The sequence below is a fragment of the Xenopus laevis genome, chromosome 2L (assembly GCF_017654675.1).
Source record: "Xenopus laevis strain J_2021 chromosome 2L, Xenopus_laevis_v10.1, whole genome shotgun sequence".
NCBI classification, from domain to species: domain Eukaryota; kingdom Metazoa; phylum Chordata; class Amphibia; order Anura; family Pipidae; genus Xenopus; species Xenopus laevis.
In genome coordinates this window covers 85,825,492-85,891,774 of record NC_054373.1, presented here as the reverse complement: position 1 = coordinate 85,891,774, position 66,283 = coordinate 85,825,492, and the positions used below count along the sequence as shown (strand labels likewise).

General features: G+C 39.2%; 2 protein-coding genes and 1 long non-coding RNA gene across 5 annotated transcripts; all 3 read left to right on the top strand.

The window, feature by feature from the left end:
- The first annotated feature begins 5,810 nt into the window (after positions 1 to 5,810).
- On the top strand, positions 5,811 to 14,191 carry atp5if1.L (ATP synthase inhibitory factor subunit 1 L homeolog). The gene is given in 3 exon segments (NM_001092893.1): positions 5,811 to 5,952; positions 11,887 to 11,999; positions 13,910 to 14,191. Coding segments are annotated over 3 exon segments (333 nt in total). The 5' UTR covers positions 5,811 to 5,874; the 3' UTR covers positions 14,052 to 14,191.
- An 11,579-nt stretch (positions 14,192 to 25,770) lies between these two features.
- hnrnpr.L (heterogeneous nuclear ribonucleoprotein R L homeolog) lies at positions 25,771 to 50,788 on the top strand. 3 transcript variants are annotated; one of them, XM_018246691.2, is made up of 9 exons: positions 25,771 to 25,930; positions 39,781 to 39,869; positions 40,688 to 40,801; positions 40,936 to 41,112; positions 41,885 to 42,020; positions 42,795 to 43,000; positions 44,550 to 44,699; positions 46,519 to 46,640; positions 47,229 to 50,788. In XM_018246691.2, the coding sequence occupies exons 2-9, from the start codon at positions 39,789 to 39,791 to the stop codon at positions 47,839 to 47,841; spliced, it is 1,599 nt and encodes a 532-aa protein (XP_018102180.1). In that variant the 5' UTR covers positions 25,771 to 25,930; positions 39,781 to 39,788; the 3' UTR covers positions 47,842 to 50,788. The 3 variants fall into 3 exon arrangements, with proteins under 3 accessions (XP_018102180.1, XP_041438062.1, XP_041438061.1); XM_041582128.1 differs by lacking the exon at positions 25,771 to 25,930 and adding an exon at positions 28,562 to 28,583; XM_041582127.1 differs by lacking the exon at positions 25,771 to 25,930 and adding an exon at positions 28,996 to 29,064.
- A 7,095-nt stretch (positions 50,789 to 57,883) lies between these two features.
- Positions 57,884 to 61,257, top strand: LOC121399993. The gene is made up of 2 exons (XR_005965410.1): positions 57,884 to 59,656; positions 60,666 to 61,257. It is a non-coding gene; the product is annotated as an uncharacterized LOC121399993 (long non-coding RNA).
- Positions 61,258 to 66,283: the final 5,026 nt, after the last annotated feature.

Genomic DNA, 66,283 nt, shown 5'->3' with positions numbered 1-66,283 from the left:
AATGGTCAGGACCAAACAAGTAACCGGTCAGGACCTGACGAACCTGCACTGTACAGTGACTCAATGTCTGTGATTCTCCTACAGTCTGCGTGGGTGTGAACAGGTGAACAATGCAGGGGTTTACAGTCTAAATCTGAGGTGTGAACAATGAATAGTGAAGAAAACGGCAAGCACTCCTGGAGCCACTCGTAAGTAAAAACAGCTTTTTATTTCAGTCGGTTAAAACATACAGTCCTGACGCGTTTCGTATCTCACCGATATGTAGTCATAGGCATAATGAACAAAGTAACAATTTAATAATTTTGTTGCAGAATTAAACATTAATGATTGTAAATTAAAATTCACTAGTGAGTTTGGAGGAATGAAAATCATCTTTTTGGATTTAGAATTATCAAATAAAGGAAATAAGATAATGAGTACCATTTTTAGGAAAGCCTCAGCAGGTAATACTATATTGAGAGCAGATTCCTGTCATCCACCCCATGTCTTTAAGGCTATACCATTTGGCTTCGCCGAAACTGTAGCATGGATGATGAATATATAAATAAGGCTTTTAATCTTAGGGATAGGTTGCTAGCTTGAAACTATCCATTGGACTCACTTGAGTCAGCCTTCAAAAAAGTTTTGGAACTAGATAGAACTACTCTTTTAAGTAATAAAATTCGGAATGGTCAAGATAGGGTTAATGAAATGCCGATGTTTATCACCACCTACAGTAAACAATATCCTATAATAAAGAAAATAGTAAAGAAACATTTACCAATCTTATATGGTGATGTGAGCTTACAAGAGATCCTGGGAAATGGCTGTAAGTTTGTCACTCGTCGTGCTCCCACATTAGGAAACTTGTTGGCACCGAGTGTTGTGCAAAGAAAGAAGGACAAATGTGGAGCCAGTAGATGTGTCACTTGTGAAAGGATTATGGTTTCTATGGATTTTGTGAGCAATAGTTTAGGGAAGTCATTTAAAATAAAGAATTTCATTAATTGTAACAGTAAGGGGGTAGATTATTTGTTGAACTGTACAAGATGTAGAATTCAATATGTTGGCTGCACATCAAGGAAACTAAAGGATAGGATGAGAGAGCATATCAACCAGATTGTGTAAACAGTAAATCGACGGTAGTATCTAGACATTTTTCAGAGTGCAATGGCAGTGATGTTACAAAACTTACTATACAGGGCATAGAAAAAGTCGAGCCTGCATATAGAGGAGGAAGTTTGATGGACAAGCTCCTCCATAGAGAAGCCTTTTGGATATTTTCTTTGGGGACGCGACAACCAGCGGGTTTAAACTCTAGATTTGACATTTCCTGCTGTGTCTGAATTTACATTGATTATACTTGGGATATTAGCTGAACAGAGTGTTTCAATGGGGGGTTATCTCCTTCTTTTCCTTTTTTCCTTTGTTTCTGCAGCCGTGTGCGGTGTTTAGTTTAGTAACGGCATTTACCATACTTACATGTATATATATATATATATATTTATAACCCAGCATGTAACATGTGTGAAACGTTTGCCTCTATTAAATTATACTTTATTCAATTTACTATTTATCTAGTGAATATTGTTTTTACTTCAATCCAGAATGTAGCTCTTTTCAGCACATAGCAACGTTAATTAGTTGCAATAGAAATTTCAGTGGCAACATACCTTTGAGAGAAAGATACAATTTGGAAACATTGATTGATATTTAATGTAGGTTTAGGTTATGTGGCTTCATATAGTTAGATATGCCACATTTTCTTTCCAGTTTCGTTTTCAGTCAGTTTGGAACATTTTGTGAAAATTGTATTTTATAATTTATGTTTTAAGAAGGTGCACGCTAAAGAGTTAAAGTAATTTAGGGAGAATTAGATATAGTGTCATCTAACATGTCATTTCCGGTTTAGTAACTTAAAAAGCCGTTATGTTACTTTGTTCATTATGCCTATGACTACGTATCGGTGAGATACGAAACGCGTCAGGACTGTATGTTTTAACCGACTGAAATAAAAAGCTGTTTTTACCTACGAGTGGCTCCAGGAGTGCTTGCCGTTTTCTTCACATTTTTTCACTCACCCCAGCTACGGGTTCGGGGCGACGCACCCGGGCCACCCTTCGAGTTTGGTGAGTGCCTTTTCCTAATAAATTGCGATTGAGTTAACCTGCGGGATTGAACATTTGTGCAGGACCCGGGGTTCTCATACACCCGGGTCATGAGAATTTAGGGGTGAGCTCAATGAGTCAAGTTTTTCTCACCCTTTGCAACGTTAAAATGTTCTTTTAAAAAATAGTTTTTCCTGTGGTCATTGACTTTAAAAAAGATTATTTGAGCCGTAAATTCCTTTTTCTGAACAATGAATAGGAAAGAATATAAAGATAAATAATTAAAAGTAGCAATACTAATTAAATTGTAGCCTCAAAGAGCAATAGTTCTATAGTTGCTGGGGACAGTGACCCTCATTTGAAAGCTGGAAAGAGGAAGAAGAGTAACACAATTAATTAAATAACAATAAAAAATAAATAATGGAGACCAGTTGAAAAGTTAGTGTATCTAACATACCTAAAGTTAAGTTAAAGTAGCCCTTTCCTGTAGGTTAGCAGCTAGCTAGGTGGACCTGGTAACTAAAGCCTGTCTTGCTTGTGTGACTGCTGGGCTGTGCTTGGCCATCACCCTCCTACTGTGCTTCTGGCATGGAATATAAGACACGCCCGCCCCTCATTTGAAACACGGAACAGGGAATAAAGGGAATCTATAGGGAGCCTACAATAAAGGGGCAATTTAGTTTGGTTAATTTACACCTGGCAAATTTTTTACTGGGCAGTAACCCATAGCCAATGGGTCATAGACAAATAGCAGGGGACCTTTTTACCCATAAAGTGGATCATCGTACCAGAGGCCACCCCTTCAGACTAGAAGAAAAGAACTTTCATTTGAAGCAACGTAGGTGGTTCTCTTCACAGTCAGGACAAGGAGGTTGTGGAATGTACTGCCGGGTGATGTTCTGATGGCTGATTCAGTTAATGCCTTTAAGAATGGCTTGGATGATTTTTTGGACAGACATAATATCAAAGGCTATTGTGATACTAAACTCTATAGTTAGTATAGGTATGGGTATATAGAATTTATGTGAAAGTATGGAGGGGTGTTTGTACAGATGCTGGGTTTTCATTCGGAGGGGTTGAACTTGGTGGACTCTTGTCTTTTTTCAACCCGATTTAACTATATAACTATATAACTATGTAACTATGTGACTGCTTACCTTGTGTAATTTGAAAAGGTATCAGTACTGAGGTTAACTGGCCCCTGCATTGTTTACATTTTAAATTCAGACAGTAATCTCCTGCATTGCTCACACCTGTAATCCCCCTGCATTGTTCACACCTATATCATACCTCCTGCATTTGTTGCTCACACCCCTAAAGCCCTGTACTGTTCACATCTCAGACTCAGACTGAAAGTGCCCACGTTGTTTCCCTGTTCACACCTCATACAAACTGCTGGAGGGGCACCAGCATTGTGTCACTGTATTTAACACAGTATGAACTATTCATCTTAGAGTCCTGATAGGTTTCCCTGTCTTCTGCTGTATTCTGCTTGTCCTATGCTCCCTGTGTGCCCCATACTCTACCTGCTCTATGCTCCCTGTGCGTGTGCCATACTTTGCCTGCCATATGCTCCTTGTGTGTGTGTGTCATACTCTGCCTGCCCTATGCTCCCTGTGTGTGCCATACTCTGCCTGGCCTACTCTGCCTGATTTATGCTCTCTGTGTGTGCCATACTCTGCCTGCCCTATGCTTCCTGTGTGCCATACTCTGTCTGCCCTATGCCCCTTGTGAGTGCTATACTCTGCCTTCCATATGCTCCCTGTGTGTGCCATGCTCTGCGTGCATTTGGAAATATTTGTAACTTATAATATCCGTATATTTTCCAAGAGGGGGTACTTTATTCACCTTATAATAAAAATTTGCCAAATAAAAGAAAACATAATTCTAAGCAACTTTCCAGTATACATTCATTCAAGTTTCAGTGCTTTTAAAGGTATATGTAAAAACAATTGTTGTTGAAAGCAGCATTTGCTTAACTCCTGGTTGTTACTTATTAAACAAAGTTGCAAAGACAGGTCTGTTAATCGGCTGTCTTGTCTTACATTTTATCAACAGTCTAAGCCAGTGGTCTTAGTTCCCCGGCAAAGACAGGTCTGTTAATCGGCTGTCTTGTCTTACATTGTATCAACAGTCTCAGCCAGTGGCGTAACTAGAGTTTTGGGGGCCCCCCTGCAGGCAAACATGGGGGGCCTCTCTGTATACCTTGCAAAACCAGAATGTGAGAAAGCCAGTGTCGGACTGGGACACCAGAGGCCCACCTAAAAACCTTAGATCAGGGGCCTACCAAAAACCTTAGACCAGGGGCCTACTCTCAGTACTATTATTCTTCCTCTCCTCACTCAACCTCTATTCTCCTAGTCTCTTTTCTTTACATACTATAATCTATTATTCCATCTATTTAGCCTCTTTGTTCTCAAATAAATAAGGAATGACCATGAAATAGGCCAAATGTTTAGCAGCATGAGGGCCCACCAAGAATTTTAAAAGTAGAAATCCTCTGGCATGTTCTTCTCGGAGTGTCCATCATGCACTTTCCATGATCTAGTGTCATGTGGTGTAGATGTCATTGCTGCCGCTGCCACTTTAATGTTTCCTGTTAGCGTTTCCTTTTGGCTCCTCTCCCTCTCCTCCACTATCCCACCCCTAAGAGCTATGGCGCTGCTACTGCTATGGACTGGGCTTTGGAATACCTGTGCAAGTGAGAGCGCCAGCCTCCTATGGACGGAGTTGTGAGCGGGTACACCAGGGAACCTGGGTGCACAACGTCAGCGTTTCCCTTTCGAGCATTATACTGCAGGTGCACAGGAGCGGGACAGGCACATCTTCACATGGTGACACCCAGCAGCGGCAGCAGCGGCGGGGGCCCCTCAGGACCCAGGGCCCCCCGTGGTGTGGTCCTGCGGGGGGCACTATTTACACAACTGGTCTCAGCCATCGGGGCAGACAATAGAAAGGGACAGAAACATTGCTTTCAATAGCATTATATGTCCAAATAACTTAAAACCCATAGACAATTTGTAATGATTGTATAATACAAAGTTGGTTAGAAATATGTTTGCTTTTATTAGGCAAAATATTTTTTTTTTCATCCCTTTAAAGGATATTCATAGCTCTTGACTATTATAAGTTTATGAAAGGAGTTTTTTTGGCATGAGGTTATTTATAGTCATAGAACTCTTCATTGACTCGACATTGTTTGCTAATCATACTGTCTTTTTGTTGAAGCATTTTAAAAATGGCATCATGTGCTGATGAAGATGAATGGCTTGAGATTATTTAGGATAGTTCATCATCAAACAGAATCATTATAATGATCGCATTATTGCAGCCCTTGGAGAGAATGCTTTATACATACGGTTTAAGCAGTCCTTGATAAAGGAAATTGTTATTGTTTAGCAGGCTACCTAATTTATCAGTGTTGCTTGGCAGGAGTTATAACTAAGATTTAAGGGGCATGCATACGGGGGCTTATATCTCGCCTAGGAGTATAATAACAATACTCGGCTGCACAACACTCCATTGCAATTAAAGTAGGTAAACAGTTACATTAGTGTTTGCTCTAGTAGATTCGCAATTTCGCAGGCATTTGTACAGGCTAAAATAAATGGGAAAATAATTGATGAGTTGAAAGCGAGGGCTGACACGCATTAACGCCATTCCAGACTAGACGCGTGCGTACGTTTCACCCCGGTTATTGGCTATAAGAAAGGAACGTTGACAGTGTCTCAGCTGTCTGTTTCGCAGAATCCTTAGCGGTACTGACAAGGTCAGGTGTGACAGAAACATGGCTGGGTCTTCTTCCCTTCTTCGGGCGGGAATAAGGAACGTTTTGCTTATGCAGATGCGTCGCTCATCGGACCAGGTATACGAACAGAATATACCGACCTCTGACCTACTGTTAATGGCGCCACAGTGGGTAACCGTCAGATTTCGCGACAGGGTCCATCAGAAGACACTGAGCTACAAGAAAACAACACTAAAGTTGTCAAACTTCTCTGTCCTTTAAAACAAAAGAAGGGCAAACGTTATATTCACCTCAAAGTGTGCACTACAAGATTTTATAAGTGTCTTTGACCTTAAGTGGTGGTTCACCTTTAAGTTAACTTTTAGTATGTTATGGAATGATCAATGCTAAGCAACTTTTCAATTGGCCTTTATTTATTTTTTAAATGATTTTCAATTATTTGCCGTTTTCTTCTGATTCTTCCCAGCTTTTAAACGAGCTCTGTAAGGCTATACATTTATTGTTATTGCTTCAGGATCTGAATTTGTATTCAGATCCTCTCCTATTCATATTCCAGTATTTTATTCAAATCAATTCATGGTTGCTAGGGTAATTTCCACCCTAGCAACCAGATTGCTGAAATTGCAAACTGGAGAGCTGCTTGAGAATTCGCCGGTAGAATCGCTAGGTGATTTACACAAGGATGTGTAATTAAAATCAACAACATGTAGCTCTTCAAAAATAGTTCATTGAATAACTGAGCAGGTGAGTGCATGGCTCAACGCGTTTCGTGACTGTAATGGTCACTTCATCAGAAGCCAAAGTGCCCCCTGCTGGCAACATTCTTTAAAAGCAACAAATGATATCAATTAATCAATTAAAAGAATGACAGTCACTATAACGTATATTCATAAATATGAATACATTCTATTTATGTAGATATGTATTAATATAAATTGATAATGGATTAAATGTGAATAATTAATCAATTCCTAAGATATGTATATATAGATATCAACTAAAAAAAAAAACACAATTAAAAAAAAAAAAAAAATGAAAACCAATTTCAAATTGTCTCAGAATATGGATCTCTACATCATACTAAAAGTTAATTCAAAGGTGAACAACCCATTTAATGCAGACAACAGATCGGGGGAGCACTGTACTTTTTTTTTTTTTTTTTTTTTAATAGTCTTTTACACTGCTTTTTCAAGGGCACTTCTGCTCTATATTGGACAGGGCTTCTTTAAAGGTACCCTGGTGCTACCCACACAACTTTACCCTACTTTATTTGTCCGTAGTGCAGGCCTCAAAAACCAGCCCTAGGGTGCATTGTACTTCATGAAGTCCGTGTTTTAGCATGAGCTTTAAAAGGTTAAACAATCATTGGTGGTAAAGGGCTGTGTCTTGTGTGTGCTTTGGTTATAACACTTATAAAGTATCTATTCAGCAATTTCTGTAGATTTCATCATCAAGCTGTGCTAGTGCTTTATATCCATTTGCCTATTTTGCTAATAGCCTTTTACTTTATAGTAATCACAGTTTCCTGTATCTGGTTAGGAAAGTTCCACGAAAAGTTTCCCACAATATTGATTTATTCTACGTTTGTGAAACCATTTCTCCTGTGCCCTTCCCTCACACCCACCTCACAAAACCTAATGTGGCAGTCAGACTGTGTAAACACAAGTGCGGGAGACAGATGAGATGTTTGGTTTTTTTTTTGTTTTTTAAATGCCCCAAGCAATTGTTAAGTGTTTCTAGAAAGCATGTTGAATGTATCTGAAAATACCTGACCGGGCATGAATATCTATTATTTAAGGCTCCACTGAAAAGAGTGACAACAGATGTCTTAACCTATTGTTTTAATCAGCCCAAAGAGTTTTTCATCTGCAAATAGACTTGTGCGGTGCATGAAATGTCATTGTATTAGAACAGTTGGCAGGCAGAGGTACAGTGAAGGAGAGGTCAGAACACTGCATAAAGGGAACGCTAAATATTAAGCAAATATCAATAAGTGTTGCTTAGCTTACATTAAAGGAGAAGGAAAGTTTAAAACTAAGTAAGCCTTATTAGAAAGGTCCATCTAAATATACCAGTAAACGCCCAAAGTAGTGCTGTTCTGAGTCCCCAGTCAAAAGAAACACTGCATTTCTTTCCTTCTATTGTGTACACCTGGGCTTCTGTATCAGACTTCCTGGCTTCAGCTTAAAGGAAACCTGTCAGTTTTTCAGTTGTAGTGGTTTTGTAAGGAAAGAGTTAATGGTATTACATACATTGATTCTTTTTTGTAATAATGAAATGAATGCAGGGTTTTTAACAATGCGCACGCGACTTCACAAGATCCGACTTTGTGAAAGTCGGTGCGCATAGCCTCACGGGAAAATATGTAGATCTCGTGAGATTTGGTGAAGGTTGGACTGTGCACGCCGGAGCAGGGGGGTGTGTGTTCCGGAAGTGAAACACAGAGGAAGATGCCGGTGCGTCCGTCCTTATGTCTGTCTCTCTCTCTCCCTCTCTCCGTGTGTCTGTGAGCCCCCCCCCCACTCCGTTCAGAAGCAGCACTGACTTCCGTCTCACAGCTGCACCGCACACATTAAAACGCCAGCACAGCTTCAAATGATTTACCTCGGACAGCTGCTTCCCAAAAGGCAATCGGTTGTGGCGCCCTGACACTGCTGCCTGCTGTTATTGAGGGGACGCAGGAATATTTAACACAAACGTCTCAGTGGTGTGGGGGTGTGGCATCATGACCCTTCACTCTTTCTGCTTGTGCACTGTGTCCGATCGGGAGCCCATTCACACACATAAGAGGTTAGGGGCACTGACCGGGAGGGACGGAGATCAGGAGGAGGCAGGGGGTTGTGAGTGGAAGTTCACCTATTGCCTCACATTATCTGCCTCTCACAATAACAGCCAAGCTCTCCGCACTCCGTCAGATTTCCATCCTCATTTTTTTGTGCTGCTTGTCACAGCATTTTGTGCTGCTTGTTGTAAGGATCAAGTGCAAATAAAGTTAAGTGACTGGGTGTGTGGGGAGAGACAGAGTGTGGATGTCATGTACGCCTCCTCCCCCGTGGCTTTGCTGGCTGGAGTCGGACTGTGTGGGGGCTGGGGAGACACAGAGAGGGAGAGAATGCCTGCTGCAGCCTGCAGTGTGCCGCCGCCCACTACGACCACATGGTAAACCTAATAACTAGGTAAACCTAGTCAGTCTGTGCTCCAATTCTCCAAAACTTGTCTTTTCTCTCTGTCTGTCAGAGTGCGCTCCAGAGGGGTGTAGGAGAGAGAGGGGATTGAAGCTGTTCTGCTGCAGAGTAGTGCTGTTAATAGAATGAAGGAGCTGTGGCTGAGCTCAGAACTGAGATGACACTGTGGCTGCTTTTTTTGCACAAAAATTTGAGCAAAAGAGGGGTCTGGATTTCATGTATAAATCACATAACTATCAATTTAATCAATATACATTCATATACAATAAATTATTTCAACCAATTAATTGCATTTCATTCTGAATTGATTCTATAAATAGGCAAATGCATGTAAGAGCTCTAGTAAAATTCATTGTGTCATTCATGATTTTCATATACCAAAGACCTGTTAAAAACAATTCTCCTGTTTATCAGTATAACCTGGTGGCACATAGCAGACATCAGAGCAGGACACTGGGCCATTCCCTGTACTAAGCACAATTCAGCAGGAACAGTCCCCTAAGTTTGCTCATAGCCTGTACAGAGAGATCCCATAAAACTATGGCAGCATAGGTATTCCCTGTACTAAGCACAATTCAGCAGGAACAGTCCCTAAGTTTGCTCATAGTCTGTACAGAGAGATCCCATAAAACTATGGTATATAGGTATTCCCTGTACTAAGCACAATTCAGCAGGAACAGTCCCCAGTTCCAGCTTTTAAATGTGGGGTCACTGCACCCATATAAAGAGCATTGCCTTGTAAGGATAAACATGTTATTGGTACTTTTTTTTTTAATCAGACTCTTTGCGATTCAGATTATAATCTTTCATTCAAATCAATTCATAGTTGCTAGGGTAATTTGGACACTAGCAACCAGACTGCTAAAATTGCAAACTGGAGAGCTGCTGAATAAAAAGCTAAACTCAAACTGCAAATAAAAAAATGAAAAAAACAATTGCAAAGTTTCTCAGAAAATCCCTCTCTGCACCATATTAAAGGTCATATAATGCTGTTAATGCTGCACTGATTAACCCCTTGATATTAACGCAGTAATGTGTAATGTGTAGTTTCCAAAAAAATATATGCTTTTCTGGGGTGAACTTACTTTTTTCTATTTTTGCTCCCCACAAAACTAGATAAACATGATTATTTCCATCTTATTAGACACTTAGAAGCCTATATTTTTTTACAGAAGTAGAATTACACCAAAATTCTTGCATATTTTGAAAGTTCAGGTTGTCCTGAAAAAAACCAATATATTGCTTTCCTTGGTAAACTAAAAGACCCCCCCCCAGGAAAGGCCCTTGGTAAAAACTGCTTGGCAGTAGATATTCGCATCTAGGGCAAAACAGCTGGCAGGGAAAGGGTTAAGCATGCATGAGATTTGGCAGTTTGGCACAGCCCACACACACTAAACAGAGGGGTCCTGTTTCAAGATGGCAGCACCTATGAAACACTTTTTACATGTAGGATATTTTCTAATCCATTTTAGATATAAACAAAAACAGTTGACTATAGGGTTTAACTAAGGAGGGAAAGATATATATTACTCATATCTCAAGGTGACAGGTCCTCTTTAAACCTCATTGCCCTGGGCAAGAGCATGCTCAGTTTGCTTCTCCTCCCCCTCCTCCCTTCTCTACTGTAATCTGAGCCCAGAGCAGGGAGAGACTCAGGCAGGAAGTGATGTCACACCACATTAATACTGCAGCTCCTATCCTAAACAAACAGAGAGTTTCTAGAGCTTTTTACTCAGGTATGGTAAAACATTCTACAGAATAAATATAGCATTCTAGCTTGCGCTATTGCAGCTAATCTATTGGCAATATAATGCCTCCGTAGCTTTCCTTCTCCTTTAACTAAGTTGACAATAAGGCATTTATGCATAATAATCGGTTTATAAATCAGGGTGCAGCATTGCTATACTCTTAAGGGGGAAGGGAAGTTAGTATCACTGGGGGTGCCAAAGGCTAGGCACCAGCACCTTCCCCCCCCAGTGATTGTAATCACTTACCTGATACTACAGGCTTGTGCAGTGGCAGAAAGCAGCACCAGCCCTGGGGATTTCTGACCGAATACCATGTTGCGATCTTGTTCATTTCATCCTTCTACTCAGCAAGTGCACATGCTCAGTAAAGTGAAAATCCAAACTTTAAAGGAACAGTAACGTCAAAAAATAAGTGTATTAAAGTAATGAAAATATAATGCAGTGTTGCCCTGAACTGGTAAAACTGCTGCGTTTGCTTCAGAAACACTACTAATGTTTATATAAATAAGCTGCTGTGTAGCAATGGGGGCAGCCATTCAAAGGAGAAAAGGCTCAGGTTACACAGCAGATAGCAAATAAGCTCTGTCTGTTTAATGGTGTTATCTTTTACCCATTAGTTAACCAGTGCCATATAGCCATTTTTCAATTTCCGCCATTGCTCCACAGCAGCTTGTTTATATGAACTATAGTAGTGTTTCTGAAGCAAACAGATCAGTTTTACCAGTGCAGGGCAACAGTACATGATATTTTCATTACTTTAAAACACTTACATTTTTTGGTGTGACTGTTCCTTTAAGAACTTTTGAACATGGTTTAGCCTGGAAAAACAGAAGAATGAAGAATCAGAAAAGATCACAACATGGTGCTCCTACAAAAGTTCCCAGTGCAGTTTTCTGCTAACAGGAGAACCGGCCTAAGGTATCTGGTGGTTAGAATCACTGAGGTGCCTAACATTTGGTACCCACCAGTAATTGTAACTTTCCTTCTCTAACTGTGAATTTGTTTTTGTATTAATTTTCATAATTGGGGTTGTCTGCTATGAGCTTTGTGCTAAAGCTCGTAATTTTTCATATTCTAATTATTTTAATTAACCTCTCTTTTAATATTTTTATTGGCAGTTGGGAGAATTTGGAAAAGGTGCTGGAAAGGGCGGTGGTGGAGGTGGATCCATAAGGGAGGCAGGCGGAGCCTTCGGCAAACGTCAGGCTGCTGAGGAGGAAAGATATTTCAGGTAACTACACTAAATGATAAATTTACACACAACCCACCAACCCCCCAATTCTAAGCACATTTGTGGACATCCAAAAAGCAAGGTAACGGATATTTATTTGGGATTGGAATGAATTACTTTGTTAAGCGATTAAATGGGCGGTTCACCTTTTGAGTCAAATTTTAGGATGTTATGGATGGCCAATTCTAAGCAACTTTTCAATTGGTCTAAATACATTTTTATAGTTTTTTACTTCAGACTCTTTCCAGCTTTCACATGGGGGTCCCTGACCGCATCTAAAATCAAAGTGATTGTATATACTTACATGATACCCCGAGCTTGTGCTCCTATCCGCAGAAAACTGCACCGGCCCGGGGTTATACCAGTGAGCACCACAGAACGATCCTCTTCCGGCTTCTTCTTGCTTCAAATTTTCCGGGGCAGACGCATGCGCTGTTTAACAAATTAGTTTTGGCTATTTGCTCTACTGCGCAGGCGCGCGACGAAAGCAGAAGACAGAAGATTGCTCCATGGTGCTCACTGGTATAACCCCGGTTCGGTGCAGTTTTCTGCTGTTAGGCGCACCGACCTGGGGTTTCAGGTAAGTCAATACAATCACTTGGGGGCGCCCATGTGCAGGATGTCTTTCCTTCTCCTCTAAGGCTACAAACTTTATTATTATTGCTAATTTTATTACTCTTTCTATTCAGGCCCTCTCCTATCCATATTCCATTTTTTTTTTTTTTTTTTTTTTTTTTTTAAATGAATGCATGGTTACTAGGGTTTTTTTTCCTTTTGCCTTCTTCTGACTCTTTACAGCTTTCAAATGGGGTTCACTGACCCTATATAAAAAATAATGCTCTGTAAGGCAACAAATTTACTTATTGTGACATTTTAAGATTCAGACACTCCCCTAATTATATTCCAGTCTCCTATTCAAATCCATGTATGGTTGCTAGGGTAATTTGAAACCTAGCAACCGGATGGATGAAATTGCAAACTGGAAAGCTGTTTAATAAAAATAGAAAAAACTCAAAGCACAAATAATAAAAAATGAAAACCAATTGCAAATTGTCTCATAAAGGGGTTGTTCACCTTCCAAAAATTTTTTCAATTCATTTGTTTTTAGATTGTTCCCCAGAAATAAAGACTTTTTCCAATTACTTTCCATTATTTATTTTTTACTGTTTTTCCAAAATCTAAGTTTAAAGTTGAATGTCCGTGTCTCTGGTGTTTGAGTCTGGCAGCTCAGTAATTCAGGTGCAGACTCTAAACTGTTTCTATTTTGCAACATTTAGTTGATACATTTCTCAGCAGCATCTCTGGAGTATTAGTAACTATTATATCAATTCTAACAGCTGCCTCTAATGAAACCCAGAGATTCTGCTCAGCAGGGACAAAGATAAGAAATGTATCAATTAAATATATCCATTTAGAACAGTTTACAGGATCAGCGCCCCCCCCCCCCCCGAGCTGCTTTCGGAGGTGAAAAATGACATTTTACACTTCAATATTAGAAAAACGGTCACATTTAGAAAATAGAAAGTCATTGGAAAAAGTCATTATTTCTAGTGATCTATCTGAAAACAACTAGTTGTTTGAAGGTGAACCACCCCTTAAACTCAGATGTGCACAACCCTTTTGAAGATCATATGTGTAGAAATAAAATTGGTAGGTGACTTAAATAGAGGAATCACTTGTAATTAGTTCTTTAATACTATGGTTGTTAGCTATGCAAAGAAAGTGGACTTAAAAAAAAATAAAGTATTGAACTTATTTATACTTGTATATACAGTATAGTGAATAAAGTACCCCCTATTGTAAAATATAAGGATATTCTAAATTACAGAGGTGTACGCATAACCATATATTTTCACAATATTCATGACTTGTGTATTATACAGTATAATTATATACTATAATTTTTACAGGCAAAAAGAGCAGGAACAAATCGCTTCACTGAAGAAGCACCACGAGGATGAGATCCATCATCACAAAGCAGAGATTGAGCGTCTGCAGAAGGAAATTGAGCGGCACAAGAGCAAGATCAAGAGGCTGAAAGATGACGATTAAATGTAATCACTTTAACACTACTTTGTAAGCCTTCTCCGTGATTCAGCACCATTGATAACAACACAAGATTGATCCTGTGTGAGATACTGTTCCGATATCTGCAGATAGCTCTCAATAAAATATAATTATCAGTTACTGCTGAGTGTTGTATGTTTATTTTTTTAAGAAGATAATAATATAGCAAACCGAGTTAAAGGGATTTATAGAAAACAGCAGTGTTGGGTAGGGGGAGAAAAGCTATACCCAAGGTTTTACTGCTTGCCCACAGAAAATAATAGAAGCTAATTCTAGCAATCGCCAATCTTGCTAGAGAAATTAGGTGTGCTGGTCACTGCATATTCACACACCCAAACCCACAATGTGGATGAAAATGACATCTTGGGGCAGATTTACATAGGGTCGAATATCGAGGGTTAATTAACCCTCGATATTCGACTGCCGAAGGTAAATCCTTTGACTTTGAATGTCGAAGGATTTACCGCAATTAGTTTGATCGAACTAAGAATCGTACAATTCGAAGAATTTTAAGCCATCGGTGGAACGATTTTTCTATGACCAAAAAAAGCTTAGAAAGCCTATGGGGACCTTCCCCATAGGCTAACATTGCACCTCGGTAGGTTTTAGTTGCCGAAGTAGTGGGTCGAAGTTTTTTTTAAAGAGACAGTACTTCGACTATCGAATGGTCAAATAGTCGCACGATTTTTAGTTCGAATCGTTCGATTCTTAGTCGAAGGTCGTAATAGCCAATTCGATGGTCGAAGTAGCCAAAAAAAAAATCATAAGTTTGTTTTTTTGTTTTTTTTTCTTCCTATTCCTTCACTCAAACTGAGTAAATGTGCCCCCTTGTGTTATCCCATATAGCACTGTCGTCAGATGCCACTACCATAAGGGCCATTCACAATGTACAGCTGCTAACTAAAAACACAGCCACTTATGATGCTCATTTTAAATAACTCAGAAATCAAATCCATAACAATTAAAGGGTTTTCCAAAACACATTATTTAAAGGGGTGGTTCACGTTTTAACGATGATGATGTAGAAAATTATATTGTGAGATTGTGTGGTTTTTTGCTTTTTATTTTATGGCATTCTAATTGTTCAGCAGCTCTCCAGTTTGGAATTTCAGCAACTATTTGGTTGCTAGGGTCCATTTTACCCTAGTAACCAGGCAGTGGTTTAAATGAGACTATTCACCTGAATAGAAAAATAAGTAAAGGTATGGGACATGTTATCCAGAATGCTTGGCAGCTGGGGTTTTCTGGGTAACTATCTTTCTGTAATTTGGATCTTCATACCTGAAGTCTACTAGAAAATCTTTTAAACATTAAAGGGCACATTTACTTGGCTCGAGTGAAGGATTAGAATAAAAAATACTTCAAATTTCTAAGTATTTTTTTGCTACTTCGACCTTCAACTACGACTTCGAATCGAACGATTCAAACTAAAAATCTTTCGCCTATTCGACCATTCGATAGTCGAAGTACTGTCTCTTTCAAAAAAAAAACTTCGACCACCTACTTCGCCACCTAAAACCTACCGAGGACCAATGTTAGCCTATGGGGAAGGTCCCCATAGGCTTTCCAGGCAATTTGGGATCGAAGAAAAATCGTTCGATCGATGGATTAAAATCCTTCGAATCGTTCGATTAGAAGGATTTAATCAATCGTTCGATCGAATGATTATTCCTTCGATCAAAGGAATTGCGCTAAATCCTTCGACTTCGATATTCGAAGTCGAAGGATTTAACTTCGAGGGTTAATTAACTCTCGATATTCGACCAATAGTAAATGTGCCCCTAAATAAACCCAATAGGCTGGTTTGGATTAAGCATAATAATGTAAAATAGGGGTTCTACTGTATACAAAATAACAGAAAATCCAGTTTGATCAATTCGCTCTCTGACATTGCCAGCCAGGTGGTTAGAAAGAGAGACCGCATAGAAAGGAAAATAATTCATTTATAAAAATATTTAAAAGTCTGGTTGTTCATTGTTTAATCATAATGAAAGCTAATTTTAAGATGCACTTCCCATTTTATGGTCATCTTTGCTGTTTTTCAGCAGCATGCGACCCTCCTGTGCTTTTACGACAGTGTCCTGCAGCATTACATATTTTTTGGTGTTGCACAAGACATTCATGCTCACAAGCTAGTCATCTGTAGTGACTTCCCATTTTAATAAAAAAATCGGTAGCCTCCTGCTTTTGTTTCCTGATGTCATTTAAAAGTAATGGAAGATTGCAAGTATAGCATCATCAATATTGTGGCATATTATCTTTGACAGAAATTTACATGCAACAAAAAAAAATATTAAATGTGTGTATCCATGATTTTTTACATTGCATCTTTTTAAATAATGAAGACTTTCATTGCAGCTGCATGCAAGGTAATGATTCAACCAGAACACACCCACATCTTCCCAAATTACCTTCCTACAATGTCCCTATTCTAAGCCACACCACCTGGCTCGACCTCCCTGCACTGAATGCATAACATGATATTGACTTTTTTATTTAATTTAATTCAATTTAGGTGCACAGTGGTGTGCATGTCCTCAATATTATCCCTGCTTCCTTCTATTGTGTCTTAATCAAAGCACAAATTGGTATATTTCTCTCTTTATAACAAAATCTACAATTAAATTAATTATATGCAAATGAGCTGTCAATGCCTCAAGGGTTACTGAGTATCTTTCTTCCCAGTAAGACCAACAGCTTTACTGCCTATGTATGGGGGGGGGCAAGCATCAATGCTGGCCTGAACTGTCAGGGTCTGACTGGAGCCTTGGGGGCCCATCAGGCTGCAAATAAAGGGCCCTCCTGGCAGTCCCCGGGGGCCCCCTCCCGACCTCATGCCAAATATTCATGCTGCTTGCAAGCGACAAAACGGCGCGCATGTTCGGTGGAGCACGGAGTCGCAGTTCATTACTGATAGCCCTATATAAAGCAGTATAATTAATAGTTAAAATAATCCCAAATATGGCACTCATTCTTTTTATTATAGCCTCTGTAAAAGCTTCTAAAATTAAATGAAACCTCCTGGAATTGCTGAGTTCTGAAGACCCCTGGATTTCTGTCTAATACTAAGGGGGATCTGTTGGGTGCCTGCTATTATGAACTGAGTACAGACCTGACAAGTAACATATAAAATGTGATGTGCTGCAAATCTTTTTGAACTACAATCATAAACAACTTTCTTTATTAAATGCTATTTTTATTGTTAGCATGTTAATGAAGCATCATTTTTTATTTTGTATCATTACAAAATGATTACAAAACTGCAAAATATGTGCAGAATCTGTTAATAAATGTTCACATTTCTACGGAGCTTTAAGTGACATGACTTGGATTCAGTTTGGCCAGTCCAAATCCAAATTCTAAATCCTCAAATGAGCCCTATGATCTGAGGATTGCAGGAAACTTCATATGAGGTTGATGTCAGTAAGGCTGCTCTAGAGACTGGGATGTTTTGATTTACAAATAACTGTTTAAAATATTTGTCTCGAATAAATGTGTTCTGCTTTGTAACAGTCTGCCAGTAAAGAGTTGAACTAAGGCTCTAATGATTTAAATGAAAGTTTGCGTGTTTATTACATTGCACATGGTATCATATGTTCAGTCTAAATAAGTCTCCCCTGTCAGATGGTGCTGGGGCTAAATGCAGAGCTAAGCTGTCATAACTAGCATTCAGCAGCTGTTTTGTTATGGCCTTTGTGAGGAACAAAGACACCAAGGCCAACCTTTTATTCTACCAGAGGAGTAACCAGGTTTTTTGTTTGCAAGCAGAACGTTCCTAGAATGGTTGCATTCATTTCATATAGATGTTTACATCACCTTTTAATGGAGGGCTGACACTTGGGGGGTGACTTATTAAGCTTGGAATTTTTTAGGATCGTGCTTTTTGACTCCAAAAATACGAAAAAGTTGCGGCAAAAAAGTTTGACTTTTTCGGGATTTATTAAATGACAAAACTGCTACAATTCCGAATACGAAAATACTCGAGTTTAAACCGTAGAATTCAATGACAGATGTCCCTTTTACAACTGGAAGATCTTTCTTTAATTCGCATGTTTAGAGGATTTCAGTAGTGATGGGCGAATCTGTGCCGTTTCGCTGAAAAATTTGCGAAATTTATCAAAAAATTTGCGAAACTGCAAAATATTTGCATTGAAGTCATAGTTAAGTGACTGACAATTTTTATATGCGCGATTATTTTATTTAAATGCATTAAAGTCAATGGGCATTCGAATAATTTTAACATGCAACAAATTTTATGCGTGTGACTATTCTGATGCGCAACTATTTAAAAAAGTATTGTTTTAATACTTTGCAGAGAGGTAGAAGACCATTTATACTATGACCAGAGTTAAACAAGTTAGGGACCACCTTGTGGGGTTTACCTTGACGTGGTATGGTGGCTTATCAACTTTATGATCATAACTTTGTAATTACAAACCCCTGTCTTTGTGAACACATGCACTTGTATTTATACTGAATTACTTAGACAGGAGACCAGGTAATGTGCATTGATTAATTAGCCAAGTTAGTAGCACTTCCATTATACTTCAATACATTTTTACTTAGCCTTAGGAGTGCTCCCACAACCCCCCTTTTGTATTGTACCCAGGGCCGGAACTAGGGTGTAAAGCTGGGGGTGGCATCTACCCCTAGTCCAGTCCCCTATCTCCACTCTCCTCACTCGTTCTGCACTGTTCCCCTGTAGTGGGAGACTGTGCGTGTCTGTTCACGCATGCTTGTCCGCGCATGTGGAAGGCGCCGTGACCGGCCAGTTTGACTAGGGTGTCCAGCCGGCCTGGCTCAGCAATAACTACGCAAATATAAATGTAAAATGACATTAAAATTTAAACACAAAAGTTATCTAGCAACTCGAGGAATTTATGGGGCCCGTTTACTAATATTTTTCGTTTTAACAAATCATATTTCTTCTAAAAATTATGTTTTTTCTGTTTACCAGGGGTGCCCAAACTTTTTGCAACGAGGGCCAGATTTGGTGAGGTGAAAATGTGTGGGAGCCGACCATTCAGCCCGACATTCTATATACCATTAACATTAAATTACAGGAATCAAGTAATCGCATAGCCGTAATATTTGGGCACATTAGTGAAATGATCTGCCACTTGGTCTATATTGCTGCCTGTGTGCTGAAGGTGTTAGTAATAGACACGTACTGGAACGTAGTGACGCCATACTTCTTTAGTTAACTGTACTGGCACGTCAGTACGTCTATTGACACCTTCAGCCCTAAAGAAGTATGCAAAAACAGCGCGTCACTATGTGCCAGTACGTGTCTATTGCTAACACCTTCAGCACATAGGCAGCAGCGTAGACCAAGTGGCAGATCATGTGCCCTAATATTACTGCTATGGGATTCCTGATCCCCCTGTGCTGGGAGGTCACATTATTATTAATTTCATGATGGAGGCTGAGGGCCAGTGTAAATTTGAAAACGGGCCACAATTGGCCCCGGGCAGCACTTTGGACATGCCTGGTTTACCCTAACCATGAAAAATGTATTTAATTAATTTATTAAGCTTTAAAACCACTAAAAACTCAATACAAAAGTATGCCATCTAAAAGTTGTTGAGACCATATACAAGTCAATGAAAGCCGTCCTTATGCAATTGTACCATTTTTCTTTAATTCAGGCTTTTAGAGGTTTTTTGCTAGTAATTACAGGAAACATTTGAGGAATTAGGGGTTTTAATTGACTTATTCAGAACGTGACTGTAAAGATTTTCATTTAGCCAGGTCATGGTATATCTATTTCAATGATAACTCAGCAAGTCCAGTTGTTTTAGAATAACTTAGATATTTTATTCAGAAGTTCTGCGTTTTTTGATTTGTGTGTGTGTGTGTATATCTATTTCAATGATAACTCAGCAAGTCCAGTTGTTTTAGAATAACTTAGATATTTTATTCAGAAGTTCTGCGTTTTTTGATTTGTGTGTGTTTACCCTAACCATGAAAAATGTATTTAATTAATTTATTAAGCTTTAAAACCACTAAAAACTCAATACAAAAGTATGCCATCTAAAAGTTGTTGAGACCATATACAAGTCAATGAAAGCCGTCCTTATGCAATTGTACCATTTTTCTTTAATTCAGGCTTTTAGAGGTTTTTTGCTAGTAATTACAGGAAACATTTGAGGAATTAGGGGTTTTAATTGACTTATTCAGAACGTGACTGTAAAGATTTTCATTTAGCCAGGTCATGGTATATCTATTTCAATGATAACTCAGCAAGTCCAGTTGTTTTAGAATAACTTAGATATTTTATTCAGAAGTTCTGCGTTTTTTGATTTGTGTGTGCCATTTATATTGATATCTTTTAATAAATTACATGGCATTCGTGGTTCTTGAGAAAACTATTAAATAAGAATGTTGATAAATGGGCCTCTATTTTTGCATAAAAGGAGGATCACTGTAGCAGAAGACTGAATTGGTCAGTAATTAGCCCTTCAGTGGCAATAATTATGTGTCATTGAGGTGTGGAAAACAGTGGATCTGCTTTTCTCTGCTGACGTATATGCATTGTGTGCCATTAGCCTTAATGCTGTTGTGCCAAAGTCAAACAATGACAGGCATTTATAATTATTGTAACAGTAGCCATGGCCTTGAAAGATGTGTGGTACTCCTTTTGAACCAAATATCAAAGTCCTTCCTAGATCATAACTAAAATAACTTATCCAAGAAATATAGTGAATTGGACTGCCGACTATATATACACAAATACACACAAAATTATTGTTTTGCTTTTAATTGGAAAAGAGCCCAAGTTTTATTAATGGAACCTTCCCTTCCAGCTATGTACCTTACAATAAAATGCATGCAATTGTCACTGGCCATCTGTTCAGGACCTCCTGTTACAAAACTCATTTAAATTGCATTCACATGCCTGTTGCTCTCCTTTCAAGGATTAACTCGGCACAATAAAACTATTTCTTAGGAAATGTTATCCAAATGGATTTGATTCAGCTGTTTGGTATATATATATATATATATATATATATATATATATATATATATATATATATATATATATATATATATATATATATATATATATCAGAATTTCATAAGCTTTCAACAGTGTTGGATTATACTTTTATTTTTCTTAAAAAAGATTTATTATTGGGCTATCATTTGCAGATGGCAGCTGGAGATTGTCAGATTACTTGACAATTCCTTACATTCATGTTTAAACCGATTTCTGTGGATTGTTTAACATGTACCTTATTAAACAATATATATAACCCCACTTACCTGTAAGATTTAAAGTGATACTGACATGTTTCTATCAATAAAGCAAACCATATAACTATCGCTACACCATAGGCTGAACTGGGCATCCCTTTACTGTAACTTTTATTTATAATTTCTTAAGCATGTGCGAATAGCAATGAACTGTTTTTGTGTTTGTAAAAAAAAAACTAATTTGTAACAATGGTAAGAATCTGGCCTGGTCTAGCAACTCTTTCCAAATAGATATTTAGGGTTTATTAACTAAACTTCAAATTTTTCTGGTTGGGCTTTTTGGGGCAAAAACTCGAAAGCCCAAATCCGAAAAATCTGCCATCTCAGGCCTGCCAAGGTTCAGTGGGAGAGGCATGTATCTCAATTTGAATCTTTAATGGTCTGCGCTGGGTTTAGCCCAAAAATCCGACATCTTCAGGGTTTTCTGGCAAAACCTCTAAAAACTCAAGCAATTCGGGTTTTCTGGAAATTTTGATCTGATTAAAGAGATACTGACACCAGAAATTACGTTTTTTTTTTACATCTATCATAATATTGCCTTAGAAAGCTACTTATAACTTTGCCATAAAGTATTTGCATTTTGCCTTTCCATTACCTGTCTGATGCCCCATGTTCCTGTATGAGGGGGCTGCCATATTTGTGCAGCCCCACACGAGCGCACGCACCAGCAGCAGCGGTCCTGCATTGAATTTAAAGTTCTAGGGGGGGCCTGCTTTCCCACGTGGGGGATTACAGGCCAGCCCAGGCGCTGCTCTCCACTCCATTCAATGCACCGGTCCAGCATGTTAGCCCGCTGCTGTATGTGTGTGTGCGGGGCGGCTGCTTGTTGGTGCTGCTGCCGGAGCTGCCTCTTGGATTCCCCCGGGCTGCTGCTGGTCTCTGCCCGGCCTCGGATGGATCCAGGATTTTGAGCACTCTGTGCTCCTCAGCAACCGGCTGGGCGGCATGCCGCCCCTAATATATTGCCGCCCTAGGCTCGGGCCTTTGCCACAAATCCTGGCCTGGCAGCAGGAGTCCGTTAGCATTAGAAACTTTAACTGACAGACTGAGATGGGACAGTCAGGTTGGCAAAAAAGTCAGGTTTAGAAACTTCAACTAACAATTGCATACAAAAACAAATCTCTCAGCAAAAGACAATCAACATGACCTGTAGGTAACTTTTAATATACTTTCATATTTTAAAAAGTAGCTTTTTAGTGTCAGTATCACTTTAAATCGAGTTTTTAAATTAATAAATAAGCTAAAATCGGCATGGGAGTTTGGTCGTTGGTTTTTTAAAAATAAAATATGAGATAAATTCGGATTTTAGTAAATAACCCCCTAACTGTCAAGATTTTAACTGCGCTAAACAGAACAAAGCTAATTGCTTTTTGCTGTGTGTTACTGAAACATTTTCCCCATGCTAATCTATAATGCTTGCTTCATTTTGTGACCTAAATAAAACAATTTGCACTTTACAACTGTAAATGTACAGGGCACATCAGAACAATGTACAACAAATGTAAATTGGAGTTAGAGGTACCAATGAATTGCAGCATCTGCCGTATTCTAGTAACTCAGAGGATCCTTGCCTTAGGCACTTTTGTCTACAATAGCTTGCTTCAGTTTAATGGCAAACCTCCAGCATAATTTGTTCATTTTGTGCTGAAATTTCTTTGGTCCAGGAAGTCAAGCCCCTGAAACTTGACTGGCTGGAATACTGAATTCTAGTTAATAAAGGGTTCCATTGTTCTATGTGGGGTATAAATTGTAACAGCTGGCTTATACAGACAAAGCAAGTCAGAGTTGCTTATAGTCAGTCAGGACTGCAATCAGGGATATATATTGTAAGCTATATGGGGCAGGGACCTGCTTCTTTTTGTCTTGTTAACTCTTGGAGGCACATTTATCAAGGGTCGAATTTCAAATTCATGTGAGTTTTTTTTAAACTCCCATAAATTCGAAAATTGGACTAGAAATTTATTAATAAAAATGAATTAATAAAACTCGGACGAGTTTAAAAGACCCAAACTCTAATTTGATTAAACTCAATTCGAGTTTTTTCTCCGAAATAAACTTAAATGTCAGGAAGGCAGCAAACATCTCCTAATTGATCCATGGACCTCTCCCATTGACTTAACCAGTAATTCGGCAGGTTTTAGGTTGAGAATAGTCGAATTAGAATTCTTAAAGGGCCAGAGTATGATAAATCTCGAAAATAGAATTCGATTTTTTTTAAAAACTCTAATTTGAATAACTCCCTAGTTGAATTTGACAGTTTTGACCATAAATAATTTTGAAAATTTGAATTTTCAGTTCGACCATTGATAAATCTGTCCCCTAGTCTCTGTATTCTGCCTTCTGTAATGAGTAAATAAAGATACTTCATCTGTCTGTCTTACATTGCATAATTCACTTTGGAGTACATTCAGTTGGATATCCTCTCTGTGTGAACATCTCTTCCAATCTCTGTTCCGGGACCAGCAGGTTTCGGGGCGAGCGATCCTTTACGTTTTTCCCGTCCACAACCTTCAGTTCCCTGAATTTATGCACTCACGCCTGCCCTGCCCCTTTCCCGACATCACCGCAGGGCAGGACGAGCATGGGTCTCTAAATAGTTGGGACAGAGCGGGCCAGGCCGGGTTTGGGTTGGGAGGGGCTCCAGTTGAGGGAAACTCGACCCACACATCACTACAACACACATCTCAGGATGTGAGGAATTATATTTTAACAAGTTATTCCTATCTGTTCCTTTCACAAAGAGGTCTTTCTATATTTTACCATCTCTCACATATACCTTAGTATCTAGAAATGTGACCGATTTACTATCATAAGATAATATGATACAAAACAGTGAAATTGCACCAAATTAAGTGGACTGATTCACTGAGGGTTAGCTTGATGGTACTAGCAGAATTTGGCATATTTGGCACGGTGTTACAGTGAATTTTGACAGTGAAATTGCACTAAACTAAGTGGGCTGTCTCATGTGGGGGTCAACTTGATGGCACTAGTAGTAGAATAATGCACAGAAAAGGATAGTCTGATAGTTTGACTGTGTTTATTAAAATACAAGGTCTGATAGCTTGACTGCTTTTCTGAAACACTCTTATAGCTTTCTGCCATATTTTTTTGCTATGTGTTTTTAATAATAAAATATACATGGAGTGCAGGACTTTTTTGGATATATATATATACATATAAATATATATATATATATATATATATATATATATATATATATATATAAAATACACAAAAGCCATGAATATCTTGTAAATTATATCCTTATAATACACAAAAGCCATGAATATCTTGTAAATTATATCCTTATAAACAGTGAGTTCTGATGTCATCAGTTATAAACGGTGAGTTCTGATGTCATTTCTGTCACGTGACTTACTGAAATTTGTGTATTATAATAAATAAAGTACCCCCAGTTGTAAAATATGAGGATATTAGACGTTACCTCGGAGTTCCATGACCTGTATATATGGTCATGAAACTCCTCAGTAACTTATAATATCCTTATATTTTACAAGGGGGGTCCTTTATTCACTTTATAAATGGTGAGTACTGTCATCAACAGTGAGTAGTGATGTAATTTATGTGACTCACTGAAACTTGTGTATTATAATACATATATATATATATATATATATATATACAGTATAGTATATATATATATATATATATATATATATATATATATATATATATATATATATAGTGAATAAAGTACCCCCTGTTGCAAAATATGAGGATATTATGTTACCTCGGAGTTTCATGACCTGTATAAAAACACGAGGACGAAGGCTTAGTGTTTTTATACAGGTCATGGAACTCCGAGGTAACTTCTAATATCCTCATATTTTGCAACTGGGGGTACTTTATTTGTCATAATACACAAGTTTCAGTGAGTCATGTGACAGAAATGACATCAGAACTCACCGTTTATAAGGATATAATTTACAAGATATTCATGACTTTTGTGTATTATATCCTTATAATTTACAAGAGGGTGTACTTTATTCACTATATATATATTTACACACACACACAAATGCTGCACATATATAGTAATTATATATATATATATCCTATATAATAAAGGTCGTGTCTTAATGTCTAGTATATATATATATATATATATATATATATATATATATATATATATATATATATATATATATATATATATATATATATATAGGTACATGAAATATATATTGGGCGAGCCAAACAATAGCCAGCAGCAGCATTGTCTTCCAACCTGCGGTACTGAACATTCCATTCTTTTCCATTTTAAGCCATCCCAAAGGCAGCAATTTCATACAATCTCTGTCACAATCACCAATCAGAACCGCTCCTTTCACAAGACTGTCGTAAGCTCTTACGTACTCCGTTTTCTTATTGGCTGAGATTTAACACCTTCCCTCTCGTTCATTCGGCCCCTCCTACCCGCAATAGGCTAGTCCTTGGTAGGTGGTGGTGTGGACCCCACGGCCACTATTGTTGATTGGTTTAGCAGGGATAGAGAAGGCGGTGGTTCGTAGTCCGTGAGGCGCGCCATTTTACTAGCTCAGTGAAAGAGCGGGCGTGGGGCACGAGGGCCGGGAGCTCTGCAGGTGAGTAAGGCTTTTCCTTGTTCTCGTTGTGTAAGCGTCTGAGCATCCGGTCAGGGTTTCTGCAAAGCTCTAATGTTCGAACCTGTGTAGCAGACATGTATGACTACCTTCCCCGCCATTGTTCTTGTCCTCTTTACGGTATAAATTGCAGTACGTGAAGCTGTGTAAACTCAATTCGGCAGGAATGAATTGTTTCTGTCTGTTAGGACTAGATAAAAATCACAGCATAATGCAAATGGAAGGCTACTGCATCAAGTTCTCATTGGCTTCTATAAATGATCATTTAGAGGAAAATAATTCTGTTATTGGTCCCTGCATATTGCATATTCGGAAAGCAAGCATAAGGAATGGCTAAATGTTTGTGTCTCTGGGTTGAGGGAATATGTCATTCATTTGAGCTATAGTGATCCTTGTGTGGAGAGGTCCATGGCTTGGGTGCTGATTTATAGCCATAGCCATAGTCCTTATTTATTCTCACCTATATTTAATATTGTGACCTCTTATTTAATTCTACCACAGAATCATTGAAAATATATATCTTTTTCTTGTTGGAAGGTGCTTTGATGTGTGGTTTTGCAGCAGCTGGACAGTTTAGTGTCTCCTCGCTTGGCACTCACAATCGGTGTCAATTTCAAATTGGACAGTAATTGAGTCATTAGCAGCAATTGAAATGATGTGACCGAATGAAAGTTTTTTGTTTTTTTTTTGTTCACGCTATAAAGGGAGTGCTGCTCCAGAAACCTATTGTATTGTGGTTTACCTTGTATTCTAGTGGTAAGGAATTTTCTAAATTAGATCTTTAACTGGAATGTATTACTTAATTACTAATCAGTTATGTATTGACCCTTTCATATACACAATATATTGTAAGTCTGTATCTAAGCTCAGGTTACTTACCGCAGCTCAGAGATTGTAGTGTGAATCAGGATAAAGGAACATGGGGGAGGGGATACTAGTAAGATAATCAGAGGCTTGGATCTTCACTACTAAAAGGCTGTGGTTGGCTTGGGCTAGTACAAAACCCCAGGACATTGTGTATCATTTTTACTTTTCTACTTAAAGGGGTTGTTCACCTTTGAGATCACTTTTAGTATGACGTACAGGGCCGCTCCGGCCATGAGGCAAGGTGAGAATCTTGCCTCAGGCGGCACGGAGCGGCCAGTTACCAGGGGCGGCAAAAAGCCGCCTCTGGTAACTTTAAGAGCTGAATTTCCGTTTTTTAAAACGGAAATTCGGCTCTTCTAGCGCAGCGAGCGCAATAGCGCTCACTGCACTAGCGATGCGGCCCCTCCTCCACCCGCTCCGACGCTGGTAGTTAGAAGAGCGGAGCAGGAGGAGGGGCGGCATTGGGGCTGCTGCCTCAGGCGGCAGCAGCCCCTGAAACGTGCCTGATGACGTAGAGAGTAATATTCTGATACAATTTGCAATTTGTTTTAATTTTTTATTATTGAAGGTTTTTGAGTTATTTGGCTTTTTATTCAGCCGCTCTTCAATTTGCATGGTAACTAGGGTCCAAATTACCCTAGCAACCATGTATTGATTTAAAAAAGAGACTGGAATATGAATAGGACAGGGCCTGAATAAAAGGATCAGTAATAAAAAGTAACAATAGAAGACCTTTGTAGCCTTACAGAGCATTTGATTTTCAGACGGGAGTCAGCGACGCCCATTTAAAAGCTGCAAAGAGCCAGAAAATAACTATAAAAATTAAAACCAATTAAAAAGTTGCTTAGAATTGGCCGTTCTAGAACATATTAAGTTACCTTAAACGTGAACCACCCCTTTAAGTTTTAGTTCACTTTTTTTAAGCACAAAAAAAGGTGCTTTTGTTATTAAACATTGAATTAGTCTAGGTTAGTTCAGTGTGTGCTCTTATAGCATAGAAAAAGCAAATCGTCAAAAATAATGTAATGCTTTTATCACTTACCTACTCGACCTTGGTTGGTTATAGATAAGTTGGATACCATTGGTTAAATGCAAATATATATAGATCTTAAAGGGGAACTCCACAAAAACTTTTAAGTTTTAAATAACTTAAGCTTAAATAACTTAAGCTTTTTGAAAATTAAGCAATTTCAAGCAACTTTGCAATATACATCAATTAAAAACTATGCAGACTTTTCATAATTTTTTTTACTGTTTGGAACAGTTCCATAAGCCTAACCCCCTACCCTCCTGCTGATCTGTCTGACTACTTTGCTGAGTTTACTGCTACTTTGTATCAGCAACCATCTGTCCTTAGCCTGCATCCTCCAAACCCCACACGTGATTTCAATAAGGAAAGGAACATCACAGTGCAATGCATTGTGGGTTATTTAGTTCCTGTATGTTGTCTGTAAGCTGTGGAGAATTGTTACAATTTGTAACATCAGTGTTTTAGTCCCTCCTTCCCTGTTGTGTTTTCCAGATAATGGATCTTTCCTTGGATTTTCATACCTTGTATACTACAAAATCATGTAAACATTAAATACACCCAGTAGGCTGGTTTTGCTTCCAATAAGGATTAATTCAATCTTAGTTTAGATCAAGTACAAGGTATTGTTTTATTATTACAGAGGAAAAGGAAATCGTTTTTTAAAATTGGGATAAAAGGAGTCTATGAAAGATGGGCATTCCGTAATTCAGAGCTCTCTGGATAACTGATCTCATACCTGTAATGCTTATCCCATTTTATTCAGATTTTAAAGATGTAGACAGTTTCACTTTATGATAACTCGATGTTGATCTTTATTTTGTTTTTCCCCAGTTTTTCTGTTGCTCTTCAGTTTAAATTTTAAGTTGTTTTCTTGATGCTAGGATCGTCTGTAAAAAAAAAAATCATTAACACCTGTATCTAAGTTAAAGCGATTGGTGTTAAAGCAATTTACATTTGAATAAGATATATAGTTATGTTTCCTGTTTGCTTAAAGGAATGTACATTATTAAAAATATGTTAACCTGAATCTATTATGGTTTCTGTGCGATACTACAGTAGTGACTCACTACATGGAATAGTTGAATTCCACATATGCCTAGGTCTCCGTCTGGCCTATTTATACTTATCTTTGCCCATTGACACTTGGCAGTGAAAAGAAAGTGAACACAGCTTATGGCAGATGTTGATGACCATTGGTGGGAACCACTCGAATTTCAATGTGAGTGTTTTTGAGTGATCCGTGCTTGTTACCATTATTCTAGGCAAAATATTTACCTTATCAATGGGAAGCATTGCATGCAGCTTTGACAACCGCCTTACTCTTAGGAAGAACCAGGGCAGTTAAAACCTTAGCCATAGCCATTACATTACACCTTTAGAACATTTTTGAATATAGCATTTATTTAAAGTAGCAGGACTAGGCAAAAAAAAAAAAGATACTTTTCCTTGCACTATAAAATACTATGTAGTGCTTTCCCAATCCCCCTTCGCCAAGGAGGTAAGACAAATCCACAGGATCAGTAGGAACAAACTTAAGTTAATTATTACTTAAGAATTAATATTTTATTTTAAAAGGGTACATTAAGAAAAGTGTTTTCTTGTACAAAATGGCAGACATCCCTTTCAATAGCTTATGGGTGACATCTGCCTGTGGTTCTCCCAAAGTATAAATTCCATTTTAATATTGCCCCTTCTGAAGCAATGAGAGTTTTATAGGTACAAATAAAAATAAAAACTTGGTAAATAGCTTGTGCAAAATAGAAAATGTTTTCTATAAAGGCTGATGTGAGCAGATGTCTAACATAATGGCCAGAACACAACTTCCTGCTTTGCAGCTTTCTTATTGGTTACCCATCCGTAACCAATCAATGACTTTAGGGGAAGCCATATGGGTCTGAATCAGAGCTGCATGCTACAGATCAAAAGTAAACTCACCAAGCAGTTATGTTCCATGTGGCCCCCTTCAAGTCGCTGACTAACCGCAAAGCAGGAAAGTGTTCTAGCTATTAGGCAATAGTTAGCTCTACCATTTACAGCTGACTAACTATATTAGAAACATTTTTTTTATCTTGCACATCCTATTTACCCAGTTTTTAATTTTTCCCCTAAAAGGGGAATTTATAGAACTATTGCATTACAATTATTATGCTAGCATTAAATCCAGACCATGACCTGATGTTACAAAAAAAAAAAATACAAAAAAACCAAACGTATTTCATTTTGCTAAAAAAATGCTCCAATACATTTTTTATTTGAGTGCTGGCTACAATCCGTGAAAGATCAGTAAAACCTCAGACAAAAGTGCTTGGTTGGCTAAATGCATTTTTGTGCAGAATGATGTTGGCATGGTGACCAGACTCTCAAGCAAGGGGATACTCTTGTCTCTAGGCAACTTGCTCTTTAACAATCAGGGCTCTGTTAAGGTTTGGAGATTATATTTCAGTGCTGTACTCGTCTGGACTCTAGGAGAATCCTTCATATAATTCTGTTTTCTCCTTTATTTATGCACCAAAGGATTGTTTTACATAGTTACATAGTTAAATTGGGTTGAAAAAAAAAACAGTCCAAGTTCAACCCCTCCAAATGAAAACCCAGCATCCATACACACACCCCTCCCTACTTTTAATTAAAATTCTATATACCCATACCTATACTAACTATAGAGTTTAGTATCGCAATAGCCTTTGATATGTCTGTCCAAAAAATCATCCAAGCCATTCTTAAAGGCATTAACTGAATCAGCCATCACAACATCACCCGGCAGTGCATTCCACACTGTCCTGACTGTGAAGAACCCCCTATGTTGCTTCAAATGAAAGTTCTTTTCTTCTAGTCTAAAGGGGTGGCCACTGGTACGGTGATCCTCTTTATGGGTAAAAAGGTCCCCTGCCATTTGTCTATAATGTCCTCTAATGTACTTGTAAAGTGTAATCATGTCCCCTCGCAAGCGCCTTTTTTCCTGAGAAAACAACCCCAACCTTGACAGTCTACCCTCATAATTTAAGTCTTCCGTCCCTCTAACCAATTTAGTTGCACGTCTCTGCACTCTCTCCAGCTCATTTATATCCCTCTTAAGGACTGGAGTCCAAAACTGAACTGCATACTCCAGATGAGGCCTTACCAGGGACCTATAAAGAGGCATAATTATGTTTTCATCCCTTGAGTTAATGCCCTTTTTTATGCAAGACAGAACTTTATTTGCTTTAGTAGCCACAGAATGACACTGCCCAGAAGTAGACAATGTGTTATCTACAAAGACCCCTAGATCCTTTTCATTTAAGGAAACTCCCAACACATTGCAATTTAGTGTATAACTTGCATTTATATTATTTTTGCCAAAGTGCATAACCTTGCATTTATCAACATTGAACCTCATTTTCCAGTTTGCTGCCCAGTTTTCCAGTTTAGACAAATCACTTTGCAAAGTGGCAGCATCCTGCATGGAACCTATAGTTCTGCACAATTTAGTATCATCTGCAAAAATAGAAACAGTACTTTCAATGCCCACCTCCAGGTCATTAATAAACAAGTTGAAAAGCAAGGGACCTAGTACAGAGCCCTGTGGTACTCCACTAACAACACTGGTCCAATTAGAAAATGTTCCATTTACCACCACTCTTTGTAGTCAATCTTTTAGCCAGTTCTCTATCCAGGTACAAATACTATGTTCCAGGCCAACATTCCTTAATTTAACCAGTAACCTTTTGTGTGGCACTGTATCAAATGCTTTAGCAAAGTCTAAGTAAATCACATCCACTGCCATCCCAGAATCGAGGTCTCTACTTACATTCTCGTAAAAAGAAATTAAGTTAGTCTGGCAAGATCTATTACGCATAAATCCATGCTGGCACAAACTCATAGTATTATGATTTGCTATGAAGTCCAGTATTTTATCCTTTATTAACCCTTCGAAAAGCTTTCCTACCACTGATGTCAGACTAACTGGCCTATAGTTTTGAGGCTGAGAACGGGATACTTTTTTGAATAGAGGCACCACATTAGCAATTCGCCAGTCTCTCGGCACTATGCCAGATCTCAATGAATCCTGAAAAATTAAGTAAAGAGGTTTGGCAATCGCAGAGCTAAGATCGCTAATTACCCTGGGATGAATACCATCTGGCCCTGGACCTTTGTTAATCTTAACATGTTAAAGTCTCTTTTGAATTTCTTCATGTGTGAACCATGCATCATTAGTTGTATTACTAGAATTGGGACTGTTAAGAAGGAAACCTTCACTTACTGGTTCCTCATTTGTGTAGACAGATGAAAAATATGAGTTCAGAATCTGCGCTTTTATTTTGTTTTCATCAACCAGCTGACCCCCCTAGTTTTAGTTGGTCATGCCATTGCAATCTAGCAACAATCACATTTTTCTTATTGGCATTTGCACTATTAAATATGAGCCCACATCCGTTGCATAAAGGATAAGTAAATGTAAAATTGCTGAGGGTTCTATTCTAAGCACTTATGCTTATATCAAAGTATACATGTACTTTTAATAAGAATGACTTGTTACAATAGCAATACCTGCTGGTCATTTTCCTACCATTCTGACCACAAGTAGTCAAGGAATTGTCAGAAGAAAAAAAGGGCTGGTCTGATGTTATTCTGATTAGGAAAAACTTTAGAAACCTTTCTCAAATCTTAAAGAACAGTAACACCATAAAGGTAATGAAAATATCACGATTTATATAAACAGAAGTTGTTTCTGAAGCAAATACAGCAGTTTTACTAGTGCAGGGCAACACTACGTTATATTTTTATTACTTTAAAACAATTTAATTTTTTGATGTACTTGTCCTTAAAGCAGAAGAAAATTAGAGCAGCCCTCTTTCTTTCTCCTGACAATTCCTTGACTACTTGGTGGTCCGAATGGTAGGAAACTGAACAGCAGGTGTCACTGTTGTAACAAAATTCATTCTTTGTAACAGTGCATGCATCCCTTACTATCTTGGAATTAAAAAAATAAATTAATGAATGTAAGTGGCATAAGTGCTTAGAATAGCACCTCATCAATTTTACATTAACTTCTTTTAAAGGTTTCCTTATTCTATAAGTTCACGACATTGGGTTCAGTACTTCACATTTACAATGGCTTACAGCTTGGTTATTGTCAGATTGATTATATTGACCACCGCTGTAATCAGACCAAACACAGCGGGGGCAAAAATGTCCCTCTGAGTCTTTTGTCACGTCCCATATTAATCTATTAAAAATGCTGTGCCTGAAACATATTTTGATGAGACAGATCTCCAGAGCATTTTTGAACAGAGGTCTAGCTGTCACCTCTATATGATGTTTTAGTCTTACGAATATTAATACATTAGATACTGTAACAGTGGCTGATGAAGAAGAGTGCTTAGACTGCTTCTGTTTTTAATTTTTTGTGATAACAGTAGTCAAAACACCCAGTCTGACATTACTAAGATACAAACACACCTCTAAACTTACATGCTATTGTTAAAATAGAACTTGTAAAGAATAACAAGGAATGTCCATTTACTGGTAATGAATGCCAGATCCAAATTGAAAGACACAGTACAGAATAAACAACAAGGGCAGAGAAAAATAGCTGCTTTCTTACTCGGTTATTTTGTTCAGAGAGAAAGTAGAGGAAACCTAAGTTTAGAACCGATAAGTGACCTATTAAATCTTTCTAAATTGACATACCTATCCAAAATATTTTGCCTTTCTAAATGTTTTTATGATTTGTAATTTCTCTGTTGTCTCAAGGGGGACACAGGGACTATGGGGTTAAGCTCCACCCTCCAGGAGGCAGGACACTTATTCAAATGAAAAAAGGGGGCGTGCCAGTACTGTGGCTTAACCCCAGGCTAGAGCCAATGTATTCAGTTTTTAAGTGTCCTGCTTACTAGGAGGATGGACAACCTGCAAGCTCCAAGTTTTCAAGCTTCAAGTAGACAGGGGTGCTACCACAATCAGGGTTACCTGTATCTGTTGTGTACACCCCCTCCGTGGGAGGCCCACTGGAGTCATTCCCTGGCCCATAGGCTATAACAGACTCGGTTAGGCATGCCTGCACTCCTTGAGGGGGAGCAGAGGGCCTTACAGTGTGGCTGCATGTGAGTATAAAGGCTACTTTTACCTCATGCTGTGGTTGCTCTCCCCCCTACCCAATCTGTTACTGCTCTGGCTGTTGTACTGCATGTGGGGAAGGTTTATCTTCCAGGAACACACTGCTCCAGGGGTACTGTTTAGGCGTCTCCTTACTGTTGGCGCCATTAGCGCTTCAGCGCGCTTCCCCTGGAACGCATGGGTGAGGAGGGGGCGGAACCGCGTTCCAAGCCTCTCTCTCATGCCGCATCTCGCGCCCTTTCCAATGCGGTGGCCATTTTGCGCTCCTCAACACGCTTCTCTCCTTCCCTTTAGTTAACTATAGAGCGCATCATTCTATCTAGCGCCTCTACAGAGTCCGTTTTTGCAGCGCATTGCCCTTGCAGCAGCCTATATCTTTTGGGGACAAAGCTGCTTTACTCCAGTGCACACAGCCAGTTATTCAGCAGGTACCACAGACACTGCTCATGGCAGAAGGTAAGTCTGGGGGACTATTCCCCAGGGCGGGGGGGGGGGCAGAGCACCAGCAACAGCAGGACAAATCACCTATTTTGCCTGCAAGAATTGCCAATCCAAAATCCCAGGGGGACAGGGGGAACCCCTTTGCAGATCTTGCTCCAAGGGAGCTTCTGTTGTACCTGGTTCAGGGGGCTCTCACCTCCCTCACACAGAACTATCGGGCCCCCCATCAGGAGACGACACTCCTCAAGACAACGCAGCCGGGCCATCTTCAGAACCCCCTGCTCCTCTGTGGGCTCTGCAACTCTCACAGTCTCTGGCCTCCCTGCAAAATCTACCTGCCCTCGCAGATAATTTGGGTAAAGCCTTGACCAGACTAGGGCATAAGTCCAGCGGAAAACGCAAGAGACCAGAGCCTTCCAGACCACGCACAGGGACCCACACTCCCTCTGATGGTTCAACTGTGGGAGGGGATTCCTCCCATTCAGAGGGCGAACTTCTCCCCTCAGAGGTGTCGTCGGAGGATGAAGAGGAACTTGAGGATGAGGCTAAAGGCCACGATGTCCAACACGATATCGAACATATCATCAAAGGTGTTACTGAGGTATTAAAAGTTTCTCAGTCAAAGGAACAGGCGCGAACTTCCAGCTTGTTCAAAAGACAACACAAATCCTCGGTTTGTTTCCCATCTCACGATCAGCTCTTAGCTATCATACAAGAAGAGTGGAATTTTCCGGAACGAAAATTTCAAGCCACTCGTAAATTCTCCAAATCCTACCCCTTCTCAAAGGAATTGGTGGACAAATGGTCTATGCCCCCTACAGTCGATGCTCCTGTCTCTCGTTTGTCAAAATCAACTACACTTCCAGTGACAGACGCGGCTGCATTCAAAGACTCATCTGACAGACGTCTCGAAGGATTTCTCAAAGCCGTTTACTCGTCAGCCGGTTCTACCCTGCGTCCGGTTCTAGCGTCGGCCTGGGTAGCCAGAGCGATTCAAGCATGGGCTGACTCCCTCCTTACGGATATTCAGGAGGGTGTTCCTAGAGTAGACCTCGTCTCATCTGTTCAATCCATAGCTGAGGCATCGGCCTATCTGTCCGAAACCACACTGGACACCGCGCAGATCACAGCACGGACTTCAGCTCTATCAGTAGCCGCTAGGCGAACCCTCTGGCTGAAGAATTGGTCTGCTGACCTCAGTTCTAAGAAGTCCCTAACTTCTATACCCTTTAAGGGACAGAGACTATTCGGTGAGGAACTCGAGAAAATTATTTCCCAAGCCACTGGGGGAAAGAGCACATTCCTCCCACAAGCTAAAGCTAGATCTACTCAGTCCTTTCGTCAAAGAAAATTTTTTCGAGGCCAATCTGCTCGATCTTCACGAAGATTCAGTCCGCCTCGACGCTCCAATTTTCGAGCCAAACCTTCTGACAAGGGACGCCCAACTTGGAAGAATTCCAAATTCCAGAACAAATCTTCCTCCGACAAGCCCGTATCAGGCTGACGGGCCACCCCCTCCGGAATCGCAGCAATCCATAGGGGGAAGACTTCTGCAATTCCGGGAGGTGTGGAGTCGACACTCCTCAGACGCCTGGGTCAACGAGATCATCACAGAGGGTTATCATCTCGATTTTTCGTCCCTTCCCCCAAGAAAATTCCTCATGTCCAGAATTCCAACCAGTCCCACCAAGGCCCAGGCCTTTCTGGATTGCATCAACAAGATGGAGCAAAGTGGGGTGATCGTCCCGGTACCCCCATCAGAGACCTTCTCCGGTTTCTACTCCAACCTCTTCCTTGTTCCCAAGAAGGACGGATCATTCAGGCCAGTTCCGGACCTGAAATTCCTCAACAAGTACATCCGCTCAGTTCGCTTCAAAATGGAAACCCTGCGATCGGTCATTCGGGGCATGGAGTCGAGGGAATTTCTGATGTCTCTAGACATCAAGGATGCTTACCTTCACGTCCCAATTTGGCCTCCTCATCATCGGTTCCTGAGGTTCGCCTTCAAGAATCGTCACTTCCAGTTTGTGGCTCTCCCCTTCGGTCTCACATCAGCCCCCAGGGTGTTCACCAAACTCATGGCGGTGACGGCTGCGGCATTGCGGCTTCAGGGGATTTCTGTGACCCCTTATCTGGACGATCTGCTCCTCAAGGCCAGCACAGCAGAGAGGAGCGAAGAGGATCTCCGTCGAGCGATTGTCCTTCTACAAGACTTCGGTTGGACGATCAACTGGAAGAAATCCAACCTTGTTCCCAGTCATCAGATGACCTTCCTGGGTCTCGAGTTCAATACTTTGACACAACGTGTCTTCCTCCCACTCGACAAACAGGAGAAGCTACGATCTCTTTCCAAACTTCTTCTGCACTCTGTCTCCTACTGTTCATCTGGCCATGAAAGTCCTGGGATCCATGGTGTCCACCATAGAGGCGGTACCCTTTGCTCAACTTCACCTACGCCCCCTTCAAGCCAACATTCTAGCTGCCTGGAAGGCGGATCTCTCCTTCAGAAGATGACTCTTCTACCCTCCACCAAGCTGTCTCTTCAGTGGTGGCTCAAGCCGAGCAATCTTTCCAGGGGTCAATCCTGGGCCACACCGGATTGGACAGTTCTCACGACCGACGCCAGTCTCCTGGGGTGGGGAGCAACATTCAACTCCCTATCCGCACAAGGTCTGTGGTCTCCCGCGGAGTCCAAACTCTCTATCAACATCCTGGAACTCCGCGCCGTAAAGTTGGCGCTCCTTCACTGGTCCTCTCTTCTCCAGGCCAAAGCGATAAGAGTCCAAAGCGACAACTCCACCACAGTCGCATACATAAACCGTCAGGGAGGAACCCGCAGCAGAGCAGCGCTAGCGGAAGTTCAGCAAATTCTAAGTTGGGCAGAATCCAATGCGGCAAGGCTGTCCGCCATTCACATCCCGGGAGTCGACAACACCAGGGCAGACTTCCTCAGCCGCAATCTCCTGGACCCAGGGGAATGGGAGCTTCACCCGGAAGCCTTTGCGGATCTCGTTCGTCGTTGGGGGCATCCGCAAATCGACCTGATGGCCTCCAGGACCAACCGCAAAGTGAACACTTTCTTCGCCCGCTCCCGGGATCCTCTCGCTGCAGGAGTCGACGCCATGACACAACGTTGGCTGTTCGACCTGGCCTACATCTTCCCGCCTCTTCCCATGTTACCGCGGGTGCTAAAGAAGATCAAGCGGTCCCCTGTCACAGTCATTGTCATAGCTCCATTCTGGCCCAGAAGAACGTGGTTCTCGGATCTCCGGGACATGTCCATAGCACCGCCCGTTCGCTTAGCCCTCAGGCACGATCTACTCCGCCAGGGTCCCATCTCCCACCACAACCCGGGCCTCTTCGTTTTGACGGGTTGGCTATTGAGGCGGCCATCTGGCAACGACAGGGAATAGCGGAGGACGTCATTGCTACTATGCTGCAATCACGCAAGCCCACTTCGTCTAAAGCTTATCACAGAGTTTGGCGCAACTATTGGAATTGGTGCAACGACACCGCCATTCCCATCTCCAGCCCCTTTTCCTTCACGGACTGCAACATCCCTAGAGTGCTGTCTTTTCTCCAACGGGGTCTGCAGTTGGGCCTGAAGCTCAGTTCCTTGAAAGTTCAAGTTTCTGCTCTATCTGTATTGTTCCAACACCGTTTGGCTCTGGATGATTCCGTCCGCACTTTTCTGCAGGGTGTAGCACACATCAGTCCTCCATTCCGTCCACCAGTCCCCGGCTGGGACCTGAATACTGTTTTGGATGCTCTCTTGGATCCCCCCTTCGAACCTCTCGGGACTGTCTCTGAACAATGGCTTACCTGGAAAGTTGTCTTCCTCGTGGCAATATCATCAACTCGGAGAGTGTCTGAACTCGGTGCCTTATCCTGCGATCCTGCCTTCCTCGTCTTCCACAAAGACAAAGCGGTGCTCCGCACCTTACCGTCCTTTCTGCCTAAGGTGGTTTCATCCTTTCACATAAATCAGGAGATCGTTCTACCCTCACTCTGCCCGGATCCCAAGAACGACAAGGAACGCAGACTTCATGGTCTGGACGTTGTCCGGGCTCTCCGCTGGTATATTCAGAGATCCAAGGATTTTCGACTGTCTCAAAATCTTTTCGTACTGCCCTCTGGGGCCCGCCGAGGTCTGGCAGCATCCAAGACCGCCATTGCTCGATGGTTACGGGAGACCATTCGTCAGGCTTACCTAGCCAAAGGTAAATCTCCGCCGGAGGGCGTCCGAGCCCATTCCACGAGGTCGGTGGGAGCCTCCTGGGCATGGCGCAACTCGGCTTCTTTGGACCAGATCTGCAGAGCGGCTACCTGGTCCTCCGTTCACACCTTCACAAAATTTTACAAAATTGACACGTTTTCCTCTGCGGAAGCCGCTTTTGGCCGCAAGGTGTTGCACTCTGTGGTGCAATAATGTGTCTTTTCTCTCGCTCCCACCCTGCTGTTCTGGGACTGCTTTGTTAAGTCCCCATAGTCCCTGTGTCCCCCTTGAGACAACAGAGAAAACAGGATTTTTGATACACACCGTTAAATCTGTTTCTCTGTGGTCGATAGGGGGACACAGGGCTTCCCGCCCTATGCGAGTTTGACCATGTTGGTCTGTGTGGAATTTCTTCCTGAGTTATCTGTTCTGCCGTTAATATATGTTTATGAGCATTACTTATGTTCTTTGGTTAGCAGGTCTTTGGTACCAACTGAATACATTGGCTCTAGCCTGGGGTTAAGCCACAGTACTGGCACGCCCCCTTTTTTCATTTGAATAAGTGTCCTGCCTCCTGGAGGGTGGAGCCCATAGTCCCTGTGTCCCCCTATCGACCACAGAGAAACAGATTTAACGGTGAGTATCAAAAATCCTGTTTTTGTGATCTGTGTGTTAATCACTAATCATCTGATAGTGTGAATGTGTCTGAGAACAGTGCCATGCTTTCCCACATTTGGCATGGCAATTTGATAGATCATCAGCAGATATCCTTCATCCATGATCAATGATTGCACGATACCCACATACCCAAGAAATGTTTATATTGGTTGTATTCATTGTATTGAAGTATATTTGCCAAGTGTCTCTTCGGGAGTCATTGAATTGGTAGTCATTATGAGATTGAAGACCCCTATCACATAAATGATTTGCCACTGTTTTCCACTTGCTTTTGTAAGATCGACAGAGAAGAGGATCCTTCTATATCTCCTTACAGTTGCACTGACAGGCACAGTTTCTGCCTGTCTGTGCAGGTACGTGGAGCAGAGATTGGCCCAAATATGCCTGCCTTTGCATTTTTCAGACTGATCTCCACTGATAACTGGTTTCGGATAAGCAATCCCATACCTGTATTAACAAAAATCTAGTTTTCTTAATTTTTGTAATTCTATATCTTCTTTTCAGAATTAGCCATGAAAAACTACAGACAAAAGGAGAAGCAGGGGAATAAAACACAGGAGAGTGCCAAGGCACCAGATGAAGCAAAGATCAAGGTAATATATTATAATTTCAAACCACCAATTTAAAATGCATTTGTGCACCTGTACATTATTTATTATTATTATTATTATTATTATTATTATTATTATTATGGGTTTTTTTTTCTAATGGTTGCCATCCTCTTAAGATGCATGATGGTTATATCTGTGGTTTTCCCATTGCCCAGTGTTATTTTATATCATGCCACTCTCCACCTCCCCTGCTGCATAAGTTCCTGAACATTTGTCCTGCATTTGTTCCTGAACAGTAACACCAAGTGATGAAAGTGCGTTAATATTAATTTAAATATTACATGTACAAAGGATTGAGAAGCTCCAATACCTTTTAAATAAATCTTCTTTGGGGCAGTGCAAAAAAGCACATTGGAAACTGTTCGCATATTTAAAAAAAACGTTTGTGACGGTGTACTTTTAGAAAGCTTACCTGCTAATATCAGGGGGGGGAGAGAGACAACTGTGCAACCTTTAGGTTGCTGTGATGCAAGTGGGTTTTTGTAATGGAGAACTTTCCATTTAATAACACAAGGAGCTATTGCAGGTGGACAGGGTGCTTTGACCAATACTGATGGCAGCATTGTTCAAAATGCCTAGTGTGCAATTAACCTGTGTTTTTTGTCAAAGATTGAAATTACACTAGTTTGAAAAATACTATGAAATATATTGCAGTGGTATACACAGATTAATTGGTGTAGGGTAGGTTTCAAAATATATTTTTTTCATTTTTGGATAAATATGCCTTACTGACCCCTGCAGTCAAAAAGCTGTTGCTCTTCAAGGTGCTAACTTTTGTATGCATTCTTTCTGTACTGCAGGCATTATTGGAAAGAACTGGATACACTCTAGATGTTACAACAGGACAGAGAAAGTATGGGGGTCCTCCTCCAGAATCTATATCTTCAGGCGCTCAGCCTGGGATTGGGACAGAGGTCAGTGTCTAGGTCATTATCCGAAACTGTGCATTTACATTATTTTCTAGCAAGTTCACAGACAGCATGTATTTCATGTGTGTACTATTTATTTTAATAATTTTGGCTTTTTTTTTTTTTTTTCATTTGCAAAGGTTTTTGTTGGCAAAATACCAAGAGACTTGTTTGAAGATGAGCTTGTGCCCCATTTTGAAAAAGCAGGTCCCATCTGGGATCTTCGACTTATGATGGATCCTCTTTCTGGGCAGAATCGAGGCTATGCTTTCATAACTTTCTGTAATAAAGAAGATGCACTGGAAGCTGTTAAATTGGTTAGTATTTTCTGTATTGGGTTGTTTCCAGTGTTGTATTTTAAGTAGGGATGGGCGAATTTTTTTGCCCTGTTTTGCCGCAGAAATGACGGCTATAGATTTGTATGTCGTTGCGTGTCAAAAAAATTTAATGGGCGTCAGCGACATTTCGCTGGCAGTGAATTTTTGTCGAAACGGGACAAATTTGTCCATCCCTGATTTTTAAGCTCCAAATACAATTTCCTAAAAATGCTTCTGCACATAATGTACTGTTTTTACGCTCCTTTCGCTCTTTTTTTTTTTTTTCTTGTGCTCAAATGTAGCTATTAATGACATAAGCAATGTTATTCACTAATTTAGGGTTATCCTTGGTTATACTAAGTATCATAATGCTGTTGTTCAATCACATGCTGACTATTTCTGCTTTAAATGGAAAATTGTATTCTGTTATATTTTCAAACCATAGTTATTTTCCCTCCATATTCTGGAAAAGATTATTTTTCAGCAAATAACATTGTTCCTTTTATACTATTAATGCTAGGCATGAACAGCAAATTTATTTTAATCACTGCAGGAAAGTCTTCCTAAATCAGGGTTAAAGATTCTGAGAAATCCTTAAATGCAGATGTCTAGTCTGCAAATCATGTCCATTTTCCTAAATGCCACCTGACACTCCAGACTGTCACATTGGTCAATGTATTTTTTTTTATCCTTGATCTTCCTTTCTTCTCCTTTTTGTATCTGTTTTTCAAAATATGCTTTATGTTCACATCTTCTCTTGGTTTGCATTAAGTGTGACAACTATGAAATCCGGCCAGGCAAACACATCGGCGTTTGCATTTCTGTGGCTAACAACAGACTGTTTGTTGGGTCCATCCCAAAAAACAAAACTAAAGAGAATATTTTGGAAGAATTTGGCAAAGTTACAGGTAATGTTAAATTTTTTTTATTTATTTTTTTTTTTTGCACTACTGGGAAATTTTCTGTTAACAAAACTTGCTCTAAAAATGTATTTTATAATAAATTTCTCAGAATGGGGTATCCTTTTGTTCTTGCTAAACTTATCTTACTTATTTCAGTTACTGCTACTTGATCTTGTAGGGCTTAAAATATGTATGATTTCCATTGTTTTAATCTCAAATATTCTCTCAATTTGGCAAATGTAGCATTATTATGACTATAAAGTTTAAGAATTACGTATACTAGATTCAGCATTATTTTTTCTCTGCCCTGGCTATGCACAAATTTAAAAACACATTTTGTCCTCCATAACAACAAAGTTTATTTTATAGAAATTGGGTGGGTTATCGCTTATAAAGAGAAAATATACTTGACGACCAGGAAAGCTACTATGTTTATGAAACGATATGTCTTGTTTCATTACACAAACACAAATTGGAAAATTAAAATGTATTTTATTTATTGAAATGTATGTTTTATTTTTCAGGGGGGGGAGGAATTTTTAAACTCTGATATACGGAGCAGAATACTGTTCATTGATGATAACAACATAGAAGCTAAACATATCTATATGTTATCAGCAGCATTCTTCTACCCAGATTTTTTTTTTTTTTTGTCCACAGTCTTGTTCAAACAGATCTTGCAAGTACATTCATTAAAGTTTTCAAAAGTTTGTTTTAGAAGCTGACAACAGTAGCACTAGAATGTGAAACTACCATCCTAAAATATAATTTTCCTTCCAGAGGGCTTGATGGAAGTGATTCTCTACCATCAACCAGACGATAAAAAGAAAAATCGTGGCTTCTGCTTTCTGGAATATGAAGATCACAAAACTGCAGCTCAGGCTCGACGCAGATTGATGAGTGGCAAGGTGAAAGTGTGGGGCAATGTTGTGACCGTGGAGTGGGCAGATCCTGTTGAGGAACCTGATCCAGAAATAATGGCAAAGGTGAGATTTATGCTTTGCAACAGTTTTATATATATTTATATATGTGAGCCGAAACGTGTTGATGCACCATGCACGAATAAATATATTTTGATATACAGCTGATGGTCATGGCTGTGAGTGCTTTTTCTGGACTATTATTTATATATGGAGAGATAGATAGATAGATATACAATGTTGACATGATTATTGTGCTTTGGACATGGGTCATATTGAATTAGATTGAAATACTTAACAATTTTTTCCATATATAAAAAATTGCCCATATGCAATAATACAAGTAAATATTTGGATATTAACACCCTATGCATATATATGTGTAAATTTTTATTAATTTTACAAAACCAAAACAACAATGTCATTATAGTATTTAGTGATACTACATGTAAGTAATGTTGGGTCAAGCGTTTTATATAATTTTTTTTATTTTTTAAGGTCAAATGTGTTAGTGGATTTTGTTTTGCTATAGCTATACATAACCTCAGTTTTAGAGAGAATCTGTAGCAGTTTTTTCACACCCCCACTTTAATAATGTCCATAGAAAAAAGTAAAATACATGTTTAAACAGTGAATATACAGGTAAACTGTGATGCACTTTTTGCCAAACTCTGGGGCTGGTACCTTGGGTGAAAATACTTGGAGAATTGAAGTGTGGGGGCATGATGGCCATTTAAGGTAAGATTTGGGAAGGAAACCTATTTGTTCTCCAAGGCACTTCTGAGTGCACAACCTGAATTACTGATGCCCCAGATTTTTTTAATTTAAGTCTGTAACGTTCTGTAATGTTTGGACCTCCAAGGATGACTTGAAGTATAAAAGACACAAACTGCTTTAGCCTTAGGGAGAAATAGCAGGTTTGCTTTCTGTGCTGACTATACCTTTTCTGGGCCCACTAGCAGTCTGTTACATGGAAAACCTTAATCTACTTTCTTAACTAGCTTGGGCACTGCTGTATCTATGTGACAAATAAAAGATTCCCTTTTATAGCATTATAGCAGTATTAACAAAACTGTTATGACTTATATACTTAAATCTTTCAAATTCAGTACACTGTACTCTGAAGAAAAACGAATTGTTACTGAGCTGTTGCTTTTAAAGAAAAACTTAAATAAAGCAAATTGTCTGCTACTGCATGTTAGGTGTTATAACAGTTTTGAAATTACCGCTGCAGATTTTACATCAATATGTAGTGGTTAACTAGTCGGTCAACAGATTTTCAACCTATCTTAACAAGAGTGGTGTTCATAAAACTGCTTGTCAAACAAATTCAGGAGACCATTTCAGTAAATCAGCTGCGAGTTGCCTATGGTGTCATACATATGGAGTTGAAATGAGCCAGTGTGTGGAAATTCAGCAACCTGAGAAACTGTGCCTGAAGTTTTCGACATTCTTATGCTATTTTAAAGGAGAATTCAACATTTTCCAAAAAAAAACCCCTACTTGGGATCTACTGATCACCAACTAAAGGTCTACTGGCAAATCCCGATCTACCTTTTGGACACCCCTGAACTAAAGCCTTTACCAAACATTTTTTTTTTTTTTTTTTTGCCAGGTTAAAGTTCTGTTTGTAAGAAATCTTTCCTCCACTGTGACTGAAGAGATTCTGGAAAAAGCATTCTCTGTCTTTGGAAAGCTGGAGCGTGTGAAAAAACTGAAAGATTATGCCTTTGTGCATTTTGATGAAAGAGATGCTGCAGTGAGGGTAAGCCTAAATATCTATTTGAAGCAGGTGATTGCTATATATAAGGAGAGAGTATAAAAATGTTTTTATTTTACTATCTTTAATTGCAGTTGCTTAATAAGTTCTATATTTTGTTGCCATGGCACAGCAAGCAACCTTGTCTGTCTTTGGCTTCTACTCTCCACAAAACAACCCACCCCCACAGGGATCAATGTTTTTTGTTGGAGCAATGATAAAGGGAACTTGACTTGAGATGTTATGAGCCGTCACACTGCTGTAAAATTGAGGGGGGTGCTTTTAATGGAACCAAGGATTGTAGCTGTCTACAATGTTCTTGGTCCTTTATCCATGTAATAACATAGTAAGTAACTTGGGTTGAAAAAAGACAAATGTCCAACCTTTTATCTTTGAGTGAAACCAGCATAACTGCTAGTTGGGTTTTACTAGAATCCACCGAACCAAGACTAATCCATGAGACGTTTCACTTATGCTCGATTTGCTTGTCCTGTATGTGCAGCTACATACCCATGGAATCCCATTTTATTAATTTTGTGATGAATAGTTTTTGTTCCAGATACAGCTTGTAACTCAGCAGTGAGTGAGGACAAGCACTACATGCTTCAATATGCTGAAGGCCAATTCTGTGAATTTCTGTGGCCTACAACTTCACAACTGAATTGTAGTTGCTTTTAGATGTTTACAGGTCAAAGTCCTTTCTCATACATTTGACTGGTGCAACAAATTTGACCAACTGACATGTTAGAAAGGTGGAATTCTGTGATGGTGCCATATTCATTTGAGTTTCCATATAATGCAACCCAGAGAAATATATCTTTTTTTCCTCAGAAAGATTGTGGTCAGAAGAGGGGGAAAAAATCACCTATTTGGGGGGCACATTGAACCAAGGGATTATTCCAGCAAATACTCCCTTATTAAAGGAATAGTAACACCTAAAAAATGAGTGTTTTAAAGTAAGTAAAATATAATGTAATGTTCCCCTGCATTAGTACAATTGGTGTGTTTGCTTTAAAAACACTACTATAGTTTATATAAACAAGCTGCTGTAAAGCCATGGGGCAGCCATTCAAAGCACATGTTATACATAGCAGATAACAGATGCACTCTGTAGGATACCATTGTTCTACATTACAGATTCTGTCTGTTATCTGTTAAGTTATCTGTGCCTTTTCTCCTTTTTCAGTTTTAATGGCTGCCCCCATGGCTACACAGCAGCCTATTATATAAACTGTAGTAGTCTTTCGAAATCAAACACACAACTTTTATCAGTGCAAGGCAACAGTACATGATATTTTAATTACTTTAAAACGCGTTCTCATTCCTTTAAAAGCATTTCACTGTTTTACCACTACAGATTAAAGAAACGAATACTTATGCACCCTGCCCGTGAGAGGTCTGACAACCTTAAGTACCTTATACTGTCATTACACAAAAGGGAACAAGGATTTGTGACTGTAATATATTGAGCTAATTGAGAGTATTTCACATTAAATTTCCTGTCTTATTAGTGCTGTCTATCACTGCCTTTTGTCTGCCATAGGTAGAGCATTTCCAATTCATGGAAAGGGAAAGCACTAACCGGTGGCAGAGACATTTCATATGCCTTAGAAGGGCTTTGCATATTAATGCTTTAGACTTAAATTGTTTTCATTGCTTATTCATCAGGTTTTGTGTGTCGATCTATCAGTACTTATTCATGTTCTGAATTCTACTTATTTTAATGGTTAAAGATATGATGGGTAGAACTGTGGATTTTGAATGCATAGGGTTTGCATTTAACAAACCTGCCTTTGTCTTGATTATTTTTCCTTTAAATTTTAAGGCCATGGATGAGATGAATGGAACAGAACTGGAAGGGGAAGATATTGAAATAGTTCTTGCTAAGCCACCTGATAAAAAAAGGAAGGAACGTCAAGCAGCACGTCAGGCTTCCCGGGGAAGTCCGTGAGTATATTGAGATTTTAGGCTAAACATTTTATTCTGAAGAAAAGTGAAATATTATGTGACTGGCTACACCTGACCAACTAATCTATAGAGAGGTTACAATTATTTTGTTGTTTTTTTGTTTAAATTTTTGTTAGTAAGGGACACTTATTAATCAAGTCCAGTCTCTGGTTTAAGGCAAATTAAAGCCTTGTTCATTATTTTTGTTTGGACTTTTTAAATAGCAATATTTAAAAAATCATGTGTGGCTTTACCTTGCTTTTGTAGAATTGTTTGTTTTAAATTTGTCTGCAGATTAGACGGTATATTAAAGCTTCGTTCTTCTATGTTTCTCCTTTAACTTATATTGTTTATTTTTAATGTGACTACACCTGTACATGGACAGATATTGGGTTTCAATCAGCATTTTTGGCTTTATTTGAAAGCAGTGCCTTTGGCGCTGGCTTTCATTTTTAGAAATTATGTGAAAGCAGCCTCCTTATAAGAAGCACATTAAGTTTAAATGTGTTGATATATTTAGAATGTATTTGTAAAATGGTTTAATTCTTAGAGTATTTATGCATGCTAACTATTGTTTTAATTCATTAGGTATGACGATTATTACTATTACCCCCCACCTCGTATGCCACCTTCTGGTAGAGGCAGGGGCCGTGGAGGCAGAGGGGGCTATTCCTTTCCCCAAGATTACTATGGATATGAAGATTACTACGATGATTATTATTCGTACGACTATCATGACTACCGTGGGGGTTATGATGATCCATACTATGGCTATGACGATGGCTACCCTGTGCGAGGAAGAGGAGGTAGAGGCGGAAGGGGTGGACCACCGCCCCCCAGAGGTAGATCTGTTCCTCCCCAACGTGGAGGGAGATCCAGCTATGCTCCTAGAGGTTCTCCAATGGGCCCTCCTCGAGGTTCCCGTGGTGGACGCGGAGGGCCCGCTCCTCAACAGCCACGAGGACGGAGTTCGAGAGGTAGCCGTGGCAGCAGAGGTGGCAACATTGGTGGTAAAAGAAAGGCAGATGGTTATACCCAGCCAGACTCCAAGCGCCGCCAGACCAACAATCAACAGAACTGGGGGACCCAGCCTATCGCCCAGCAGCCATTGCAGCAAGGTGGTGATTATACTGGTAACTATGGTTACAGTAATGACAACCAGGAGTTTTATCAGGATACTTATGGGCAGCAGTGGAAGTAGGCAAGGTCATATTCATCAGACAGAACACGCATATACACACACTCTTAAATATATATTTCATATATATATTTGTGCTTGTGGAATGCTGCCTGTAATTTTTATAGGCAGTGTTTCTTCATTACGCTGTATATACCTTAGCTTTTGCTTTATTGCTATGTTACAGTTGGTATTGAAATGGTATGCACTGGTAGAGTTATGGTATTTCAAGTATTGCTGAACCTTGTGTTCTGGATATTGGGATTTGGAGAGAGTATTATTGGCAAAAGTTAGCAATTAACTGGAGCACAAATCTTGGATTTGAGCTCTTTTTTTTCCTTTCCCATTCCACCACCGTGCAGAAAGTTTTGTCTGCTTATATTTAGAGAAGTCATTTTGTGGCATTGTCTTCTGGACATGGACTGCAATGTGTTTGTGCTATTAAGTAATTTTGTTTAAAAATCATTTGTTACAACCCCTCCCCGTTTCAAGAATACTAAAAGATTACCAGTGTTTTAGTAGTTTTAGACTTGATTTTTTTTCTTATGAGAGGGGTTTTAATGCTGTTGGACAATGTTCAATCATGATTTTGACAGAATGCAGTATTGACAATTTCCCCTTGGATTTGGAGTATCTTCTACAGGATTAAGCTGTATATAAACTTAAACACTAGTGCTGTCTCAAGTTATAAAAAAAAAAAATCAAAAAATATTTTAAAGATTCATGTATTAAATGACTGTGCAGTTTTTGATTCCTAGAACTAGGTGAAGTTGTGTTTATTTAATTTTTTTTTATGAAGGCAAAAGTATGCCTAACACGTTTGGCTTGGGTAACAAAATCCTTGACCGTTTGTTCTGTGATTGTATTTACAAATTTATTGTTCATGTACAATTTCAATAAAACTCCAGAAAATCTGATTGCAAAAAAAAAAAACATTTATATTATATACATATATGAAGGAAAAAGAATCATTAAAAAACATGCAAAAACTGAGTTTTGTGATTCTTAAAACAAAACTTTTAAAAGTCTGAACTGCATATGTGAGTGATCAAATCTGTAAATTACTTTAAAGCTTTAACCATGATATAAAGCTATGAAATTGGGTTTTAAACTAATCTGTAAAAATCCATTAAATACACTTGTTTGCCATATAATCTTGACCTTGATGTGCATTTTTTAGGTGGTTTGAAGGCAAAATATGAAATTGTTTAGGGAAAAAAAAAAAATATATATATTTTTTAAAATATATATATAATTTTTTTTTTTTTCCCTCAATCTACAAATTGATTCAGGATGGGACGACCAGACTAGGAAAATTTAAACAGCCATTCGAAGACTAACATTCTTCATTCCTTGCAAATTTGGTATAATTTCTGTTAAAAACAAACTGGCTCATAAAACTCCATAAAGGATAAAGGTTTGTGTCTGCTAAACTATCTAAAATATGGCATCTAACTTTTACTGTGAATATGCATCAGTGAGACTGGCAGAGCAGTTATTGTAAGGTATTGCTTACATGATATAGATGCTCTCTCCATGCTTACATCCAGTAACACATTAGACTTTTTCCAAAAACACTGCTCCACTTCCTTCAGTAGTACAAGTTTTCAGGGTACATATGTACTTTGTCATTTGGTGCAGAAACAAGTAATGTACTTTTTTTTTCTTGCCAGCATTTTTATAAAAAAAATTACATTCTCCTTTTCTAAAATATTTTTCTAAGGATTTTAACGATTTTAACTATTTTTGGTGTCCAGAATAATTTCATCTGTCCAAATTTTTTCACTACTTTTTTTCACTAATTCACTATTCTGCAGGTAATGGTGTTCACATTATGAATTATGGCTTGTTTTTAGATTATGACCACATTTTGGCAGATTAACCTTTTCTTATCTTAAATTTAATTTTGCTTACCAGCATTTCGTTCTTAGGGCAATGGCAGATGTACTAGTTTGTTGTCCACAGGAGATCGCCTCTCCCCTAATTGACAAAGCGTCAGGAGAATCGGGATTATCCTGCAAAAAAACACTTTACATGCATTGATCAGCTTAATTGTGAGAATATTGCTCCTTCCATAATTTTGTCATGTTTAAGCTGGATCTCCACAGCAAGTGTTCTCCTGCTTTAGAAGGGATTGTCGGATGCACTGTAGCCTGTGTGAAAGGCTATTTCCCATGGATGACAAACAAATACATGTCACTGCCCTAAATGTCAGAACAAGATTCTAGGATTCGTCTATCCTTGCTTTAGATATAGGAAAAAACAAATCCTAAAATTTCTAGCACTGACAAATCGTTTTTTTTGTCAATTTGAAATTTTCATAAATATTTTCTTGTGTGCAGTGGTGAGGGGGGCAAAAAGCTAAAGCTAATCATTTTAATGTGTTTAACAACTGCACACACATCCATTGCTTCAGGAAAAATTAGCCTTTTGTGAAACTGAAATTGCTTGCCAGTTTGATTTTGTGAAAAAGCTTGCCATCTATTAAAACTGGTGGCAAAATACAAAACAGAATTTTAAAGCCTGAGATTTTACACATTGATGAATAAATGTTCTCAACAAATTGTGTTCCTGAATGGATTTGTCTGACCTCTTCCTGAAACAAGCCTTTTGTGGGGAGGTGGAGAGAACCTATTCTCACAACTTCATGATTTCTAAATCTCTTTGATCACTCATTTACAGCAGTGTTTAGAAAATCTTTGACTGTATTAAATGTATGGGAATTCAATTCATATTCCAAACAGGTCTGAGTGGAGGATACAAGTCAGTTCAAAGATCTCAGTACTTTACTGACTGTGGATTTCTATTACCATTGGTGTCAGCATCTACTTCAAGAATGTTCCTCCAAATTTCAGCCGTACAATTCATTTTGTAAAGAAAAACATTTTTGTCTACCAAAATGTGTTTCAAAACTTGAACTGATTAAAGATGAAATTGTTTACACAGCATTAAAGTGAAACTTTAATTGTGACTGATCTAATCTACTTCTGTGTCTTAAACAAAGTGGACTCCATTATCCTTGTGGAAATTAATAATTACGTCCATCTTCTGAAGCAGTTTTCACATGCTGTGTGTGTGTGTGTGTGTGTGTGTGTGTGTGTGTGTGTGTGTGTGAGAGATATTGATTAAAGTGGACAAAATTGTAATTTTATTTGCTTAGACTAGCTATTTTGTAATGATATTTTGGTTTTGTAATGATTTAGGCAGACAGGTTGTGTTCCTGGAAAAAAAACATTACAAATGTAAGGGGCATTCAGTGTTGTTCTTGTTGGGTCCTACTGAAGTGGTTAAGTAAATTAGTTATGCAGTTGAGGTCATAGCAGTTAGCACAATGCATTAGAAATGCAATTGTGGAAGGGACCTGTCACCCAGACATAAAAAATCTGTGTCGTTTTTCAAAATAAATGTGAAACCCAAATAAAAAAAAATCCATTCCTGTTATAAAGGTTTAAAAAAAAAAAAAAAAAATCAATTACTTTCCATTCTGAACTTCCTAAGGGTAGGGACACACTGGACGATTTGTCGCCAACGTTTTAAAAAAGTAAATCGCGGCGACAAGACGATTGTCTTTTTTGAACAGACGATTCACAGCGACTATTGGCACAGAGCGATTTGTATCCCATTACTCTGTGCGGTACGTGCTCCACCCAAACCGGAAACGGTTTGTGCTTCGCGCTGTAACCTGGCGTCTTTACGTTCTTGCGTCATTGCGTTCGCATTGTAATTTGAATACAATTGCTGCTACTTATCTGTATGTGTGTGCGTGTCTAGGAGATTTCAGTGCTTTTCTAAGTACATGCTATTTCTGATAAATCGCTCGGAAAAGGTTCTCAGTGCGTTTTGGAGCTACAGGCGATTCACAAACGCGCTGTGGGCACAGGAGCTGGTGTCTTTCATTTGTTTTTGTTCAGAGACAAAACATGCGATATGTCGCTGCGATTTGCTTTTTAAAAACGTTGGCGACAAATCGTCCAGTGTGCCCCTACCCTAAATGTCATTTCATGTCTTATATCCCCCCCCACCTCCTATTACTGTGTAGCTAGTGTATGCGCATGGGAATCTGGTCCCCTGTTATGGCACAATAACAAGATTTTGTCATAATACAAAGCTTGCCTTAATACTGTCCACAAAATGGCACCAGTCTGCTTGCTGTGATTGTCTATTCCAATATTGAGGGAAACCGAAACAAGATTTATATAATTTAATAAGTGCAAGTAAAGTTTATTTTGCTTGACTAACATGACAGAAAAGGATTTGGAATTATTTATGGTGACGGCCCCTTTATGTTCTGTGTTTTTAGTTTTTGCTTGGAATCCAGTTGAATTTATGAAATGATTGTTCTTTGAATTAAAATAAATAAACTTTTGTCAGCCTTGCTAGAGCATAAACATACTATGTGACTATTTAAGGCTGCATTTTTACAGACTGTAAAAATATGTGCAGACTGTAAAAGTTTGCAGGGTTCCATTTCATTGTGGAGGAATAATCTCATTACCTCTCTAGGACCTAATGTGGGGTAGCATCAGTTTACCTGTTAAGCTCAAAAAAATAATGAAAACGCATGCCTATTGTTTCAAAATATTATGTTTTGCTCAAGTTTGAATAAAAATTGATTTTATTTGGATTATTACCACTTGATCGAAAACAACATAATTTCAAGTTACCGTATAAAATATTTATATGACGCAAAAAGTGTCCACAAATTCAGTGTAGCTGGGTGTGTGTTGGTCAATGTGCTGCTGGCTGGCGAATGTTTACCCCAAGGATTTATTGCACACTAAACTTAGTTTTCCTGTAGAATTGCCATGTATTTTGGCTCAGTCCTGGTCAGTTTTGAGTCCCAGCAAACAGTTGCCCCATGTATTGTATCTCTGGTCTCAACTGTATTTCTCTAGCTCCATCAGAAGAACCATTGGTCTTTTTTTTGGTGGATGACCTTCTTGAGCCATATTCTCCATGGGATATTCCAATTTTGGGATTTTTTAAATGCAGTCCTGATGGTGACATCTCTAAAACTTTAATCCAGGCTTGTTTTGATATTTTGAAATGAGTTTAATTGTTCAGGTGCAAGACACTGCATAACCTGGAAGATTAGAAACTACAGCCCTGGAACTTGAATGCCAGCCCCCTAAATTGTATGTTTTACAGCATGTAGAAGATTAAATGATGTATTATTTATGAAGTACCTATGTAATCTCCATCATTGTGCAGTTATGGGAAGTGAGCTCGGGTTTTGTTTGAGCTTTATGGTGTCATGTGAATGAGTTAAGGTGTTGACTGTATGACGTTGGTTTTGTGTAGAGGTGGTGCTACTGGATTTCAGGTAGTGTATGTTTTTAATGCTCATTTGGTTCAGGTTGGTTTATATCTGTAAATGGTGTTAAGTTCAAAGTCTGGTTACAGCATAGTGGGTTACTGTCATTACAAAAAGCAACCATAACTTATGAAGGTGCCTTAAATAAATGTGGAATTATCTGCTTCTCTTGTTAAATAAACTGAGCATGTTTAACTGGAGAGTATTTTAAACTGTTTTTTTTTTTGTTTTTTTTAAATGATTGGACTGCTCCATGTTTAGATACAGTTTCCCTCCATTTTGTCTATGCTATTTGTGTAGGCATTGGCAGTACTTTGCATTTCCTTATGACTTATAGTAAACTTTGTATTCCCATATTTGGTTGTGAGCTGCATAAAATAGTATGTTCTGCACCATCCATAACAGCCATGTAGCATTTGCTACATTCACATATTTACAGAGATTTTTTTTTTTTGGGTTAGTTGATCACTTGCGTACAACACATGTAAAATATCTGTGCAGGCTGCCTCCACTCCTAGGAAAAATAGGATTTATGTACTCGCAGTTAAATCCGTTTCTCTGAGGTCGACGGGGACACAGGAGACAGATGGGGTAAAGCTTCATCCTTCAGTAGGCAGGACACTTGATTGTGGGCGTAGATGGATTTGGGCGAATGGAACAGCTTTCATGGTCGACACCATGGAGCCTAGGACTCTCATGGCTTGATGAATCGTTGGGTCTGAAAATCGTGACAGATTGGAAACCTGTTTCCTCATTTTGATCTGTTCGTCCGTTGGTAGAAAAACCCTCTGTGAGATTGTGTCGAATTCCAATCCCAGAAAGGCCATCTGATGGGATGGCTGTGTCCGCAACTTTTTCCAATTGGTCCACCAACCGAACTGCTGAATTATCTTGGTTGCATGACTCAAGGTCGCTTGGGCTTGTTCCAACGTGTTCGCCTTGAGGAAAAGGTCTGATATTCCCTGAAGTCTCATTGTCGCCGCTGTGACTGCCATTAGTATTGTAAAAGCTCTTGGGGGCTGACAACAGGCCGAAGGGTTGTGCCACAAACTGGAATTGTTGTTTGTAGTATGCAAATCAAGTAACAGTGATGTGCCGGCCAGATCAGAACATGTAAGTATTTTTCCTTAATGTCCACGCATATGAGTAGTTGATTTGGCTCCATAACCCGAATGACTGACTGTAAAGTCTCCATCTTGAATTTCACCGATCTCATGAATTTGTTCAGTTCTTTGAGGTCTAACACTGCCTGAAACGTTCTGTCTTTTTTTGGGACCACAAACAAATTGGAGTACAAACCGTTAAATTTCTGCTGAGGGGGAATTGCGTTCTTTGAAGAGTCGCAATACAGTTGTAGAAGGCTTATGCTTTGTTGGGATCTGTGGGTACTATGGACCTGAAAAACTTTCTGGGGGGAGGTGCCCAGAAATCTAGGTGATGGCCTTCTGACACGATTTCTCTTAGCCAGAACTCTGAAGCCTGTTGTATCCACATGTCCCGGAACCGCAGTCTGCCTCCTATTGCCCCCTGAGGGACTGGGACTGGCCCTCTCATGCCGAATTGGGCTTGTCCTGAGGGGCTTTGCCTTGGGTTTTGTTTGATCTCCAGCTGGGTCTGGCCTGGGAAAATTTATTGCGAAGGTTGTTTCTGCATGGGGAAGTAGAGCGTTTGGTTGGCCTGCTATTTTGGCCACGAAAAAACTTTCCCCTGCAAAAAGTATTGGCTGATCAATATTTAGACTGCGGGAGGAATGTGCTCTTGCCACCTGTGGCTTGAGAAATTATCTTTTCTAGCTCTTCTATTCTTTTGAATGAAAGTGCGATCAGTGATCGGCTGACCAATTTTTTTAACCATAGAGCCCGAAGAGCGACTACTGCCAGAGCCTAGGAATGTGCTGCCAGCTGTGCCACGTCTAGCGCTGCATCACTAAGATATGCGTTGGCCTCAGCCATGTCGCGGGCTGTATCCAGTAGGCTTGCTCTGGGAGCTCTGCAGCGTCGGTCTCCGGTAAGGTGGTATTTCTGGATACCGGTGCATCTAACAGCGGAGGTATAGCCCACTTGTCCACAAGATCTTTCAGAAATGGATACAACTTGGCAAACTTTCTGTTACGTTGAAATTTATCTGGCGTATTCCATTCATCTTGGATGACCGCCACGAGTTGATCATGTGAGGGAAACTCTGTTTTGCGTTGTCTCTTAAAAAGGCACTTAGCTGGCGCCTGTTGGTCTGTAGGGGAGTCTTAACTTCAGAGTACCGATAACTGCTTTTATGATACCTTCCACATCATGGTGAATATCTTTCGTTTCCCCCGTCCTCCTCGTCTTCTGAATGAGTGGTTGAGGAGAATACTTCCCCCCCCCCCTCTTGTTCGAAATCTGAGTCAGATGCTTGAAGGGTTGGAGTAGGTGCAGAATGGGGTAGGTTGCATTTGGAACTTGTTCTTTTACGCATTTCCCCTGCCACTTACCCGTGTCCCCCTGCTGATCCAGCTCGTCCTCCGCCTCCCCGGGTAAATAGTCCCCCTGTCCTACCTTCTGCCATGACAGGAGAGGTGCTAGGAATGGAGCCGGAAGTTGCTGGCACTTATGTCCCACTGCTGTAGATATAGGAGCAGTGCTGTTGCGCTGTTTCACTCCCTGAAGTGTGTAGCGTGTGGCACTGTGCTTGTGGTCGGCCACTCTGCTGTTGTGGAGACAGGTGCTGAAATGGCGCCGCTTAAAATGGCTGCCAGTGGGGAAAATCTCGGCTATCCGGGAACCGTCGACATGCTGCGCAAATGCGCGCGCAGCATCTAAAATGGCCGCCAGACAAACAACACGAGAGTTGCTACCCTTCCCGGGCTTGAACAACTCTGCCTAGCTCCCTCCTCACTCCCAACTCTCTCCCTCCCCTGTTTGATGTTGGTGTGAAGGAGAGGAAGTCCATAGCGGAGCAATGGGAGGGGGACTCCCGCCCATGTGTATTAGTCTGATGAGCTAGCCGTCTGAGGTAGTAATACGGCTCAGAGTAAACTCCTCTTACCTCAGGCTGTGCGTTTCCCAACCAGAGTCCCTCTCCCCCTCAAGGGACAGGTTGTGATCTGGGAGGCCACTCAATGGCAGAGTAGTCGGCCCCGGGACTTGTGTAGATTCCTGCTTAGGGGGTTAACTATATGGGCACAGGGACACCCTGTCCCAAGTCTAGCCCCGGGTGTCGGCGATATTCGCTGACCGGGGATTTCCCATGATGGGTCTCACTAGAGACCAGTAGGTCCATCCTCCTGTGGACAGGACACTTGAAAAACTGAAGCAAAAGAGGAACTGCTAGTGGTAAAGCCGGAGTCATGGCACGCCCTCTCTTAATCAATCAAGTGTCCTGCTTCCTGAAGGATTAAGCTTTACCCCATCTGTCTCCTGTGTCCCCTGGAGACGTCGGAGAAATTTCAATAAATGGAATGCTTTGGTGAACAGAATAAAGCCCATCAGCATACCCAAACAAATTTTGAATCTTCAACAGAGTTTAATGTTCAGTAGCTTGTACTTGATCGTAACTTAGACATGAATCTATATTGGTGACAAAACAATTCTATTGTTGTTCTCACGTTTAAATGTTTTTTTGATAGACTTAAGGTATTCGAATCCAAATCTAATATGAATATATACGCTCTTATGCAAACAGAAAATATATATATATGTATGTATGTGTTCTTAAAAAGTTGTATAAATAGTTGTCATAGTTTTCAGGCATAGTTCTTAAGGCATTGTAGTATCATCGGATAATATTTATATAAAAATTCAGCAGTGGTGTGGAATGATTTGAAAACTGGTTCTATTCCTTTCACTAACTGACATTTGAGACACAATGCATATCCCTAAACACATTTTACTAGTGTATCATTGTTATATTGTGCTCATATTTCCACGTCTTAGAATAGACAAATAAGTTTAGTGCTTCTTAAAGGGAAGCTGTTGGTGAAAATATTTTCCCAACTAAAGGTGCTGGCTAATAGAGCCCCCCCTCCCCCGCCAATGCTAGGACACCCACACCGGTAGGGAGCTCCTCGTTTGAGTGGCCATGTTGATTTTCTTTTAATTTCTTTGCTAATGTTTCATTAGTAGATTAACTTTGTAGATCCTGATCCAGCCCCCCCCCCCTCCATCAAGTTGTATGGTAAAAAAAATGCATGTCTGAGTAGTATATTGGTTTTCTCATTCTAAATTTTCGACAGCAGGAGGCAGAGCAAACTGCTTTAGAGAATTAGAAATGACAGGTAGAAATACTGTAATCCATATGTAAAATAAGAGCGGTGCCAAAGGCTCAGGAAAACAAACAAAGTACCATATTGTGTAATATGGTATTGAGTTCAATAAAGTTAATATGTACACAGCAGGTGTGTCGACCGCCTCCAGTTAAGAAGAGTAGGTAACTGTAGTACCCAAAGTTTTACTTTCCTTGTACAAACTTTTTAGATGGGTACTCGCAAACATAAACTTTCACAACTTGCACATAAGGGGCAGATTTACTAAAGGGCAAAGTAACCATCACTAGTGACAAATCCAATCCGCAGGGACATCACCAATTTACTAACAGGCGTAGAGGAGAATTCGCTAGTGAAGAGACAGTCACTAGTGCAGTTAAGCGCCATATCGCCAGGCAAATTTTCCCTAAGGCGAACAAACTCCACAAATTCACTAAAGTGCTAATTTTACAGAGCGTTGCCTCTTTCTCCAGAGTTTCCTTCACCACCTTAGACCTGGCGAACTGATAAAATCAAACTACATCCTCCTCAATCTTATGTCAGTGCCATTATATCCTGTATGCTGAAAAGTCATAAAAGTTCTAAAAATAAAGCTGGAGTTTTTTCATATTTTAAAGAGGGATTACTAGCCAAAGAGGAACGGCACAGTAGATCTAGTAAAAAGAGCAGGTTTATTGCAGTATCCTGCAGGTGTGATACACCTTATGCTTTTCGGTAGTTATTTCCTTAATCATAGGCATACGGAAATGACAAAACAGACATGTTCTATACAAAAGTTATGCAGCGACCCCCAATGGTCTTTCTGTTTATTAAATATTAAAAGGTTCAGTTTATTTAAAACCAAAATATTAAAGTCAAAAAGTTAAGAATAAAAACCTTTGTATATAATAAAAACAAAACTTGTCCAAAAGAACCCTGTTTTTATTGTATACAATATAAAAAGTTTTATTCTTAACTTTTTGACTTTAATATTTTGTTTTTTTTTTACAATAAATGAACTGAACCTTTAGTTTGGTCACATATTCCCCACACAAAATGCATAATTGTCTCTGTATTTTGCCCCTTCATTAGCCTGCACCCATAGTGGTTTCCTGAATCTGCTTCAACCATGTGGCCATTTTCTATCTGCTACATCATCATTTATATTTGCATATCCAGACACACCTAATGACCTTGCTCAGAAGTTTTTTTTTTTTGTAATGTAACTTTATTAGCAAGAATTTTTAATCCTACCTATTGCATGTATACTTACATACTATGTACATGTATAACCCTACTCACTCCTATGTATAACACCACTCACTTATACATGTAATCCCACTCGCTCATTTCTGTATAATTCAATCATACATGTAATCCCACTCTTGTATGTATAATCCCCCCTCACTCAATTATTTATAATTCCACTCACTCGTTTAATCCCACTCTCGTACATGTATAATTCCACTCACTTGTGTAATCCCGCTCTCTCACTCATGTAATCCCCCTCATTAGGCATATCTTTCCAAAACACATCATTCATACTGCATATACCCCTCCAATTGCCAGCACATTTTCCTAAAACAAATGGCATCTTTCACCCAGCGGCCATTTTCCCTCTGACACATCATAAGTAACATTAACATCTGCAAACAGGACACGTATGTTGTAAAGTTCATGCATGCAATGCAGAATGTAGTTTTACACACACACAACATACTTTGATAAAAAGTTCTGCTGGGGTCACTGTAATGGTCAGGTACCACTGCACCAAATAGTATAGATGGACTCTTGTTCATAATATGCTTGATGCAAGTTTAAAGTGTGCAGTTTGAATCCTAATATGAGGCTGAGACAAATCCTACAAGAAAACAAATTGTTTGCAGTTTTAGTGTACCTGTCCTTGCATTTGGGTCCGACTGACTGATTACTGTCCAAGTATAATTTAATAAGAAATGCCACTGTGGAATATTTTCTCATTAAATTTTTAATAATTGCTTCGAGCATCTCTTTAAAATGTGTTTAACCTGTTGAACAACTTTCAAGAAAACATCCAATATCAATGATAATGATTTTGTCTGTTTGTGTATCCTAAATTCTTACAAAGTCTTAGATGCTCATTATACTTCAAGTACTGCATATATGAACAGTATATTGTTTCTTAAGCAGATATCCATAAAGAGGGATATTATATATGTCTAATAACTGCTTCCTTTTACCTGACAATCAGGAGAATCTGCTCTGTCCTGACATGTTTCGAATGGGGATCTGCTACATTTTCACTGATGATAAACCACGCTATTTTGGTAAGATTTTTATTTTTAATACACCTTGTCTCATCTCCCATGTTTTCAGCAAGTAAATCATTTTACTATGCTCCAGAGTTCAAGGTGTGGGTGGCCACTTTTCAAGGTGACACATTAAGAAGGTTTGGTAGACTGCAGACATCAGGGCTGTGCATAGTGTCCCACTAGAAGTGGATGGCCAGGTGGAATGGATGAGCTGTGTCTCGCATCAACATGCTACCAGAGCCTTCCTCTAGATGACTAGGTACATCAAGAGATGACCACTATAAACACTGCTCAAGAATCATCCTGTAATACACATAAGGCAGTGATCAAAATCGCTTTATTCTCAGTTGAAACCCATAATCGTGCAGAAAATTTTTTTGTAAAGGGTCAGTATATTACTGACCACAAGAAAAAGAAGTGAAATTGATACAAGTAACTATTAGTCTAAGAACACACACTTCAAAGCAAACTAGTTCAGTGTGATGCCTGTATAGTGGAAACAAAAAATTTTTAAAACGTAACCTTTAATGAAAAATTGACTAAAAAGAGAAGCGCTCATGAACATTTACTCGCTGCTATAGCCCATCAGGCCGCAGTGCAGGATCAGTGTCCTTAAAAAAACACACAATTAAAAACTAGCATGTGGTGGAAACGGTAGTGCCTTTGTCAAACATCAATCCCGCTTCGCCGGTAGTTATATTGAAAATAAATCGCAGTGCAAAACTACCCACTCCCACCCTTCCATTTGTGCCCCAAGTATGCCAGAAAATCTGCCTGTCTACGTAGGGACAAAGTGGGAGCTAAGCTGCCACCGTCCACCTATGTCCCCAAAAGGGACAGTATATGCCTAAAAGCATCTTTACTAAAAATTGACTCAATAAATAGGAACTATGTTGAAATTACATTGTCTATTGTTTTAATTTAACAAAATATGTATATACATTTTTATTTTGCCATTATAAAGCACTTAATTTAAAAGTTTGGCTGTTTTCCTTGAATTTATCCCCCTTTCATTTTAAAACAGGATCATTTGTTCAGAGCTCCCCATCTACCTTTCAACAAACAACCCCACCATATTAGCCTTTCTTGGGCACCATCTCAGCCCATGATCAGCCTTTGAGCAGCTCATTATCAATGGCTTCTTGGACTTGAGTGCTAATTACTTTTATCGGCTCCTCTGTTGTTCTGTGGAATCAGGAAGTACTAAAGTAAAAACTGGGTTCATATTCTTGATTATTGGCATAAATAACAAGTATCATATAGGCAAAAATTATGATCAGCACAAGCCCTATTCATTAAACTGATGTTAAAAAGCTGTGTATACTGTCCCAATTTGACTGGCTGCAATAAGGCATTTTTGGTTCTTATCAATATAAGGGTATTTTGGGGTTTATTGTCTCCTGGGCTAGAGGCAATTATGCACAAGCCCCTGTAGAGTTACCAAAGGCAGTACGATTAAGCTCTGACTCTCTTTCAGCAGAACAGTTGACTTGACCCACAAGCCTGCATGGGAAATTGAATGTATTGCTACAGGCACTCAGCCCTTAAAGAGCTGATTCATATAGTAATTTTGACTTGAAACTTTTCAGATACCTTTAAAATATACATACAATAAACTAGGGATGCACCGAATCCAGGATTCGGTTCGGGATTCGGCCTTTTTCAGCAGGATTCGGCCGAATCCTTCTGCCTGGCCGAACCGAATCCGAATCCGAATTTGCATATGCAAATTAGGGGCGGGAGGGAAATTGCGTGACTTTTTGTCAGAAAACAAGGAAGTAAAAAATGTTTTCCCCTTCCCACCCCTAATTTGCATATGCAAATTAGGGTTCGGTATTCGGCCAAATCTTTCGTGAAGGATTCGGGGGTTCGGCCGAATCTAAAAAAGTGGATTCGGTGCATCCCTACAATAAACACATGCTGATTCTAAATGAATATTCAATACATTAAACATTTCTGTGGTAGGCAATATTTACAAACATAAGCAAGTGATAGATCCCGTTTACATGCTTCTTCTCCGAACATCACCAGAATGTAAGAATCAGAGCTTCATGTGCTAGCCTGCTACGGCTGACCAGCCAGTTAGGATGAGGCAAATGCTTGCTTCATGAATGGTTTTCAACTCTCTGTTCCTGTTTGGCTACTTATTACTGGTGTGGAAAGCAGGGATGCCTACAGGCACAGTACCAAGGATGGAAGAAGCAGTAAAGGTAAGTGTATTGCAGGAAGGAGCCATTTAACAGGCAAATTATTCTTTTGGCCATGCTGATATTTTAATATGACACCCAAAGAATCTGTTTTGCAATCCTCTTATAAGCAACATATTTTTAATCTTTTATCAAAATTTTACTTTACGATACCAGTGAAAAGGGAAAAGGAAATAAAACAAAGCCTAATGTAAACCAAGCTTTTAAATTTAAAAGTGCAGTTAATTTTACTCAGGATACTTTAAGCACAATTTGAGCAATGTTTGATTAGGTTTTCATGGCTATTTCTAGTGGCATTAATTCTTGAATATCAAAGCCATCCTCCATAGGCTAACTTACAATGGATTATAGTAAATCGCTATCAAAAACAAAAGCGTCCAATCTATGTATGTATATATGTGTGTGTGTATATATATATGTATATATATATATATATATATATATATATATATATATATATATATATATATATATATATATATATATATATATATATATATATATATATATATATATATATAAAAAACTCACCGTGTTCTGCTTAATAAAGGGGGGGGGGGTGGGAGGTCAAAATTCTGACATAAACAAAAACTCAATTTTCTATTCCATGCACTAGCCTGTTTAAACAGTGTTAAAAGTTTCTACACAGGGACAGAAATTAGTGCATATGATCTTATAGTTGACTAAATTGCCTTAATTAATGACTGCTTTTATTTTCTCCAGTGAGGAGCAATACAAAATACAGTAGTCATATTTAATAGGTTAGAGCAGGTAAAAGTCATAGAGTAAACTGTAGTGTCAGACCTGAAGCGGATTTTGACATGGGATTGCAAAAGTAGTGGCATAACTACCATACAGCAGACCCCATGGCTACTTGCAGTGAGCAGGCAAGCTCCTAATTGAGGGGGTTTGGCATACACATCTGAGGGCACATGCTGGGCCCCTCTGAAGATTTTTAGCGGAGGGGTCCGGTAACTCAGATATGCCATTGTTCAAAAATATGCATTTTTGGGTCAGATCCGCTACATTCATGCTTACACCACAGAGCAGATGGTAGTGGGTCAGGTTTTTCTCAGTCTGTATTTCTACAAAGGCAAAGAAACAGCCTGTTTTATCAGTAGCCTAAGAGCTAAAATCATTATATTCCAGACATCTGATCTGTTATGCAAATGTAACAATGTAGAGTAACCGTATATTAAATTTAAAAGCATGTAAAACCTTTTTTTGTTTTTGGTGTATTGGCCCTTTAAGGAATTCAAATGGGCAGCACTCCGATTAAAAGAAAAGCTTTTATTTTTCACATGCAGGGCAACAACGGCAGAGCAAAGTTTCGAACCCACCTGGCTCTTTGTCAAGCTTGTCACCATCTATATAAAAAATTGTATAATAAAAAGTCCTTTCCAAATTAAACATGGAAGACAAATTATTTTGTTTATTAAATAAACTTTTTTGGATATCTTCACTGTCAATATTATACTTTCTGCACTTCGTACATGCCCCATCACTCCTCACTCTCTTTTATTGTGTAGACTACTAATTATTGATTCCAAAATAATGAAGAAAACCAGATTTTAAAAATGTATATAGTATAGTATTGCTTGACTTAACACAATAAGATAAGATTTGGAATTATGCCTTAGGGTGATGGGTTCACTTGCAATAAATTGGGGTATCGTCTGTCACAGTGCTGCCTTGATCTCACAATTAGGCAAATCCAAGTCAATTTGTAGGGTTCTGTCAAGGTTCTTTAATGTTATGGGAAAATTTATAAAAAATGTGAAATGCTTTGATTTTTTTTTCAATTGGACACATCTCAAGCGAGAGAAGTTGTGGAGTGTTTTTAATTATACATGCTGATGTGCCTATTCATTTGAATGAATTGCAGCAGCTTTGATTTTATAAATATAAAAAAAAAGTCTGCAGATGATTGAACAAAGTTTCTTTCTGGAACGCTATCGGCTAAATCGCACGTTTTGTAGTTTACAGTGAATCGCTGATCCAACACTAATCCAAATTCAAGCTGCTTTTACTACATTATCTGTTTCATGCAGCAGCATCTGTCACATTGTTAGGGTAAGCATTTTGACTGCTTTAGCCCAAAATGCAATTTTGGTTAAAATGGGCCTTGTCAGGATATCTGGTTCAGGACTTAGATAGATTTGTGCAGGTATTTCTTAAAATAACAGTTCAACGTGAAAATAAAAACTGGGTAAATAGGCTGTGCAAAAAAGTTCTAATAGTTAGTTAACCAAAAATGTAATCTATAAGGGCTGGAGTGACTGGATGTCTAACAGAACACAACTTCCTGCTTTTCAGTTCACTAACTCTGAGTTTGTCAGCGACTTGAAGGGGTGGGCATAACTATTCAGTGAATCTGCAATTGATGCTTAGCATTCAGCTCATATTCCGACACACAGTTATGACCCATGTGCCCCCCCCTCAAGTAACTGGTTACTGCCTGGTAACCAATCAGTGGAAACCAAGAGAGCTGCAAAGCAGGAAGCAGTGTTGTGGCTATTATGTTACAAATCCAGTCACGCCAGCCTTTATACATTACATTTTTGCCTAACTATATTAGAAATATTTTTTATTTTACACAGTCTATCTATTAACCTAGTTTTTAATTTTACACTGAACAATTCCTTTAAAAGTAGAAGGAAAGGCAACAAAAGTCAGGCACCCCCAATTAATTGTATTCACTTGATACCCTGGGCTGGTGCTCCTATTGACAGAAAACGGCCGTGCCCAGAGGTTCTTCCAGTGAGCGCAATAGAGCAGTCTTCTTCCTGATGATTTTCTTTTCATTGTGGGTGTGCATGCACAGTAGAGTGAAGCTGAACTTTAACAAAATGCTGACTTTTTTCCCACTCTACTTTGGATGCATTTGCCTCTGGATTTTGCAGTATGAAGTACCGGAAAAATAGGATCGCATAGTGGTGTTTGCGGAGAGGAACTTTGCCAACAGGATCCCCAGTCCAGGGTATCTGGTAAGTGATTACAATCACTGGGAGGTGCCTAACTTTTGGCAACCCCAAGTGATTTGTGATGTTCCTTCTGCTTTAAGGTACTAATTTAAAGGGTTAATTCATACAGATAGAGAATTGTTAAAAGCACAAAATGTGAAATTTTCAAAATTAAAAGCTATGGACAGGGTGCTTTTTATTTATAAGTTAACATACACATATATTAGTGTCTTAACATCTGATATTTACTCCAGGGCCTTTCACATACAGTTATCAACATGTAAACCACAATTCACATTATCTGATTCTTTCCAAATCCATACGCAGAGATCAGTCTCACACTCTACACACAAGTACCAGCAGCAGCTTCAACATAGTCAGCTTCTACTATGACTTACACACATGGCATTTATTTAACAGGCTAGGAGTCAACATTAACCATTTTCTGCCAGACCCCTTAAAGGCTCGCTTATACACAAAAAAGCCATGTATTTCTGTACTCTTATTGTAGAAACAGACAGGCTTCTGTCTTCCAAACACACTATGATTCAACATGGTTTTCTTTTGCTACCTACATGCTGAATGCATAAAAAATGTATTGAACCATTTCTTCAAACTATCAGGACAAATAATTAATTTGTGCTCCATCTCAAAATTCTGTGGCAAAAAAGCAGAACAAAACACTGCAGTCTTGTGAGATTTAACAGAGGCCGGTTTTATTGTGCTATTTATGAAACCTCTTTGTCGAAATTGGGAAAAAGAAACCTAATAGTATGACGAAACGCTGAGGTATACAGCTGCATGGAGGAGGTAATGGTCAGCAGACTTGGTCAGGCAACACCAGATGCTGAAGACCTTGTAAGTGTGTGTTTATGAAGACTGAAATAATAGAGCTTCTAGTAGGGAAAATTTAAGTGTTAGAAGCTTTGTAATGAATTATGGGACCAGAAAGAAGTCCGTGCAGGCAACAATGAAAACATATTTGGTAACGCATAGAAAAAAAAATGATCTGCTTATACCTTCATGTAGATATGAATATAATCCAACCTGCCTTCTGGAAATCACTAACAATTTTTCAGTTTTGATATCTGGGGCTGTTTTGGGGAGAATGGTATAACTGATCTGTAGGCATGGAGGAGCAATGAACTGATCATTTCTTTCTTTTCTTTTAAATATATTCTAGATACCTGTGAAAAATAGAGGTAAGTATGTTGAAGTATTTTCCATGTATAACTCGTGAAGTAAAAAAAAAAAAAAACACCTATTCATCACATGATATTCTTAATGATATAGAAGAGAGAATATTCAGTGAATAATCACATGGAAGCCTACTGGTAAATATGAATTGTATCTGGGAAAATAAAGATGTGCTGTCTCTTTCAATTTGTTTACTTCTTAGGATTTGGTATAAAAATTAGAAATTACCTATTCCATACTTTTTACATTACAGGACAACTTTTTTGGGGCATAAT

Excerpts from the sequence above, each read along its gene's own strand:
- hnrnpr.L (XM_018246691.2), top strand. The coding sequence starts at position 39,789 with ATGAAAAACTACAGACAAAAGGAGAAGCAGGGGAATAAAACACAGGAG. Across the intron at positions 43,001-44,549 it reads ATCCAGAAATAATGGCAAAG|GTTAAAGTTCTGTTTGTAAG; the intron begins GTGAGATTTATG and ends TTTTTTTGCCAG. Across the intron at positions 46,641-47,228 it reads CAGGCTTCCCGGGGAAGTCC|GTATGACGATTATTACTATT; the intron begins GTGAGTATATTG and ends TTAATTCATTAG.